The 72089-nt window shown below is 40.3% G+C and overlaps 1 protein-coding gene and 1 long non-coding RNA gene across 2 annotated transcripts; both read right to left on the reverse strand.

Annotated features, from left to right (window-relative positions):
- Window positions 1-11950: 11950 nt before the first annotated feature.
- On the reverse strand, window positions 11951-18430 carry LOC127527157 (uncharacterized). Its single transcript, XR_007934455.1, has 2 exons — window positions 12199-18430; window positions 11951-12121 (listed from the first exon to the last, which is right to left on the reverse strand). It is a non-coding gene; the product is annotated as an uncharacterized LOC127527157 (long non-coding RNA).
- Window positions 18431-18523: 93 nt separating this feature from the next.
- On the reverse strand, window positions 18524-48817 carry frs3 (fibroblast growth factor receptor substrate 3). The gene is made up of 7 exons (XM_028796623.2): window positions 48476-48817; window positions 31925-32047; window positions 24722-24810; window positions 24376-24562; window positions 21555-21716; window positions 21112-21275; window positions 18524-20938 (listed from the first exon to the last, which is right to left on the reverse strand). The coding sequence occupies exons 3-7, from the start codon at window positions 24785-24787 to the stop codon at window positions 19694-19696; spliced, it is 1824 nt and encodes a 607-aa protein (XP_028652456.1). The 5' UTR covers window positions 24788-24810; window positions 31925-32047; window positions 48476-48817; the 3' UTR covers window positions 18524-19693.
- Window positions 48818-72089: the final 23272 nt, after the last annotated feature.

Genomic DNA, 72089 nt, shown 5'->3' on the forward strand with positions numbered 1-72089 from the left:
CAAGCCAGGGCCTGAGACAGGATGGCAACTGTTGAAGAAAGGAGCAGTTCTTGCATTGCTTGAGTGGAACAACTTCTCTGTTCCGCTTTCAAGACCAGGTATTTGGGAGAGGAGAAAGCAACTGATAGAGGATGACATACCGGGTCAACAGGAGGATGATAAAATCCTCAAGGACCACGACTACGCTTTGGCTCTGGATCCAGCAGTTGACGACACAGCGCTTGATGAAAACATGTCGCTCAGAGAGAGACCCTCCAGCTGAGGAAACACACTGAGACCTTTACAATGAAGCAGCAGTTTTTGTCAGTCACCATTTTGCTGGCTCAGACTGAGACATTTGCTTTTTTACAAGGTAAGATATCCAGCAGATATTAAGCTTACACACATATTCACCTGTCCCTGAATAAAGTTTAATGACTAATTATTGAAATTCTGTTTTTTTAAAGAAGCCTAATGTAAACATATATATTTGTCCCGTGTTAGTTCATAGTAGACACAAGTTTTTTATACGTCTGGCTCTTTTTCTTTTTTAGCTCCTAACTTTTGGCACAATGTTTGAATAACGTGACTTGCGTCATTTACCATAAGTCTGGGCTCATCTTGAAGCGATCGGGTGTAAAACATCATAACTCATCCATTTTGATATCAGTGCCAGAAGGGAGGAAGCTGAGTGACGCAGAATGCAGAAGAAGAGTGTGCATATAGGCTATTGGCTGCACCAGTGATGATTTAGGGCATCATACTTAATCTATTATTTTGTGTGTTAATTTAGAAAACTTTGCAGAGATGTGTTTTTACTCTGACATAAAAGTATTTTTCTGTTGATCACTGCCAAAACTGCATTGTTGAATCCATGCTGATTCAGTACAGTGGAACAATAAAATGAGAAAACATCCAAGAGGGTCTGCGGTGGGTTGGTACCCTGCCCAGGATTGTTTCCTGCCTTGTGCCCTGTGTTGGCTGGGATTGGCTCCAGCAGACCCCCGTGACCCTGTGTTCGGTTTCAGCGGGTTGGAAAATGGATGGATCCAAGAGGGCGAATACTTTTCAAAGGCACCATAGGGGCTGTTCTTGTATGTTGCTTTGGGGGATCAAGTCTCAGCTACTCCTAAGCTTAGACATTACACACCATTTTGCCAGTGGTTCTCTCAGCACAGGTAGGTGGGGCCCCAAAAATGGTTCACGTCCAGGGACCCCCTTCTTTTTACACTGGTCAACAAGCATTTCGCTAGTGGGATTCTTTCACCTGTACTTTAACAAATTTCACTTGCTGACTCCAAATCTGAAAACCATTTTCGTTGAGAGCGTCCTGTTTTTTAGTTATGATGTTCCAGGTCTTGGACAACTAGGGTGACTGGACAGTAAAGGCAAATAATCATTTTAATAAATACCGGTTATCTCACTAGGGATGCCATTGAGATAAACAAATTTGCCACATGTTACTAACAGCTGTGAGTTGTTTACCTAGTCATTATTAATTTTACTTCAATATTATTAATTTTTAATTAGCAGAAAAATATTTGTTACTGATTACCAAGTCTTGTATGACTCTAAGCCATAATAACAACAACATTTATTTCAATAGCACATTTTCATACAAATGATGTAGCCCAAAGTGCTTTGCAAGATGAAGAAAGAAAAAAGACAAATATAAAAATAAGACCAAGCAATAGTAAGTAAAGTAAGGTCCGATGGCCGGTGAGGACAGAAAAAACAAACAAAAAAAAAACCACTCGAGGGCTGGAGAAAAAAATCCAAAATCTGCTGGGGTTCAGAGGCCACAAGACCACCCAGCGCCCACTAGGCATTCTGCCTAACATCAATGATCTCAATCAGTCCTCAGGGCTGGAAGAATTAGACGACAATGCTCAAGTGGATCTCTGGCTTTCAGTCCATCACTGTAAGGACCGCATGGTGCTTTGATCAGGTGGTGGTGGAGCTGATCAGCACCACAGAAAACTGGAAAAAGAACAGCTGAGAAAGTAAGGGTTAGTATGGACTGCGGACCCATGATAAAAAAGATAATTAAATGCATATACAGAATATCAGGGTTACACTAAAATGTGGCTATGACAAAGCCATGTTAAAATAATGGGTTTTTAGCAGTTTTTTTTAAAGTTCTCCTCTGTATTAGTCTGGCGAATTTTTCTAGATTTTAGGTGCATAACAGCAGAAGGCCGCCTCACCACTTCTTTTAAGTTTAGCTCTTGGAATTATAAGCAGACCCTCATTTGAAGAACTAAGGTTACAATTTGGAGTGTAAGGCGAGAGGCGTTCTGAAATATCGGATGGAGCGAGATTATTTAAGGCTTTGTAAACCATAAGCAGTATTTTAAAATCAATTCTAAATGACACGGGTAACCAGTGTTGTGACATCAGAACTGGGGTGATGTGCTCGGATTTTGTTTTTCTAGTTAAAATTCTGGCAGCTCCATTCTGCATTCGTTGTAATCGATTGATGTCTTTTTTGGGTGGTCCTGAGAGGAGTGTGTTACTGTAATCTAGTCGACTAAAAACAAAAGCGTGAACTCATATTTCAGAATCTTGCAAAGTTATAAGGGGTCTAATTTTTGCAATATTTCTTAAGTGAAAAAATGCTATCCTAGTAATTTGATTAATATGTGATTTAAAACATATGTCAGAGTTAATAATTACCCCTACATTCTTTACTTCTGTATTGACTTTTAAGCCTTATGGATCAAGTTTATTTCTAATATCCTCATGATATCCATTTTTGCCAATCACTAAGATTTCCGATTTCTCATTATTTAGTTTGATAAAATTACTACTCATCTAATCAGAAACACAAGTAAGACATTGGGGTCAGTGAACCAAGAGAGTCGGGGTTGTCAGGCGCTATTGATAAATACAGTTGTGTGTCATCAGCATAGCTGTGGTAGCTCATGTTATGCCCCGAGATAATCTGACTTAACGGAAGGATGTAAATCGAAAAGAGCAGCGGACCCAGGATAGAGCCTTGTGGAACAAGATATAGAATATCATGTGCCTTTGAAGTATAATTACCACAACTAACAAAGAATTTTCTACCTGCCAAGGAGGATTCAAACCAATTTAAGACACTGCCAGAGAGGCCCACCCATTGACTAAGGCGATTTCTAAGAATATTGTGATCAATGGTATCAAATACGGCACTCAGATCTAAGAAGATGAGAACAGATAAACAACCCCAGTCTGCATTCACCCGCAAGTCATTTCTACTTTAACCAGTGCAGTTTCTGACACAATTCAGACATGACGCTAGAGCAGGCAGTCAGCTTTACTGTTTCTTTAAAAGAACATTGAATTTCAGGATATTTCGTTAGATTCACCATTGCTCTGAAAATTGTCGAGGAGATGATGGCCAGATGCATTTTAGCATTTAAGAAATAAGTTTGGTCTCGAGAAACGTGAAGCCAAAATTAAGAAAGGTGTTTTTGTTGATCCTGAAATCCGGGAACTGATGCTTGACGATGAGTTCAAAAGGGAACTGAAGCCAGTCAGCATTTTCTTGGCAGTCACAGAGTAGAGATTATGCTGAGCTTGTGGAGAACACGCTGAAAGCATATCAGCTTGTGGGAGCCAGAATGTCACTGAAGATACATCTTTTTACATTCTCATCTTGACTTTTCTCCATCTTATCTAGGCGATGTCAGCGATGAGCATGGAGAAAGATTTCATCAAGGTATAAAGGTGATGGAAAACCGATATCGTGGAAAATTTACTCGGAGCATGATGGGTGACTACTGTTGGTTCTTGCAAAGAGAGACGAATGTGTAGTACAAGCATCTCAAACATTCTTGAGCACGCTGACCTTGCTTTTACATTGTTTTAATTTTGCCTCTGGTATAATCTTCTGGTTTGTTTTCAGAATAAACACTTCAATACAATTTTGGTGGGACAGAGTTCAAACTCTAGATATCATGTTGATATATTATATTGATATTCAAAAGTATCAAAACATCAGTGATGTGTATCTCAAAAACCTGATATGATAGCTTGTGATTATATATATATATATATGAAATCACTGTAAAAAAAATCTTCATAAAGAGCTGGAATTTCCCAGTAGCAAACAAAAAATATTTTTTTGTAGACCAGTATCGTGTGCCGCCTGATTAACCCATATAACCATTAAATGAACAAGTTGAAACTTTAGGGATTTTCATCATTCTTTTGGGAATCACTCCAGATTCAATAAGCGTCCTTCAACATTTTCCTGGTTTTCATCAAACTGCTTACTCAGTGATTAAGATTTTCTTCCTCCAAGAACCCCATGGGTGCCATCTGGTGCCAATACCCTGAACTGTACAAGCAGGTCAGACTGTCTTCTGTTAAAGTGACTTACTGTAGGTCGACTGAAAGCTTTGATAATCTGTAAGATCTCAGCACTCACAGCTGCATCAGCTTTCTGGAAGGGTCTTTTCCATCATTTCGTAGTGAATCTGAACTCTGTGGTGATGTTGGAGAGAGTTTTAAAGAGCGAATCAGGTAGCCCTTTGGATGGTTGGACTGAAGGTATTGTGAAGTTTTCAACATGCTGGAAGAGACAGAGAGTGAGTGAGAGTGATCAACATCTATTACGAAATGGGAGCTGAGCAGAGCAAAGTTGGTAGCCATAAACATCAGAAACAAAGTCCAGCAGCATACTTGGCATTTCTTGCTTTATAGGCATTCCTCATGGCATGAGATGGGATCAGATGTTGGATTATAAAATAAATCAAAAAGTATGCAGAGAACAAGGGCTCATCTGTAAGTTGTGTGTAAAGGGGTGTCACTATTTTTCATCTTGGTGTCCAGTAGTCTTCTACCAGTCCTACCAAACAGGAACTTTGAGCAGGAAAAAAAGAGGTTGACTACCGTTTAAGGACCTCTATTGTGCGTCTTTCTTTTGTATCGCATTCAAATGGTCTTCATAAGTATGAAGAGATTTGCATGGATCTGAAAGCTCTTTTAAAAATCATTCCTAGTTACTGTAATCAAAAATAACAATGGGTTTCCATTTGAGCTTCTGAACAGTACATTTGATAGCAGTTGAACAGTGGAAACCCAAGATAACAGAGGCAAATATTAGAAATGTGAGGCAAATCATGGCAAGCTTCTGGAAAAGGATTTTAGGAACTGGGCCTACGTGCAACTGATAGAGGTGCCCTTCACTGGCGGTGGAAATCTGCCAGTCAGCAGAAATGCTGGAGAACAGGAAAAAAAAATCCACAGTAGACAGCAGGACTTTGCACAGCAATGTCCACGTCTACAGTGATGTTTACGGAAGGATACCCCAACATGCTTATTCGTATATGTTATCTGGAGTCCGGAGTCTACAGCAACAAATTAATTTGGCTTACATGCGGCAAAGAACAATTAGATGGTTCACTATGTGCAACATTATAAACCATTTCAACGCCTCATGCGTCTGAACTCAAAGTAGGGGTGACTGAGACTGCAAATGTCACCCAGACAGCAGCAAGCCTGTGCTTATGATGGTTAGCCCACCTACGGCCGAAAAGTCTGTCAAACACATTCAGAGAATTCAGAGAGCATTCAGACCCCTTCACTTTTTCATAATATGCTACATTGCAGCCTTGTGCTAAAATCATTCATTTTCTTATCATCATTCAGCACTTAATACCGTAGAACATCACATTTCTTAAAAATACTGTAAAAAAACTGAAGGTTCTCGCTGTCACAAGTATTCAGACCCTTTATTTGGTACTTCATTGAAGCCCTTTTTTCAGCGATTCCAGTCTGGAGTCCTCTTGAGTTTGATGGTTACAAGTTTCACACTCCTGGATTTGGAGATTTTCTGCCATTCCTCTCTGCATATTTTCTCCAGCTCTGTCAGGTTGGGTGGACACCGTCAGTGAACAGCTGTTTTCAGGGTCTCTCCAGAGATGGTTGATTGGCTGTGCCATTCAAGGACTTTCCCAAATTGCCCGTAAGCCACTCCTCTGTTGTCTTTCCTTTATGCTTAGGGTCAGTGTCCTGTTAGAAGGTGAACATTCAGCCCAGTCTGAGGTCCAGAGCACAAGATTTCATTAAGAAGATCTCTGTACTTCACTCTTTTCATTTTTTCCTTGATCCTGTCTAGTCACCCAGTCCATGCCATTGAAAGGCAACCCCACAACATGATGCTGTCACCACCATGCTTGGAATGGTACTGTACAGGTGATGAGCTATGCCTGGTTTGCCACGTATGATGCCGATCTTGGTTCATCAGACCATCGAATCTTGTTTCTCACATTATAAGCATCCATCAGAGGCCTTTTTGCAAACTTCATATGTGTTTTACTGAGGAGAAGCTTCTATCTGGCCACTATGTCATAATGCCCCAATCAGTGAAGTGCTGCAGTGGTGGTTGTTCTTCTGGAATTATCTCCCATCTCCTTGTAGGTTCTCTGGAGGTCAGAAAGAGTTACCATCGGGTTGTTGGTCATCTTTTTTACTATGGCCCTTCTCCCCCGATTGCTCAGTTTAGCCTGGTGGCCAACTCTAGGAAAAGTCACGATTGTTTCAAACTTCTTTCATCTACAAATTATGAAGGCAACTATGCTCTTTAGAACCTTCAATGTGCAGGAATTTTTTTTTTTTTTTGTAGCCATACCCAGATCTGTGCATTGATGCAGTCCTGTCTCTAAGCTCTGCAGGCAATTCCTTCAACCTCCTGACTTGGTTTTCACTCTGATTCACATTATCACCTGTGGGACCTTCTATAGCCAGGTGGGTGCTTTTCCTAATCATGTCTGATCAATTGAATTGACCACAGCTGGGCTCCAAAAAAGGTGCAGAAACATCTCAGTCAAGATAAATAGAATGGGATGCACATGAGCCAAGTATCAAGAGTCATAGCAAAGGGTCTGAATACTTGAGTCGATGTGATACTTCAGTTTTTTATTTTTAAGAAATGTAAACAAATGTCTAAAATCCTGTTTTAGCTTTGCGTTTCTGGAGTATTGAGTGTTGCTTGAGGAGGGAAAAAATGAATTTAGAGTGACATAAAATGGGGATAGAAAAGAATCACTCCTTTAAAAATATTCACATTTTGTTGCTTTACAGTCTAAAATCTGTATTATTGTCCACATATTGCATATCTGTAGCGAGAGTAGGGAGCAGGTTGAGGAGACCCTGGAGAGGTGGAGATATGCTCTAGAGAGGATAGGAATGAAGGTCAGTAGGAACAAGACAGAATACATGTGTGTAAATGAGAGGGAGGTCAGAGGAATGGTGAGGATGCAGGGAGTAGAGTTGGCGAAGGTGGATGAGTTTAAATACTTGGGATCAACAGTTCAGAGTAATGGGGATTGTGGAAAAGAGGTGAATAAGAGAGTGCAGGCAGGGTGGAATGGGTGGAGAAGACTGTCAGGAGTGATTTGTGACAGACGGGTATCAGCAAGAGTGAAAGGGAAGGTCTACAGGACGGTAGTGAGACCAGCTATGTTATAAGGATTGGAGACGGTGGCACCCACCAGAAAGCAGGAGACAGAGCTGGAGGTGGCAGAGTTAAAGATGCTAAAATGTGCATTGGGTGTGACAAAGATGGATAGGATTAGAAATGAGGACATTAGAGGGTCAGCTCAAGTTGGACGGTTGGGAGACAAAGTCAGAGAGGCGAGATTGCGTTGGTTTGGACATGTGCAGAGGAGAGATGCTGGGTATATTGGGAGAAGGATGTTAAGGATAGAGCTGCCAGGGAAGAGGAGAAGAGGAAGGCCTAAGAGAAGGTTTATGGATGAGGTGAGAGAGGACATGCAGGTGATGGGTGTAACAGAGCAAGACGGAGAGGAGAGGAAGATATGGAAAAAGATGACCCACTGTGGTGACCCCTAATGGGAGCAGCTGAAAGAGGAACAGTCTAAAATGAAAAACATTCAAAAGTATTTCTTTCTATTTACTCAATGCAACCTAGAACATCCAAGTCAAAGATATAAGAGCAACAGTTCAGAAAAATAATAATAAATACAAAACCAGGATCACTGAGACTGATAAAAGTATCACCTCCTCACCAACAATACTTGTAAACTCAATCTAGGAAGTGATCACCTTCTCCATTGCACACCAAGCTAATTGGCTTCAATTGCAATCCTTGTGATCAGTTCGGCCATTCATGGAGCATTCCAGTGCTTGGAAGTGCAACTGAAAGCAAAAAATCAGCTATAGGTGGCAAGACACTGTCAAAAGATCTCAGGGATAAGGTTGTGGACAAGCACAAGTCAGGAGATGGGATACATAAAGATCTTAAAGGCTTTATCAGTCCCTAGAAGCACACAGTAAAGTCCATGATCAAAAAGTGGAAACGGTTTGGTACTACTAGGACCCTCCCTGGATCAGGCCGTCCCTCCAAGCTGCATGGAAGAGTGAGGAGGAAACTGGTCAGAAAGGCTATAAAGAGGCCAACAGCAACTGTGAAAGAGTGACATGACTTTATGGCAAATATCACAAATGCTCCACAAATGTGGATTGTATGGAAGGGCTGCAAGACAAAAGCCACACCTCAAGAAAGGCTACATCAAGTCTTGATTGAGTTTTGCCAAATTGAACTTGAAGATTCCGAGGCCAAGTGAAAAAAAGTGTTGTGGTCACATGAGAGCAAAATCAAACCATTTGGCCACAACACCATATGATACACCTGGCAGAAAGCCAACACACCACACCTTCAGTACAGCATGGAGATGGGAGCATCTTGCTGGGACCAGTGCACTTGTCAGGGTAGTAGGAAAAATGGATGAGGCAAAATACCATCAAATTCTTGAGGAAAACCTGTTGCCCTCTGCCAGAAAGTTGGAAGAAGGTTCACTGTCCATCATGACAATGATTTGAACAGTTCTGTAAAGACGAATGGTCAGATATTGCACACTCTACAGTATATGTGCAAAGTTAGTATGGAAGAATGCAAGACTGCAATTAAAGCACATGGTGAATCCACAAAGTACTGACCCTTGGTTCCTTTATCAATTCAAACTTTTACCAGTTTTTTATTATTATTTTTCCAAACTGTTGCTTATATATGTTTGACTTGGATGTCAGAGGTTGCATTGAGTAAATAAAACTGAAAACATATTCTTGTGTTTTCATTTTAGGCTGTACAGCATCAAAACGTAAATATTTTCAGAGGCTATGATTCTTTTCTATAAACACAGTAACATTACATGGCATTGCATCCTCAAACCCACTTAATCCAGTTCAGGGTCACAGTGGACCAAAGCCCATCAGTGCAGCACTAGGAGCAAAGTGGGAATCTCCATCTTATTTAAAGGAAAGTGTTTTGGTCTGAAAAGTAAGACAAATAAATGGAAGACTCTTTATGATTTTAATAGTAAATAATAGGCTTTGATGTCACAAATTCCCAGCTGCTCCAATCTTTCCCAGATTTTATAGCAATCTTCTTCAAAAATCCTGACCTGTGCCCCTCTCTTACACTCTTCCTTCTCTGTCCCCTATTTACCTGCCAAATGAGTTTCCATCCCATAATCTTTTCTGGGGTCAGGCTGGCTTGCCTTCTTACCTGGCACACCAGGCTAGATCTCCCTGTCGTGGCATCTTTTGGAACAAGCTTATTTGTAAACCCCATTTCCAAAAAAGATGGGACACTTTCTAAACATGCAATAAAAACTAAAATCCTACCTTTTTTTTCCTCCATATTCTCCATCTCCAACTACTTTGAACATCATTGTTATTATTATCTTTGTTGTGAAGCCTTAGCATTAGTATCAAAACAAAACATCTTCATGATTTAAGGAAACCATAAATCACCTTCATGACGGCCAGTTTGTGGCTTGGGGCTTAGTAAAATCGTGACGTCATTCATTCTTAAACGTGAACTTCTACTCACTGTGAGTGGGCGTAGGGTGCTTTGTAAATGCTTCTCATTTCCTACTCTGAGGTAGGACAAATTCTTATTCTAGTCAGACTTGAGTGCAATTCTCAGGAGTAATTCTGAGATTCCTGATAAATATGGGTACTGGAGGGGCTTCTGTGCTCCAGCAAGCTTTAGGGCTACATTGTCATGAGATGGGGTTCACAACAACCATCATTTTAATTCAAGGTATTATAATATTAAAATCGGAGCACCTTAATTAGGTTCAAGATTAGAAGAGCATCCCCTCTGAAATCAAGCAATGAGAAGAGGTGTGGGTTCATTAGGATGGTACGTCCAGATTCCTACACACCGTACCCTAGCAGTGGAGACTGACTTTTGGAACATGGAATATCATAAGCCAGAGCTTTTAGAACATATTGTGAAGAACTGATTAAAAGTAAGTCTTGATATAGTTTTTTCTTTTTTAAGTTTAGTTTTAAATTTGTAAATGAGGCCCTGGTAGGAGTCAGAATATGGCTGGGTGCTCCACATTGCATTTGGGTCTTATGTAGGCAGATAACTCTCTAATGCAATATTGTGAGAAGCTAATAAAAAGTAAACTGTTCAAGATGGTGAATTTTTTAACATTTCCTATGTTTGTAACAAGTTTCTATTAGCTTATGACAAATGTGTTCTGAGATTTTTCAGGTAAGGCAGTTCTACTCTCTAATCATGACACCACAGAGTGGTGACATGTTGTCTGTTAATCAAACAAGTCAGAATTTCACTGTACTCTGCACATGTGACAATATTGACCCCATAAAGCTCAGTTCAGTTCACTTGCCTCTATTCAGGCATTGTGTTGGGGTGGCATTGAACTTTAAACCACCAGATGGCTGCAAGATCCCCAATACACCCTTAGCCTGCCTTTGCTCCAGCTGTAAAATAAAAGTGTAGACAAACAGCTGCATTGTGTCTGGTTCTTGTACATCAACTTAAATAAAGGTGGGAGACAAATGTGTTGCTGCATTCAGGCATGCATTTGGCACAGGACAAGATGGCTCAGGGCCTACTGAGACAACACACCTTTTACACTCATACTGTGATTGACATGGATGGACTAGCACCCAGACATTCATTGATGGAGAGCCAGGATGGATTAGCAAACCCACCAGAATGAGTGTTGTTTCCTGCCTCAATAGCCACAACCCAGATGGTGTCCATAAGTGGAGCTGCAGATTGCATCTGCATCATTAGTGTAAACATACATGGGTTATAGTGAAGTTTTGGGACTCACAGCAAAGTCTCTCTGATAAGGAATCCATAGTATGGTAAAACACCATAAATACATCCTGCTAGGGACAGCAGTGTATAGTGGTGGTTAAGCTTTTACTGCTTTGGGACTCATAACATGAAAGAAACATTTGAATAGCACAGGGTATCTGAATATTGTTGCTAGTCAGGTGTAAACCTTTCACTGCACCAGTGTACCTGTAAGAAAATATGATTTTAGGTGGTTCAAGGAACACAATGCATTTAACTTAGTACAGTACCCTCCCAGTCAGCAAATCTCAATTCAACAGACATCTTTTAAGATTAGATGGAACAAGATAATCAAAGTGCTCTTCCAGCAGCAGATTTTCATTCCCATTTCTTCTGTGCTGCACTCTGGGCTCTTAATTAAATCCTTGTGTTGGGGAACAAAGTCTGTTCTGGTGTCAAATCAGGAACCAAATCACTGCCATTCACTTGTTCTGTTAAAATCTGTCAAATTGATAACTTTGATAGGTTCGTGGAACTTAAGGACAGATTTATGTTGTTTGGTTTAGAGCTCTTTTAATTGTGGTGATCAATCTTGTAAACCTGTCTCATCCCCCATACTGAAGTTTACTCGATTACACTGATATATCTTCAAAGTTGCTTTGTACGAAAGTGTCTACTAAATGAATAAATGTACATATAAATGAAAATAAAATGTTGAGGTGTACATACTCAATTGCCACTTGGTGCAAAAATGAGGCCTCTTTTTGTTGATCCTTTCCAGCATCACCACTTGCGCTCTGCACCAGGTCCATAGAAATAACAATGAGGTTCTAAAATCCTTATTATCTTCAGAGGCAGGTGTGCATCACACCCCTCACTGGTTCTAGGGATCTTCAAGATCTTTTGTATGTCTCTAGAATTCTTCAAAAGTCTGCCTGATGCTGCTTAATTGTTTTAGAAGATGGCTACAGGGTTATCTTCAATAAATCAGACCACAGGAGTCAAGTGGGAGTTTTGAAGTAAAATTCACATTTTGCTAATCCATATAAAGGATGCTGCCATCTTCAGCTATCAACAAAAATTTTAAGTAGTAACTGCAAGGCTGAGACTAATTTAGAAATGAGATTTACTGAAAGGTTGCTAACCTTGCTGTTCATTGCAGCATAAGGAGATTCACGATGCAGTATGACACTGGGTTTGAGCCATTCCACCGTCAAAAGTAAGTTAGCTGTTTTGGGCATTTGGTAAACACGTCTCCAGAGTGCCTCTTGCTAGTTAAGTACTGAACACAGCTCACTGGAAGAGAATCTGGGACAGAATGACAAACTGAACAGATTATATCACACAACTGGTCCTAGAATCCCTTAGGAAAAGCTGGGATCTGTTGCTGGAAAATCTTGTGTACTCTGGTCTGAATTTGTGACAATAAGCATGACAAGGAGGAATAAAACAAGAGGCTGGCTTAATTGACAGTGAAGGCAGTACATAATTATTTTTGATTCTTCTTCACCAGATGCCAGCAAGTACTGTATCAATAACAACTCAAGCATAACAGACCCATTCTTCTCATGCACACTCACTTGCCAGAGAAAGTACTCGCAAACCAACATCACGTGCTGTCTTTTGAACTTTATTAAGTATACATTGTTCAGTGCACAATTAAGTATGATACAGCATCTCCTGGCTGTGTTTCATTGGTCTCATCTTGTTCTTATACATCTCCATACAGAGAAAGTAGAAACAGCTGTGAAATGAAGCGAGCTCCAATCTACAGTTACAGCATATACATTTATATATGTATATTATAATACAATAATCCAATTTCCATAAAACAGAAACATCAAGAAAATAATTTTAAAAATATAAAAGAAAATTAAATCTCACAATCCCACACAGGGAATTTCCATCTAAACAAATCTGGACCTTTCTATTGTCTGTTTCAGTCTCATAAATATTATACAACCACACATACACACACACACACAAATGTGTATGTGTGTGTGTGTATATTATACATATTATATATATATATGTGTGTGTTTGTGTGCACCAGAACTAAGCAGCTGAATGTGATTGGGAACAAGTCCACAAATGCACTGTAAAACAAGGTGTGCCGTGCATCTACCCCTTAGAAACCTGGACCACGTGAATACATATTCTATATTGTCAGCAAGATAAGAACTGCATCTCTGAAGGTTTGGCTCTACCATTCCATTATTCTCTTCAGTATTTCCGTCTTCCTTTCAAAAGACCAAAAAGCTGGGGGTCATCAAAAATTAATGCTAAATGGACCTTGTCCTGGACTCTTTAGTTTTCTTTAATCATGCACATTAAACAACATACTGCACAGCTTGCTCATCCTATGTTCAGCTACAATACAAAAAGATCCAGAATGCTTTGTTTAGTTTTGAGAAATAGAGAAAGCTCAATGACCATAAACAGTCTTTCAATTTGCTTCCCCAAGCCACGTTTCCACCTCTTATCACTCCATTATATTCCCTTTTGGGACACTATGCAAGCTACAAATGTGTATAAGCCTTTTCCCCTACAGTCACTAAATCCTGCATCACCAACACCCAACAAGACTCAACTCTTGACTGCTTTCAACAACCCAAAAGCTTGTAGATCAGATCAACAAACTGCTAATCACCACAATAATGAAGTGAATTCTGTGAGGTCTTCAGAAAAGGCAACATATACAACAAGACCAAATTCAAGTTGGACTTGAATTTAATAAAAGTCCAAATTTAGTGACTTAGAGGTGAAGCTGCCCTTACCTTATGCTTTCAAAGCCACTTTGACATGGAATGCATTTGCAAAGAATCAGTGTGTTTTCTTCAGCCACTATACATTTGTCAGGTATGAAAAATATGAAAATAAAAAATATAATAGAAAAAATGAAGAATGAAGAACAAATGACAAAAAAAAAAAAAAACAATTATCGTGCAGGATACACTGACCTGAAATTGCTAATATAGTGTAAAAAATTCTGAAAAGACAACGCATTATATGCAATGAATCTTCATTGATTTCTATTTTCCTTTTGACACTGTTTCATAAAACATTTTAGGTTCTGTCAAACAAGATGCAAAAGTTTAGAAACTGTCATAAGACATGGCTAACACTCTAATTATCAATTACCTGATCCATAGTAAAGGTGTGGACTGAATGAAGTCCTTACAAAAGAACAAGTCAGCAGGAGGCTATTAACCTCCACATTTAATGAATACATTATAAGCAGCTCATCTTCAAGAATAAAAGGCATCAAACAAAACTTCACAAGGTGGTGAACCCTTTTACAACATGATCTTTTGCTCAAAATATTCAAAAACATCATATGCAGTCCCATGTCCCTCTTCAGGAAAGAGACATTGCCTTTTGTATGACAGTAATGAGGTACTCAACAAAACTGGTTCTTATCTAACAAAAAGCTCTATTGTTAGTGTACTCTTACGTTTCTGCATAGAAAACTCCATTCTCCAATCATATTATAGTATACGCAGAATCCAGAAAATAACATATAATATAGAAATTAACTTCTATGGTTAACTACTAAAACAGTTAAAAGGTCTATCGTGAGCAGAAAGGTTCAGAAAGTTGTGTTGGTGATGAACCTATAATAGCAAGGAGTTTCAGCACTTTCAGAAAGGCAATTAAAACATTTGACAAAGGCCTACTGAAGGTGAAAAATATAGCATGTGAACACCAAGATACCATACTTTGCAGATAGACTGTCAGTCAACAAACCCTAATTGTACTAATCAGGCAGTAAGATCTTTTGTACTTTTCTAAAACTATGATCCATGACAATGACATTTCAGACCTTCATCCTAACCTTAACCCGTCCAAGGTGTTTCTGTCCAACAGCCGATAACACAGCACTAAGGTTCCAGCAGACTCCTGTAAAACTGCAATTGGAAAGAAAGCAAAACTAAAGCCAAATAAATCCATCTCAACTCAGAAGCATTACTGAGTCTGAGTGCTCACAAACAGCATACGGGAAAGGACATATCTGATATCAAGTTAGAGCTTCAATAACCTTAGAAAGGCCTATAGAGTGTTAATATAACTTTCTTCAGAGCTCTACTACAAAGCTCAAGTAACCTTCCACTATTAAAATTAAACGTTTTACCTTTAAAACCTGACCACTCATGACCTATACTCCACCATGGCATTGTGTAGATACACAGACTGGTCTAGAAGGCAGAAACATACAGCGGAAGCTTGTCATCAAACAACACATGCCATTTACCCACTTAGAGAGAAAATACAGACATAAAAACATGCAATTGAGTAATCTATGCAAGGCAGACTCTAAATATAAGCTACTGTTAGAAATATTTTTGGCTAATAAAATAATTCAATAAATTAATAAATAAGTTAATAAATATGATAAATAAATAACAGACAGACAAATAAATTAATATATATCTATAAGTACAAATGTAAATAAATTAAGGCATATAATCCTCGCTCTAGATTAGCAAAGCACAGCACAGATGCTACTCACTAGTGACAATGGCACATTGCTGTGGTTTTGGGCAAATATCCACTGGAAAAAATTTAGCCCCAACCCCCCCCCCCTTTTGTAGGAATATTAAAAGTAATAATAATAATACAGAGTATACAAATAATCCATTGTGGATTACAATGCCAGCATCCCTCCCTACATTAAAGCAGGGAAAAATATAACCCTCTCCCTCAAAATGATTAGCTCCAGACTGCTGCTAACATCTATTTCCAGCATTTCAAAACAAGGTGGCTTTCATTCAAATGGATTTTTAAATGATCCACTATTCTGAAGCCTGGGGTTAAGCAGTCCTTTTTAAATAAAGAACTATATGAGGGCAGCAACAGGGCACTGAGGAGAGAGGGAGACACCAAAAAAGACAAAAATCACGTAAACCAGGCTCAAAATAACAGCCTCCCACGCAAAGTGATTCACTCATGGTGTGGGGCCTCTGCCTCTTGATACCACCTATACATAAAAACTAAGTCAACAAAGGGATGCTTGTCACCCTCACAAAACAAGCACCAGCCAACAGTATCATCCTATCCATACCTTCATAACAAGTTAACCATTTCTTTTCAATACATCACAACAGGTCTACCAAGTACCCACGACCACTTCCTTTTCAAACATGTTGCAAGTTCTTTAGAATGTGGGGAACACATATCTAATTCTCTCCAGACCACACTAACATATCTTTAAAGCCAATCCGTAACCAGTCCATCCCTACCTATTTCAATAAGATCAGACATGGTAGAACTGACCTGCCATTCTCACAAACAAGGGCCACCAAGTCTCTACATTTTAAGATCGTGTTAATGCTTAAGAACCCTTTCATTACAATCAGAAAATAAAAATGCCACCAGAATCACACTTGATTTAAAACAAAAAAAAAAAGTGAAATATCCAGGCCACAGCAAAGCGAGAGATGAGCTTCACACCTCAACAGTGTTCCCACCGTTTCACCTCTGCATCATTAATAAAAAGGTTGCCTGAAGCAAACAGTGGGGCAAGATCTCTTCCTCCCAGTAATTTCCCTGGAGTTGCCTGAATAAGGCTGCCAAAGAAGGAAAAACCATTTGTTCCCATAAGTTGAGACAAAAATCTCAGGAGAAATGTTATGGGTTGTTTCTGATTTCCAAGTGCACACAGGTCCTACTTCTAATTTGAAGGTGAACCTAGTCCAATTGAGAAGCCTATTGTGTTTCATAATGCATATTCACAGGTTCAGTTTAAGGTTATACCAAATGCCGCTTGCAAGCAGACTTTTCCCTCGTGAATTTTTGACTAGATGTCCAATGAATTGATTCATAGCTGAGTGCACCAGCACCCACTCGCAAGGCATAAACCCAAATGGGTAGCTGAAAACAAAGGATACACCCTGCATTTTGTTGGCTGCTGCATGTAATAAAAACATACAGATAGAATTTGGTATGACAGTGAAGCCAAATACAGCACAGACCAGAACAATGTACAAAGAAGGTGAAGCAGGGAGACGATCTACTGTATTCCAAACTCAGGATTAGCTAAGCGAAGATGAGAACAAATTTAAAAACAAATCGCCACATGTCCCCGTCTTTGTAAACACAGCCAGATGCTTCATCTTACATGTTGGCACCTTTATAAGCATGGCACAGTGTAGCGATACAAAAAGCATCCTGGCAACAGACCGGGTGAGCCCTTCTATTGTGGCAATGGCACTCCTTTTACAACATCAGCATCTCCCTCCTAGAAAGTGTGATATTCAAATTCAACACCTCTCTTGGCACATGAACCAAAGTCAGAGAGGAAATATAGCTCTTCTCCCAAGCATGGCTACTGGACACTTGCAGAAGTGACTATGGTTACTTGAAGCAGTAATGAAGCACTGACAGACAAGACCAAACAGTAAAAACCACTCCCTCAACCCCCAACCCTGCCCCAGCCACCCACTGGGAGAGACCCATAATGAAGAAAAGGACCTCTGCACAGCATTAGCCAAAAGGTTTGGGGAAACTCTCTTCATGTTGAAACCCAAATGAAGATGAACACATGCAAAATACAGTACATTACATATGACATACTAAGCAGCATATTCAGTCTCCATGTCCTTTAATGGACCGCTTCAGTCCCTGACCCCTCCTAAGCAACCATGTCAGCTGGTTACTGCAGCACGCCAGAATTTACATGTAACACTTCTCTCAGGACCAGATTTTTGGATTCAAAATGTAGCCCTCGCATTTGCACACTTTCTATAATGGCACATGGAATTTTTTTTTTTTTTTTTTTTTTACAATCACTTCACTTCTACTGCACAGTAAAGACATTTGGCACCTTTGTAGAACAGACATTGTAAAGCTAAACACTTGTTTTTGTTTTCATTTGAAGCTCATTTTTTCTGAATGTAATTTTAATGTTGCACTACTGGCTGGGTCACAGGCATTTCAGATACAGCATCCCCTTTGACTTAATAGAGAAAACACCTTTTTTGGGACAAATAAACTTGCTGCTAGGTCATGGCAGAAGACTGGTTCTGCCTCTCATTTGGCACAAAGAGAAAATGTAAAACTGAACCCTGAAATCTGTACATTCATCAAATGTAAACATAAAAACATCTCTCAGATAAAGAGATGATTCAGCTACACAGCACCCCTTACAGGCAGGGAGGACTATAGCAACATAAAGGAAAACTCTAGCTATACAGAGAGAAAGTGACCCCAATTAATATTGGGAACTTCAAAATTCACAGAAGCAAGAGCTAGATGGCAGCACCTACAGTCGAAGAGAGCTATATCTCTGCAAGAGATAACAAGGAAAGAGTACAAGAGTACAACCAACACAGGCAAAGAGATCTACAGATATAAAGACAAGCTACAGCCATCAAGATTACAAATTTTATATATATATATATATATATATATATATATATATATATATATATATATATATATATATATATATATATATATATAAAAATGAGAAAGGGTGAAGTTTCTGAGGAAAGCTATAGAATTACTCCAGCAAACAGGGACGCAAAGGCTCTGCTTAGAATAAAGAAAGGAATCTCTACAGTCACAGATGAGAATTGCTAAATGGAAAAGAGAAAGAATGTAACCTATACATGCAGAGAGAACTGTGACATTACAGAAAGGAGTATGGTCTCTAGAAAGTTTTCCATGCTGAGCACAGTACAGCTGTTCAGGAAAAAAAATCCCTACAAGCAAAAAGCATTACAGTGGCACACAAGAATCTAGACTCTTCAGGCAGGCAATCTATACAAATATATTGAGATATACAGGGTACACTACAAGCAGGAATATCATAAATTAAACAGGAAAGTAGCAAGACGAGGGGAGATGCCAAGATGGACTGTGCCTTATATACAGAGGAAAGCAGCTTAACAGGTCCACCACAAAGTCAATAAAACAGTGATAAACATATTGAACCAAAACATGATAATGAAAAAGCAAAAGAACAATTTTAAACAGAAGATGGCCACAAAAAAGAAAAAAAAAAACACTACAATAAGCCCTGCCAGTTCAGTGGGCACCCAGTAAGGGCATGTTAAGAAAAAGCATCATTTGGTTTACTTCACCTTAAAGGTTAAAGCAACATGCAAAAAAAAAAATGTCAGCAAATAGGGAAAGGCAGACCGACTTCAAGAATGGCACTTGTAGCTCACCACTAAAACAATGCTGTCCTGGAAGGACACAAAACCCTGATTCCACTGTGGGCAAACAGGCAAAAGTGGCAAACCTTGGGCAAAACAAAAGGGATGCTGCATCTGCAAGACGCTCAAGGCTTGATGAAAGGTGCGTAACATACAGTACGGAATGTCTACCATCCCCATCCCATCTTCCCTCACCACCCACCCCATCCCATCCCAACCCCAATTCTCCCCAGGGGAGATAAAGTGCCCCCTTGACAACAAGATGTCCAGAGGGACAGTCATGTGTGCCAAAACTTCCAAGAGCTGACCTGAACACTGGAAAAATCCTTGGCACATGAGTCACAACAGAGTCCATCCTCCCCTTCCACTGTTACACTGGTAGACGAGCAACAAGGAAGGAAAAGTTTTTGTTGTTGCTGTGGGTTGTTTTTTTTTTTTTGTTTTGTTCTTCTTGCCACCCTCATTAGTTGTACCAGCTCACTCACAGTGGCAAGTCAGTGCTGTTGTGTCGGGTCTTCCGGGAGGTACCATCATCACGAGGCAGCGCCCTCTGCAGGCTAGACATGGCAGCAGTCTTCTTAAGATCAATAACCGCATAGAACTCACTGCGCCGGGAAGGCTGACTAGACTGGGGACCACCACAGGCTAGTGGCAGCTGTTTATTGGGGACTGACATCCCGCGCTCAGAATTTGCATCAAGATCTACTTGGATATAATTGAGTTGCCGCTGCTGAGGAGAGTCACTGCTCATCCCCCTTCGGAAATCAAAGTTGAACACTCCAGCATTCCCTGGGCAATCCATAGTTCTGTGGTGCCTGCGAGGAGGGCACACAGGTCTCCGTCCGCCATGCTGTATACGGTCTGTATTAACATAGTTGCGCAAATCACTCTGCCCTCTGCCTTCTTCATGGTAGCCATTTGGGGTGGCAGGGCCCTCTGAATATTCATCATATTCCTCTTCCTCATACTCTTCTTCATCCTCATCTTCTTCATCTTCCTCATCATCTTCCTCCCTCTGTAGGGCTCGGTACTCCCAGACAGGTGGCAGTGATGGCAGATTCTCATAGTTGAGGAGTGCAGTTTTCCTGTGGCCTGGTCCTAGTCCACCACAAACACTGCCAAAGCCCTGTGCGGAGGCAGAGGGTAATGACAAGGGACCATCTCCACCACTGCTGCTGCTGCTGGAGCCACCAGAAAGTGAGGCACTACCAGGACACAACTTCAGACGGTTATCACCACCCCGCCGCAGACCACCACCAAGGCCATTAATATTTTCATAGGTAAGCTGTACCCCTTGGCAGCTTTCCTGATGGTCATTGCTACTGTTGTGATGGTGTAGGTGGCATGAGGAGTGTATGTGGTGGGGGTGGGGAGTATGAGAATGAGGCCCATCTCTTTCTGTACCCTTGTCTGCTGGCAGATGAGAGTGATGGTGGCTATGCAGCTGCTTGGCCAGGGTTTCCCTTTCCATCAGCCGTCTCTGAGCAGGTGTTGGACCCAGAACAAACTTTGCTTCACCAGAAGGAGCCTGCAAGAATACCTGGGGGTTTCGTTCATCCAGAGAGTAGCAGTGAAGCCCGGAGTGACCACCCTGACCTCCTCCACTACCTCCAGTCCCCCTAGATATGTCAGGATAAGGATTTGGTCGAACCTCTGGTAAAGAGTGGACACAGTGTCGCCCACGGCCTTCCCCATCCACATCAGAGGTATTCACGTAGGTATGTGTCTGAGAATGGAAATTAAGAATAATAAAAGAGAGAGAAATGTTTACAGATCAGCATTACTACTGAGGAGACATAAACACAGACTTACCACCAGCTTAAATCAGCACATGACTACTAAGAAAGCCCATGTTGAAAAGTCATCCACTAAATGGTATTAATTATGCCCCCTGCTCACCTGGTCCTCCATGCTGACATGCCGGTGTACTTGGTCCTCACCCATAGAGGGATGGCAGGTGTTAGCCACAGCAGAATGAAGTGCTGCAGGGTGTGTTGTTCCATCTCCCGAAACTTGGAAACCAGGATATCCATTTGGGAAGCCAGGAACAGTATAGGCTGGAGCTGGAAGTCAAAATGCCAAATGGAGTTAATGGGTGTTTTAGCCTGTTAAGAAATATGAAAGCCCACACTAGAACTTCTAGCTTCCAGGTAGTAACTGAGATATGCATGAGCCTACTGTTAGATAATTCTGCTTCACTTAGCAAGTTTAAGAAACTTTCTGAGTATTATTCAACCCTACTCCTTTAAGACTGCACTGCCCCAATAACTCTCTTTCCCACATCAGTCCCTCAAAGGATTTGCCTATGCAGTCTACTAGGGACAAGACTGGATGTGACTGACTGTTGGGGGTCTGCGGAGTACGTGGTAGTTCCAAGTCTTGGGAGTGGCTGTTACGTGTGATGACCACAGGCTCCTCCACAACGTTGATGCTGTTGCACTGCATGAGCTCCTGGAGAAGATTGAAGATCTCTTCAGCTCGAGAGCACTTGAAGGCAAAGATTCCTGAAAAAAGAAAGCAGTGCTTAAAAAAAGATGCACTTTAATTATTTATTTTATGTAAAACAATATCTAGCCAAACTAAGGTAGAGTGGGTGAAAAAGAAATTAAAGTGAAAGGAAATCCATTCACAATGCAAGCGGTACAAAGTTTAAGAGATAAGCATTTAAGAAAAGTCTCATTCCCAGCTTGCACTGCCATCTAGTGGCTTATTGCTGAACACACACTGTAAAAAATAAATCTTGCATGTGTGAAAATAATAAAAAATAGCTAACTATACGCAAAATAATCATTACTTTAATTAATAAAAATGGGTTTTACCCTTTTTATTGATTATTTAATTCTAATTCAATAAAAAAATTATGAATAATGTTAACTTATTATTTTTCTTAAAATGTAAACATTTTTTATAACTTATTCTAAGTAAAAAAACTATACTGTGAATTGAACACATTTAAGTTAAGTTAAATTTAATGATACTGCACTTCCTCTCACATCGAAATGTAATGACACGGCACTTCCTCTCACATCGGTTTCTTGGTCTTTACAACAACACATTCAGCTGTAACGCTTATCCATAATAAGAGTTATTTTACTACGAATGTGTAAGTATAAAGCATATTAATTCCGTAATGAATAACTAGTATTTCATTTCGTATAGTTACAGATGTAAGCATTTGTTATTTTCACGAAACCTTTCCCTTCATGTGGGAAACATGGCGGGCAAGGTAGCATCTTTCTAGCAACCTACCTCGTTGGTTTGCTTTAAAAAGCAGGCACATTTCTCGGATAGTTACATATGTTCATATTTTTTTTTAATCGTTTAAAATTTTATTTTACACAGAAAAAGAAAATGACACTTTGAGATACGTTTTAGAACGCTATGGCGTTTGTCCTAAACTATGACCTGTAAACAAAATAAAAAGACGTTTGCCTAACCGTCACGGTATTATTTGACTTCTTATTTAATTAGTGTTCTACATAGGTAATGTATTTACTGGTTAATTTTTAATACTGTGATTTATTTAGCGATGTTTGATTTCCTACATCCTATTTTATTTCAGGAATTTCGCTATCGCATACTGAGAAGTAGTGGAAAAGGCGGCCATTGATTTAAGCGGATATGTTGGCGTAAATGCAGGACATGTTTGAAGAGCGCCATCTGTGTCAGGATTTCACTCTCTACGTTTCCTTCCCGTTTAGCACTCATTCCTGGGACATTATTTGATTGAGATATACTTTTTGAAGAAAGTTTAAATAAAGAAAAGAAAATTTTCATTGACATTTGAATGTCAGTAATTCAGTAAAAATTATCCTCAGACATTTGATTTAATTTTCCTTTGAAAATACAACTCCGTTGTTGTGACTGTCTGTGTATGTTCAAATAAATAAAGATATATGGAATTTTAGCATGTATTTGTTATACAGTCGTTACTGTCCAGCGTTGCATTATTACTCTTTTTTTTTTAGTACTGTAATTCAAATGAAAATCGGAGTAAAATAAACCATTTTTGCCACTACTTATATTTAATCAAACTCATTTCTTTTAGGTAAATTTGAGTAAATTAATAAATTAAGTTTACTCAATAGTGCAGTATATTAAATCTACTCAAAAATATTGCTTGTAATTTGTTGCCTTATTTTTTTTTTTAAGTACTTTTAATGCGTTATTTTTTACAGTGCAGTAAGAAACATTTGAGAGTGAGAGAAACTATACATGTGTAGGATTAAGAATCCCTTACTATTACTAACAGTAACCTGTGAAGCTTTTAGACAGAAATTTTGTTATGTCAAACCATGAAAATAGCCACAATGCCAAACATAATGTAAACCCAAAGTCTGCAATGTGCACTTTAATGACATCTGAATTGCTTGACTTGTAATTTAAACTGTGGAGCAGAGAGGTAAATCAAGGAAAAATGTGCCTTTGTCCCAAGCATTATAGAGAGCACGGTATTTGCCAAACGTGAAAATTATTCATAGAATTCTTATTCATTTACAAAGTACTTATCTCATCTGTATCAATTTCAATATCATGCTAGCAAGCTACCCAAAGTAAACTCGACATCTGTTATATCTAAGAATTTCACAAACTTACATATTTGGTATCAATTTATTACAGAATCCAGCAATATTGGATTCTTATGAGTCTAACTGTACCCTGTTCCAGGGGTCTGTTCTTATGACTCTAATGAAGCTTTGGTTACATTAACGACATTGCACCCAAGAAACTTTGTGAAATGTTTCTAAATTTTTTTTAATTATCTTAGGTTGCTATAGGACAGCACGGTGGCGCAATGGGTAGCGCTGCTGCCTCGCAGTTAGGAGACCTGGGTTCGCTTCCCGGGTCCTCCCTGCGTGGAGTTTGCATGTTCTCCCCATGTCTGCGTGGGTTTCCTCTGTGTGCTCTGGTTTCCTCCCCCAGTCCAAAGACATGCAGGTTAGGTGCATTGGCGATTCTAAATTGTCCTGTGTGTGTGTGCACGCCCTGTGGTGGGCTGGCGGCCTGCCCGGGGTTTATTTCCTGCCTTGCGCCTCGTGTTGGCTTGGATTGGCTCCAGCAGACCCCCGTGACCCTGTAGTTAGGATATAGCGGGTTGGATGATGGATGGATAGGTTGCTATAATAGAAATGTTTGCCCAAATAAAAAAGTAACATTTCTCACCTTGGCCTGTTTGGCAACGACGTCCACTCTCAAAGGAGAAGAGGTTAGAGTCATATCCATAGCGTCGCAAGCAGAGGTAAGGCCACCTGATGGCATCCCGTTTGCGAGTGTGCAGAAGGAGCTCAGTCTGTGTGAGCTCCATTGTGCCTGACCCCAGTTCATTTCCTTCATCATCCACATTTGCCACCTGGCACATTTATTAAAAAAAAAAAAAAAAGTTTTCAAAGCCTCCCCTTTGTTCAACAGATATCTTCTACCATTACTCTTTTACTGCTTTATAATTATGATTTTAATAAATTCAATCAGATTTTCTAAGTCCCAGACATGTGCTTAAGATAGGCCTCACCTTGAACTTTGTTGGGTGGTTGTCTGGTATTGCATCTCTGTAAAGACAACTCCAGCAGCTCCCCATTGCTTTAGCACGCCAGCTGACACCTTTAAAGAACAAAAGCATAGGTAAGGATTCAGAGGCAACTGAAATAGAATAAATAATGAGATTGAAAAATAATTACCAGACTGATGAAACTCTTAATTTTTTCTCCTCAAAAATATTTGGATTTTTTTTTCTTTTCAATTTGGACATTTTTTCCAAGTGTTTATTTCCACATAACCTTGTTTTCTTCTCCAAGCTTAAAGGCTTAAAGATTACACTAGTGGGCAACCCTGAATTTGCTCCATTTAAGTTAGTGTGCACAAGAGTATGAATGTTAACCAGAATACAAGAATGCAGGGAAAATATTAAATACTTCACACGGATAGAAACAGAAAGTTAATTCAAACGTTGTCTTTGAAAGCTGTGCAGCATCAGAGCTGCTATGTCACCTTACTTTTCTTACCTCTCTGTAAAAATTCAAATTTACCTACACTCCACTTAATTTGTTCCTAATTAACCTCCATATAATCCCATGAAGAACACAGTACTTAAAACTGCATTTTTAAAAGCCTTACTGACTCAACATAGTGCAAGTGGCTATAAACTAAATGGCTGAAGAGTTTGCATGGTCCTGTAATGTACATGTTTTCAAATTTCACCCCTGTCTATTAAAAAAAAAGTATTCAAACTTTAAAATAAAACCAAGTACTAGGTCATTTCTTTAAAATGTAACTGAAGAAAAACTACAGTCTCAATATTACCTATTACTGTCCAGAAGTGAGGCTTTAAACAATAAATGCATCAGTTTACACCTAAATATACAAAATAAGTAATCATTTTGGGGGTGAATCAGAACTGGGTTCGCTTCCCGGGTCCTCCCTGCGTGGAGTATGCATGTTCTCCCCGTGTCTGCGTGGGTACCCTCTGGGTACTCTGGTTTCCTCCCACAGTCCAAAGACAGGTAGGTTAGGTGCATTGCCGATTCTAAATTGGCCCTAGTGTGTGCTTGGTATGTGTGTGTGTGTATGTATGTGTGTGTGTGTGTGTGTGTGTGTGTGTGTGTGTGTGTGTGTGTGCGCCCTGCGGTGGGCTGGCGCCCTGCTCGGGTTTTGTTTCCTGCCTTGTGCCCTGTGTTGGCTGGGATTGGCTCCAGCAGACCCCCGTGACTCTGTAGTAAGGATATAGCGGGTTGGAGGATGGATGAATATAAGCATTTGCTTATTTGCTTAAACAAATGCAATTGAGCAGTGGAGCGGAGTATGAATATCTTTACAACCTTAGATGGCTTGTCTTATACCTCCATGGTATGACTGGACTATTCACAGACTGACCACATTCATGAGTATTTCCATATTTTTCTCATGTGGCATTTTTTGTATCTGATTCCTCCTGTGTTGTACTGATCAATCTCAAATATTTATTTTATATGGATTTTAACATATTGTATAATTAAACATAATCCTTCTATTATTCCAAACATGCATCATTCAGTGTGTTTACATGCACATACATAATTGTTTTAAGTTGAATAATCAGTGTGGTGGAGGGCTAGGGTCTTTACTTGGCTAGGATGCCTATATATTGGAAGGGCCAGGTGAGAGAACATATTCCGAGTACTACTTCCCTTGAAGCGATAGATGGCAGCCACCCTGGGGCAGGGCTCCATGGGAATTGCAGTTTGGTGCAGCCCCTTTGGGTTCCATGGGCCCCACCAGGGGGTGCTGCAGGTACTTTTGAATGCTGTGTGGCAGCACAAAGCTGGGACCTGCACTTTTATTCTTGTAGTGACCCGACACAGCAGAGCGAGACACGCACATGTGGCAGCACAGCAGCATGCACTGAAGCCATACTAAAAGTAGAAAAAGCAAAAAAGAGGGAAAGGCTCACTGAAACACCGCCCCCGCGCCAATGGGAAAAAAGAAGGCCAGGCGAGGCCCAAAGGCAGCGGACGGCCACACGCACACCATCGCCAATGATGATCGGCTTGGCATGCCAGGAAGAGGCCAGCCACCTGGAAAAAAACAGGCTCTAGTGGACAGGATCCACAATGAGGTAGGTGCTGGCCACAGGGATGACTTGCCCCGGGAGTGTTTCATGTCTGTTCCTACCTCGAATGTCCAGATCCACATCTGTGGTGAAGCATGTCGATCCATGGGACGACAGATGGGCAAGCTAGAGTGAGGAGAGCGATTATGATCTGGGCCCACTGCTCGCCAAAAGACAAAGGCTAGAGCAGTCTCAACCCGATAGAGCAGATCAGAGGAGGGATGGTGGAGGGCTAGGCCGCACTCCCTGATGCAAGTAAATGGGTAGAGGGCGTGTGCCAGAATCCTGCCGGTAAATTAGCAAACGTGGAGCTGGCAAGCACTCACCCTGAGCCGAAAATGACACCTGACAAGGCCTGTACAGAAGGCATGCAGGCGCAATGGCCTTTGGCTGATGGACAAGGATGAGTGAAGCCCGAGTCCACGTCCAGCCAAAATATATAATCTGGTGTCGGCTGTATGTGAGCTGAAGAGGGTACTCCAGTCCGCGCAGTCTTGTTTGCAGGTAGTCCGTCTTCCCAGGCAGACGATGGAGGGCTTGGAGAGGATGGCAGAGGAATCCCTGAAGATGGCATCAGAGTATTTAAGGAAGCGCGGCTCAGGATTCTCCACCTATGTAAATGTGGCGGTACAGGTGAGTGACGCCCATACCATACAGCAAAGAGAGGTGCAGAACAAAGGGGCCCTGAAAGTAAATAATACCAGGTGCCAAGTAGCCACAACCCTTAAGAGTGGACGTGGAAAAACAGCATAGGTGCACGAAAGGGGGCAGCTTGTATGTGCCAGTGGCCAGAGTGCACCACCCCAGTTTCACATAAGTCAAAGGGAACGCAGACAGCACAGGGTCTCTCTTCTTGCCATAGGGAGATCTAGACTGTCGCTGCATCCCAAAACACAAGGAAGACCCGGAAAAGGAAGATCAGGTCTCCAAACAGTGCAACATGTGAGCAGGGGTATTTAGAAGCGCCAACCTTGGCTAGGTGCAAAGCGGAGCTGGAATTCCCATCCAGCTTTCATTCCTGCCAGTCATGGGCACCAGGGGGGTACGGCGATGCTATGAGTGTCCTTCTCCGGGTAACAGTTGGAGGTGCTGTCTATTCAGGACACTGTCAGATGGCAGGAGACGGCGTCAGTGCAGCGCCTTCCCGCTCCTATCTTGTTTTTTCATTTCAGGCCGGAGGCGTGGACTGGATTATGTAAACTCTCCATCCTGGACAAAGATAGCCCTCACGGGATGGGGCGCTTCGCCCCACAAGGTTCAGCTGAGGGAGGGGCAGTGTGACCCTGGCCGGAACTCCTCTATTCTATACTGAAAGGACTGGGGGGAAAAGAACATATTCAGAGCATTACCTCCCCGGGAGCTATAGATGGTAGCCACCCTGGGTTGCAAGGCGGTGCCTCTGACTCCCACAGGGCTCACTGGGAGTTGGAGTTTGGTACAGCCCTGTTGGGATCTGTGGGCACCTCCAGGGATTGCTGAAAGTACTGTGGCTTGCTGAAAGCCTTGTGTGGCAGCAATTCCACCGCTGCCGGAAGAAGGTCATCAAGCAACTGGAGCACTTCCGGGTGCAGTATAAAAGGAGCCAGCCTCCACTATTCCAGGAGCCAGAGTCATGAAGAGGTGGACAAAGCTTGCTGGAGGAGGAGTAGTGGAGGCGTAGAGAGTGAGAGAAGAGAAAGGAAAAGAAGAAAGAGAAGTGTGTCTTGTGTATTGTTTTAGTGCTTTGAACTGTGCTGTCTATGTGAGAAATGAGGGAAAGCATTTCCCACAATGAAAACATAAAACCATGTGTGTTGAACTTGTGTCCTGCTTCTGTCTGTGTCAGGTTTGGGTGGCAGGAGCACCCTCTCCAGGCCACATCTTTAAGGCAGAAACCCGGTTTCTTAAAAATGCATGTTTAAATGTGCAAGTAATCTTCTGGAGTTCTCCTCTGTAAAAATATTTTGACGTCATTAAACTGTTCACAAAATGAGTCAGCATCATCAATCATCTGTATGATTCTGAAAATTAGCATAACGCCCAAGATTATTTATAAAACACAAGAAAATTAAGTGTTAATTTGACTAAACATACTCTTTTCTGCTTGGCTGTGTGATTGAGCTCTGCAAAGGATCCTGTATGTGTGCTTCTTGCCTTACACCCAGGGCAGCTAAAATAACAAGTAACCTAACTATATAACACATGTTACTTTTAATGTGTTACCCTACTGCTCTCAAGATTTTGTTGCACTGTACGGTCAGCTCATCAACCTAAATGTAACAATTTCTGGATTATTGAGACAGACTATTTCAGCCAGGAGAAGGAATGGTGCGATCTCCCGAACATTTGCCTCTAGAAATTTATTTTTAGAATGCTTCTAACCATGGCTTCTGAAAGCATGTGCGATATAAATACATGTGCAAGATGACAGGGTGCAACGGACATGCACAGACTACAAAATCCTTATAGGTAACCTGGTTAAGGGTTTATACATATGGCCCCAAAATCAAGGTTACTTGCAGAGAAATCTACTTCTGTTAACCAGGTTTCTCAGAAGCCAAACCCTAAATTATCTAGCCAGAACAAAGGTTTATATGGGTTTTAGAAATCAGGTTTCTGTGAATAATTATACACTGATTGCAAACATGTTAGAAAAAAACTTCTGTAGGTACTGCTCATTTTGTATTAGAATTGAGATTTGAAATAGTAATTTTCACTGAATATGTTAACAGCTGTGGTAAATTTTTTAATGTAAGTAATGATACAGTGGGTACGGAAAGTTTTCAGACCCCCTTCAATTTTTCACTCTTTGTCATATTGCAGCCATTTGCTAAAATCATTTAAATTACTTTTTTCCCTCATTAATGTACACACAGCACCCCAATATTGACAGACAAAAAAAAGAATTTTTGAAATTGTTGCAGATTTATTAAAAAAGAAAAACTGAAATATCACATGGTCCTAAGTATTCAGACCCTTTGCTCAGTATTTAGTAGAAGCACCCTTTTGAGCTAATACAGCCATGAGTCTTCTTGGGAAAGATGCAACAAGTTTTTCACACCTGGATTTGGGGATCCTCTGCCATTCCTCCTTGCAGATCCTCTCCAGTTCTGTCAGGTTGGATGGTAAACGTTGGTGGACAGCCATTTTTAGGTCTCTCCAGAGATGCTCAATTGGGTTTAAGTCAGGGCTCTGGCTGGGCCATTCAAGAACAGTCACAGAGTTGTTGTGATGTCACTCCTTCGGTATTTTAGCTGTGTGCTTAGGGTCATTGTCTTGTTGGAAGGTAAACCTTCAGCCCAGTCTGAGGTCCTTAGCACTCTGGAGAAGGTTTTTGTCCAGGATATCCCTGTACTTGGCCGCATTCATCTTTCCCTTGATTGCAACCAGTCGTCCTGTCCCTGCACCTGAAAAACATCCCCACAGCATGATGCTGCCACCGCCATGCTTCACTGTGGTGACTGTATTGGACAAGTGATGAGCAGTGCCTGGTTGTCTCCACACATACTGCTTAGAATTAAGGCCAAAAAGTTCTATCTTGGTCTCATCAGACCAGAGAATCTTATTTCTCACCATCTCAGAGTCCTTCAGGTGTCTTTTAGCAAACTCCATTCGGGCTGTCATGTGTCTTGCACTGAGGTATGTGTGGAGACAACCAGGCACTGCTCATCACTTGTCTAATACAGTCCCCACAGTGAAGCATGGCGGTGGCAGCATCATGCTGTGGGGGTGATTTTCAGCTGCAGGGACAGGACGACTGGTTGCAATCGAGGGAAAGATGAATGCGGCTGAGTACAGGGATATCCTGGACAAAAACCTTCTCTAGAGTGCTAAGGACCTCAGACTGGGCCGAAGGTTTACCTTCCAACAAGACAATGACCCTAAGCACACAGCTAAAATACCGAAGGAGTGGCTTCACAACAACTCTGTGACTGTTCTTGAATGGCCCAGCCAGAGCCCTGACTTAAACCCAATTGAGCATCTCTGGAGAGACCTAAAAATGGCTGTCCACCAACGTTTACCATCCAACCTGACAGAACTGGAGAGGATCTGCAAGGAGGAATGGCAGAGGATCCCCAAATCCAGGTGTGAAAAACTTGTTGCATCTTTCCCAAGAACACTCATGGCTGTATTAGCTCAAAAGGGTGCTTCTACTAAATACTGAGCAAAGGGTCTGAATACTTAGGACCATGTGATATTTCAGTTTTTCTTTTTTAATAAATCTGCAACTATTTCAAAAATTCTTTTTTTTGTCTGTCAATATGGGGTGCTGTGTGTACATTAATGAGGGAAAAAAGTAATTTAAATGATTTTAGCAAATGGCTGCAATATGACAAAGAGTGAAAAATTGAAGGGGGTCTGAATACTTTCCGTACCCACTGTACATTACAGATAGTCGGACTAGTTGGACAAAAACTAATTCATTGAAGACAGACTACCCAGTCTACTGAAACACTGTACAGAATTAGACATGATTCTTTTTGTCTGAAGTTTATACGCTATTGTACAGTACTCTGTATCAAGAAAACACTTTCACTGTTGGCAGATACTTTTGAGGTAAGAAAAACAGTAATTCTGAAAAAGAATCTATTTAAATACTGGGTAGGCAGTGCTCTAACATAGCAGTGTTAAAAATTTCCCCAGCAGAAAACATGGAGACTGGACACTGTTGGATCTAAACTTATCACAACATGACAAAAAGGAGGGGAAAAGCCATTTTTATAAAATAAAAGAACATGACCAGAAAGTTGTTTGTTTATAAGAATGTTTGATTAATATAAAGTTTTATTTTTATGCATCAGTTGCCTCTCACTTATTAAGCAATCTGTAACTTACATAAAACATTCCATAATGAAAACCATCTCAAACTGCCGGTCATCTTTAGTATGGTATAATTCTCTAGAGACATACACATTTCTAAATTAAATGACATGTTTTGGGGCCATACAGCAAGTAACCAGTCAATATTAACCTTTAAAATCTGTACTTTTGAGTCCAACTCATTTGCCTGTAAGTCACAGTTTGTTAATAAATTAACTCTGGCTCAAGAGATGCCAATGGGCCATAAATCTCCAAAAAAGGTTATCTACATGTGGCTCATTCTTCAATTATATTCTGGTACAGGTCACAGCATGTCAAGGCATCTCTTACCCAGTCGTGGCCATCAGTGGGACGAGATCCCCGCTTCAGTTCCTGAATCCTCTACTGGGTGTCATGGTGTAAAGCAACGTATCAGTTCAAACTGCGTATCCATGGCAACTATGCAGCTTTCATCTGTGAGCAGAAACAAAGACAAGTGCATTAATGTTCTAAATCCTTGGTCTGACTATCACACCAAGTACAGAAATGAAGAAGCAGCTGAATAGTGTAGCACACTTTCATACATGGGTTACCGAGATCATCACACCAAAAGGAATGTAATTGGTATATTCTGTAGTTGGACACAGACAGACCTTCAAGGAGGACAATTAAATAAAGCAGAATTCCAGTGTGTATCATAAAATCAATAATGATTTTGCATGCATATGATATGGTGCCTCCTGTAGCCTCCCACTGGACTGGAAAAAATTGTACTGCAGGAAAGACATGAGTGCCAAAACAGGAGAATCTTTCTAAAAACATTTAATCGAACGAAGATGTCATTCCAAGCAGGGAAACTAACTGGACTTGACCACCATGCTGTAAACTGAAACAAATATGAAAAGAATACATGCCACAGACAAGCAACATCAGGTGCTGGCAAAATGGGACAGTACAGTCATGTTCCAATGTATTTGGAAGGAACTGTCAGAGACTGTATGTTGAAGAGAAATGTTTAACTGTCATAGGCAAAAGTTTAATTTTACTGGTAATAAATTGTGATTTACTCATAATGGCAAATCTTTGCTATTAATACTCTCTGCATTGGGGGGTCTGACTATAATGCGTAGTACAGCTACACTTAACTGGCTGGGCTGTTTAGCACTCCTTCAAACATTGATAACTTTAAGATACTAATTCTTCTCAATTTGTTTTTCTCCTTGATTATTATCTTTACTGACACTAGAACAGGGTCTTCAATATTTAACTGCATCGTGATGTAATTTGGGGCAGAGGGGGGATGGGGTTGGTGGCCTAAAAAGTAAAGTATGCACACAGCAGTTGGATTTTTAATTGGACGTAATTTTATTTTTCGCTGCTCCACTACCAGCTAGTCTTAGCTCAAAATATAGGGACATACTCATAAATTTCTATGTGCCCATTATATGGTATTTTTGTGTTTCTCACTATATAGAATTTTTTATGTTACACACTACTTTGTGTTTTTTTAGTATGTTCTGGAGAATCACAGGCCACCTTGACGAAGTAGTACACATGCATGGACCAAACTTTCAAGTACATAAAGTAGAATTTTTAGCTTGCCAAAAATTGTGAATAAGGGCAAATTTTTAAGTTAACTGTAAACATATGAAATAATATTTTGTCATTCCCATATATTGAACTTATCATAAATAAAAATTAAGAGTGGGGATGACTCTGGAGGAATAAACTGGCTACAGCTTTTGGTTACATAACATGTGACGACCAACTTTCTTAGATTACTGATACAGTATAACCAATGGACTAATTCTACTTCTCATTTATCTATTTTAGCCAATAAAAGTATCTGACAAAGGGAATGTTCATGTTCCCACCAAATATTGCTACATATATATATATGGAAGCAAAGGTCTGTGATACGGTTTGCATATTAGCAGCTGGAGATCCACAAAGGGAGAAAAATTAATCACATATCAAAGTAGTTTTTATTCCTGAGCTTTCAGCCCCTACCAGGAGCCTTCATCAGAGGATAATGCTTAGACTTACAAGAATCAAAGGCAATATACAGCACAATTAGTTGGGGGCGGGGATTGGGGGGTACAGGTCGTAACGTTTTATTTATTATGAACATGTTCTAATTAAGTTTGCATATGCTGGGTTTATGTCCAAATGTCTGTTAATGGCGTTTTTGTCTGATAGCCAAGATTTAGCCAGTTCTCTGGCACTTTTAGTACTGGCCTTAAATCTTACTTGTACATTGTCCCACTTAAACAAACGTATGTCCTGTTGATTTTGTATGTGCATAGATCCGCGATTGTGAGTCCTTCCTTGTCTGCATAGCATTCCTTACGGTATACACTAGTGGTCAGGGTGACGTCGTTATTTCTTTCAATGGAGATATCCAGGAAGCTGATGTGTCGGTTCATTTCTTTTTCCATGGTGAACTGGATTGCAGGGAATGTTGTGTTGATATGGTTGTAGAACTCATTCAGCTGGTCATTTTTTAATATGACGAATGTGTCATCTACATAGCATATCCACATTTTGGGTGTGAAATGGGTGTGAAATGGGATAGAGTCACATTTTTGAATCTCTGCATTACCAGTTCCGCTAGGAGTCCTGATAGCGGCAATCCCACTGGCATGCCTTCTTTTTGAATGTAATATTTGCCATTGAAATGAAAGTGAGTTTTTTGGCAAAGTGATATTAGGTGCATTAAGTCTTCAGTGGATAGCTTAGTTCTTGTCTCTATAGTGGGGTCACTATTCAGTCTCATTAATAGTGTTTCTGTGGCTAGATGAATCGGAATCATGGTATATAGCGACACAACATCGAACGAGACTATGACCTCATCTTTGGCGATGGATACATCTTTCAAGCGTTGCAATGCCAACTCAACGCTGTTCACCGAATATTCCAAGTCATAAGTTAAATGTTTGAGTATCTGGAAAAAATTCTTTTTGACAAGTTGTAAGTTGGTCCACCTATTAGGCTGACCACTGGTCTGAATTTCAGTGGTGTTTTATGTATTTTTGGGAGTCCGTAAAATTCAGAGCAGTTAGCATCGCTGCATTTCATTTTGTAATAATTCTGTGCATCTAGGCGGTTGTTATTTCGGAACTTGGTCAGAGTGGTGTTTATTCTGTTAAGCGTGGTTTTATTTGGGTCATTATTCAGCTGTTGATAAGTGTCAGTGTTTGAAAGCATTTCTTCCATTGCTGTGGTGTATAGTCCCTTGTCTAATAAGACAGTTGCGCCTCCTTTGTCGGCTGGTGTGATAATGATATTATTATCATTCCATAGCGATTGTAGAGCTTTTTGTTCTTCTGTCGAAATGTGTGTGTTCGGTCGTCTTGTGTTTAACTGGCTGGCAATGCTACACCTTTATTCTTGTGTGTTTTCCGTCGGTATTTTCTCAGTTAATAAGATGTGTTCCAGGGAACCTAGGAAGTTCATGTCGGATGCATCTTTGTGGTTGAATTTCATTCCTCTGGCGAGGATATTGTGTTCTGTGGTGGAGAGCTGTCTTTTGGATAAGTTGTAAACTCCGGATTGAGGTTTGTTAAAACGAGTTTTATACGAACTTATTACAGAAACAAACATTCTAACATCAGGCCAGAGAATCTTTTTCCTCATGCTCCGAGTCCTTTAAATTGTCATGGGCTTTTTATTCAAAAGTGGCTTCGGTCTAGCCACTCTACCATAAAGAGCCGATTTAAGAGTGCTGCTGAGATGGTTATCTTTCCTAAAGAGTTACCCAATCTCAGAAGAGAATTCTGAATCTCTGTTACAATGACCATTGGGTTTTTGGTCACCTCTCTGACCAAGGCCCTTCTTTCCAGGTCACTCAGATCTATGGACTGCCAATTCTAGGAAGAGATGCAGTGGTTTGAATCTTCTTCATTTTACAATTAAATCCACTGTGCTCCTGGGAACTCTCTTTTATAGCCTTGCCCTGATCTATACCTCACTACAGTTTGATCTGAGTTTTGCAGTGAGTTCCCTGGAATTCATGGCTTGATCATTGTCTGGACATGTATTGTGAATTATGGGACCTTCAGTACACAGGTGTGTGCCTTTCTAAATGCGGTCCAATCAATTTAGTTTACTACAGGTGGACTACAAACAAGATCTAGACACATCTCAAGGATAAGTAAAGCAAACAGTATGCACCTGACCACAATTTGGACTTCCCCCAAAAAAAAAAAAAAAAAAAAAAAAAAAAGGGTCTGAATACTTACATAAATGACAAATTTCAGTTTGATTTTTAATAAATTTCCATCCATCCATCCATTTCCCAACCCGCTGAATCCAAACACAGGGTCACGGGGGTCTGCTGGAGCCAATCCCAGCCAACACAGGGCACAAGGCAGGGAACCAATCCCGGGCAGGGTGCCAACCCACCGCAGGACACACACAAACACACTCACACACCAAGCACACACTAGGGCCAATTTAGAATCACCAATCCACCTAACCTGCATGTCTTTGGACTGTGGGAGGAAACCGGAGCGCCCGGAGGAAACCCACGCAGACACGGGGAGAACATGCAAACTCCACGCAGGGAGGACCCGGGAAGCGAACCCGGGTCTCCTAACTGCGAGGCAGCAGCGCTACCACTGCGCCACCGTGCCGCCTTTTTAATAAATTTGCAAATGCTTATGGAAACTTTCATCATGGGTTACTAAGTGTATATTGTTGGGTAAAAGTGGAATTGTATTTCATTTAAAATAAATCTACAACACGAAGTGTAATGAAAGTTAAGGGGTCTGAATACTTTCTGAATCCATGATTTTGTAAAAGTATATATTATATTTAGGGTTATTGGTGCAGCAGGGTGGCGAAGTGCTAGGTCAAATCCCACATTTCATCATTTAGGCACTGAGCTCCTGGCCCAACTCTGACAAACCTTAACTAGGGTAGTGAATATTTCATCTTACATAACAGGTTTATATAAAGTCTCTCACAGACACAAAGATTTTAATTTAACTGTAAATATCTTCCAATAGCAGATTTCATATTATGAATATAAAACATAGATGACTACCACACTTGATGTAAGTGATTCATGCCTTGATACTGTCTTCAGGAAGCTAATTTAAAACTGGACATCAATTTATCTGTAAAGTAAGAATACTTTAATTTTATGCGTTGCTGTGAAAAGTGGTAAACACTAACAGCTTTGTGATGAGTCCAGACGACTTATTTAAAAAAATCATGTGTAAACGATTTATTTTTTGGATTTCAGAATTTGAATCAGATGCAACTGATTGATTTATCAATAACTTAAATGTGTCCCTAGTATGTGAATATACTATTTACAATGCCCTCCATAATTACTGGCACCCTTAACAACTTAACAATGTCCAATTTAAATGGGAAACATGCTTCAGTTACATTGTTTCACATTAATTTCCAAGGGTGCCAACAATTGGGGCAAATGTGTTTTTGTTAAAAATATTAATTTCTTGATGAGGGCTTTGTTATCTTTGAATGAACTTGCATCAATTAAAAGTCAGATGTTTCTCATTTTTTCAGTGCAAGATAACGGTTCTTCAGCAAACTGTTTTTTTTTTCTAACCCTTCTTACTAATTTTTTTACAAGTGTTGCAAATAATAGTTGGTGGCACTGTATATTGCTATTTGCTGTAAATTTATCATCTTCATTTCAAGACAACTACTATATAAGATCTAATTTTCAGCAACAGCAGTATGTAATAAGCTACATTATAAATACATGCATGCTGTAATACAACATCCATCTTTTAAAAATATGCCTCATAGAAATACTATTTTTTATTTGTAAACTTGTCTACAGTAGAATAAAACACTTCCTTTTTTTATTACTGGGACAAAAAAGCTAAAACTGTGTTTATTGATATGTGCACAAGAAATTTAAATTTGAGATAAGAAGCAGTGTTCAAGAAATTAATATTTTACTTCTTTGCATATATGATTAACAAGTAAGCCCGCGATTCTCTAGAAAATCGTAAATCCAAGAATGGCAATCAGTTTCTGTTCCATCCGATATTTGGATGGATGACATATCATGGAGGGTGGGTGCGTCTGGGGAAATGTCATTTAATTAAATAAGCATATCTGTACTAAGGCGGTTTCGTTTTGTGGAGACGTGATTCCGTTGCCTTTGCTGACACCGACTGCTGGCAGAGTGGAGGACAGCAAGTTTAGGAGTGGGCGGTCACGTCCGGGCGGCTGTAGAACCTGGCGTGCACGCTTTACCTCATGTTTAGTTCACAGGTCGTGAAGTGGGCGCCACCTACTGAATCTGGGAAGCCGTTGCATTTGACTCTGGGGCGCCGCGGCGCATTTGTACTACAGCGGATCCTTTGTGTGGACGCCTCCATTCATTGTTGTTGCGTTCGTTCATTGTGTCTATCCATACGGGCTCCTTTTGTATTTCCGTTAGATGAGCTCTTTCATTGTGGAGCCGTGACGTGTTTGCTTCTCGTGTGTCTGAAGTGGGCGCCACCTAATGACTGTGGGAAGCCGCTGCGTTTGAGCGCAGTGCGCCTGCGTTTCAGTGCCTCCGTGCATAAATTAAACTGTGGTTTAGTAATATAGATAAGTCCATTTTGTGCTCCACTCATCCAGTTCAGGTGAGTGTAAGTCATTGTACAATCAAATTTAAAAGTACATTAAAGTTATATCAAACATATTATAGGCAGCATGAAGGTGCTTTATTCTCTGTTTAAATTATTTAAAATTTTATGAGTAAAACACTTATGATTTCAAAGCAACAGACTGACTTGGACAGACTCATAAATTTCCACTTTAACTCCAAACACTGGCTGCATTGTCAGTATATTTTTGGTTGTTGTCTTGTCATATGATGAAACTCCAACTGAAAAGTCTGGAAGTGTTTTGTTCTTCACAGACCGACACCACATTAATGACCATTTCTGGGGTCATTCAACTACTACAATCATTAATCATGTTATCTATAAAAATGAGTGAGCCAATTCTAAAGGACACCATGTCATTCATTCACTTACATTAAACAATACTATACTTTGGATTATCTGCAGTTTCTTCTTTTCATAAGTTCTTCGGTTAATAGGGTCAACTTTGCTAAAGGTTAATCTTTGTCTTATCTGTCCAACCACTATACTTAGTAGCAAATCCTAATTTGCTCCTTCTCCTTTTGGTACTGATGTGAGGTTTGCATCTTAGTTTGGTCTTCATACATTCTGTCCCTTTCATCCTTCACAAATTTTAATTATCTTCTCATCACCACCGAACTCTGTACGGTGTGTTCAATTTCAGTAGCAGTTTGACTTCAACTTTTCTTCTCAGTTCTGATCATTGTTATGTCATCAACTATAGTTTTTTTTGCTCAGCAAATTTGGGGCCACATGTATAACAACGTCCGTAGACTTCACTCTAAAATATGGTGTACACATAAAAAATTCAAATGCATAAAACTACAGTATGTGTAAGCAAAGTTCCACGCTCTTCCTCTTGATAAATCTCAATCAACATTAATTTTAACACAAATACACGTCCCTACAACCCCACCGCAACTACTCCCCGAATTTTGCATATTTGAATATGCAAATCAATATAAATAGCCCCTTCCATTCAGTGTTTTGTTAAAACACAATGGCAAAAGCACATGTAAAAAAAAAAAATATATAGAATGGAAGCAAGGAAAAACATACTATTTGCTGGCTTAGGCAGTGGTATAAACATCAAAGTAAACTGATGGAGAGTCACAACATGGCAAAGACACTCAAAGTTCAAGGCCAGAATGCCGCATATTGCCTGAAATAAAAAAAAAAAGTTGTGAGATATCAAAGTCGATGTGAAAAGGCGAGTGTCCAGAGTGTCATATAGAAGCATATTACGGCCACAGATAAGAAAAAAAACAAAAAAACAGGGACACAGTGGGGGAAAAAAGGGTCTATGTCAAGATTAAAGTTAAAATGTTGACTTTAACCTCGAAATTTCCACTTTAATGTTGTATTTTACTTTCTCATTAAAGTAGAATGTGGTAAACTTCATCTTAAAATCGATGTTTAATTTACTAGAGTTTCTCAAATCTCATCGTAACTAAAGACGCACATTAAATGCTTATTATTCTAAGTGTTCCATACCCAGTCGTTAAACACTACATGCTTCTTAAACGGGCTTTCTCTTATGCCAACAGAAGTGCAGAGGCAGTGATCGCCATACAGAATACATTACATTCATGATATTACAGCTCTCTGAACATTTTAGAATAATAAGATGTGTACTTGATATTTTCAAAATGAAATGCATTAAAGCATGTATTAAATATGTTGGGGCACGGTGGCACAGTGGTAACGATAAACTGGCATCCTCTCCAGGGATTGTTCCTGCCTCACACAAGATGCTTATTGTGGCATGTGCAACCCTGGATGGAATAATTTATTGCAGAAGTACTGCCTCTGTCAAATATACCAACCCCCAATTCCTGTCCTTCCGTTTCTTTCTCCACGCAACCAATCACCACACAATAGGTATCTGTAATAAATGTAAAACCAGCTGTAAGCTTAGAACACCGATTCTACGAAATTTTTAAGGAATACTGAAAAATCTTTGGTATACATTTTAAATTGTTCAATCTATCCATCCAGGGTTGTGCCAGTCCCAGCAAGCATAAAGCGCAAGGCAGGAATAATCCCTGGGCAGGGCGCCAGCTCATCTGTACCGCTGTGCCACTTAAATCCTAGTATTTAATGCATTTCATCATAAAAATGATATCAAGTATAAATCCTAGTATTCTAACTGCACACAGCTCCAACAGGATAGCTCGTGGAGATCTAAATTGACTTAGAAGTCAGCCATCATCATCTGTAAATAAGCACTCTCTTCAAATTCTCCCATTTGCGATGTCTTCTAAGAATGCTGAAGCAGCTGTGGTAGTTGGAATGGTCTTGCCATTCCATGCACCATTATACTGTTACAGAATGATTACAATCAAGTGAATTAAATTTGTAAGCGATAGGCAATTAATTTCGGTGCATTTAATAAAACCCACATAATTGATGCAAATCTAAAAAAGAAAGAGAAACGACACAGAAATAGTAGCACTGCTTTGACGCTGGGTGCTGCCAGTTTGCAAAAACAAGCAGAAAAGTGTGTACACATGGTGTGAGTATGCCATGAAAATGAGCATGGCACTACGCCAACTTTATTTTTATACATCTCAAAGTGAGCATGGAAACGGGCTTATGCAACATTTTTGTGCCCTTATTCTTTATAGAATGATAACTACAACAGCAGTTTCAATTATTTTCAAGATACTCCTAATATCCGATTTTGCTCTGCCCAATTTCTGTGCTGTGGTGCTGACTGAATCTGGATTTTTTTTTTTTCTTTCAGCACCTAAACTGTTTTCTTTTCTTTCACAGACAGTCCTCCATACTTCATCTTGACTGTCTCAAAACACTATGTAGAAGAGCAATGGCAAAATCTAGTATTATTTACTCATGTCTAAGTGCATGATCAGTGTAGCAGTGTCACAAATTACTACAAAATCACTGTTTTTAAAACATTCTTTACTTGGTTGCATCAAGTGTTGCCATTTTGAATCAGGGTGCTTTTGCATCATCCATCATCAGGGACACGACTGACCTGCACTATGTTATTCAAGTAAAGCTAAGACTCTACTATGAAAAAACAGTATATCAAGAAATTTCTTTCAAGGTTTTTTTTTTTTAACTTGTGGTTTGACTAACTCTTGATTCTAGACTTTAAGCACCATGTAGTCATTTTAATTTGGTAGAAGATTAGTCTTTTTGGTAATACTCTCTGATTAGCTCTGACTATTATTTTTCTTTGCATTTAAAAGTTGTTTCCCCACTTTACTCTGCCTAAAGCCACAACATACTTGATTATGTTAGCTGTAAACATTGAATTAGTTCAAACAAGCAGAAAGGACTTGACCTAACAGAGACATCTAGAAATTCATTTGCCCCATTAATTATGTTACTGATCCATATAAGCTGACACTCATCCACTGATATTTAACATTTACTTATACTCTAAAATTGGCCCATTACCATCCTGCACTTTAGAAAGGTACTACGTAAAAAGTTTGATGGACTTGGATATTCAACAGGTGCAGAAAGAACTCCTAATTTGTAATCTAACTTGTATTTTAAATAGTGTTGTTTCAGCTCTCTTGGGCTTATCCAAATGTAAAACACAACTGGTATAAAGGGCAGGGTCCACTCTCATAGGCTTAAAAAAGGAATATTTTTCTATTGAACATACAAAAATATTTGAAGTGTAATCTGCAGATATGCTTGCTTTGGAAGGGCATACAATTGCTGCCATATCAGTTTCCCAAAGTTCCAACTCCACATGCAAACCAGATGTTCTAAACCAGGGTTGTTCACCTTCTGCAATCCTGAAAGGCTGAAGTGGTTACAGGTTTTTCTTTGTGACATGTTCTTAATTAAATTACTTTAATGCTAATTGACATCTTTTGCCTTAATTTTAAATTATAGACTCATGTCCCTTAATGGTTCCTTTTAAGTTCTATGTAAAGGGAAGCCTAGTGATGGGGTCAAAAATTTGCTATTGAGTTACATTCAGATTCTGAATCTTTGAAAAACGTTAAAAATTTTGACTTTAGCATGGTGTCTAGATGTGTGTCCACGTAAACCTACGTACAAAGATCACTTCCAACAAATACTGATCTCTCTTTACCAAAGAATGTGTATCATGTTTGTCTTATTACAGGCTCCAGGCATTTTGTTTTTGATCCATTTCCTTTAAAAGAAGCTTGGCCTATGTATAATGATAACTTCCATAGGAACTATTCTATTTCACCTGGATTTTTGCAGTCTTCTCCATTTAATCATAGGACCAGGCATATTGGTTTGAAAAATTTTTGCATAAACAGTTTTTTAAGATCTTTTGCCTTATTTTTGCCATAAATATAGGTGTATAATTTATTTAAATATACACATACATAAACGGAGGCACACACAAGTGCAGACACGTCTACATGAACTAACACACTCAAAGAAATTTATAAGGGGAGATCAACGACAGCTTGTTTACCCTAACAGAACACATGCTGGATGATGAATAGTAAAAGAAAAACGCACACAAACTGCAGTCTGTAAATTAGAGTTTGTAGCTTGAGAAACAAATGCCGCACAGGTTCTCAGTTCCTTAAATACACACTAAATACCAGTATCAACTGAAGCAGAGAAAAGATTATTCCAGAATGCAAACCACAGTACACTTTTCCAGTCATCTTCCTTCCAATGTCTGTGTTCTTCTGCCCATTTCATTTCCATATAGTGCTTTTTCTATGATACTCTGCTTCTTTGGGTATACTCACACTGGCAATCCGTTCTGTGCCAGAGCACATTTGTCCGCATGCAACCCCCACAAAGTCTAGTTCGTTTGACTAGTGTGATCACACTGTTGCTGGGCCAACCACATCATACCCTGTTCTGCTTGGACGAGGTGAACCAGGGCATAGTTCACTAATATTTGGGAACAGTGTGATCGCTAAACGTGCTTGAGCATGGAAAACAGACACAACATCATTGATAAAACAAGTCAGATAGTGCAATTCTCCTTTCATTCAATACCATTTCAGTTAAAAACAGCTTTTTTTTTCCCTCACCTTACACATGAATATGAGTTTTAGTTGTCAAGAAAAGCTGCAAATTCCTCCCTTAATACCATTTGTCTCTGTAAAAACCTTCTTGTATGTGCAGCATGATTAACAGCAAAACACTGTGCTGCACATCTGTAAGAGGGTAGAGCATTCAGCTAAAGCCCAAATTGGTCTTGGACTTCTTGGCTCTTTCTCTGTCTTTTTCAAACTTCAAGTCCGCAATCTTGGTGTTACCTTTGATAGTAACCTCTCTTTTGAGAAAGAAGTAAATTATGTAGTCAAGAGCTGCTTTTTCCAACTTCGACTATTAGATAAGATAAAGCCTTTTTTTATCTTCTAGGGATCTTGAGATAGCTACTCATGTGTTTATTTTTTCTCGCCTCGATTACTGCAACTCGCTGTATTCTGGGATTAACAAATCCCTGATACACAGGTTACAGTTGGTCCAAAATGCTGCCGCTCGCTTTCTGGTTGGGGCAAGAAAGTATGACTCTGTTTCTCCTACTTTAGCTTCTTTACACTGGCTGCCTGTCAGTTTTTGAATTGATTTTAAAAATCTTGCTGCTAGTTTTTAAATCTTTACATGGGCTTGCTCCTGCCTACTTATCTGAACTGTGTGTTTTACATCAGCCATCTAAAGTGCTTAGATCTTCTCGTCAGCTGTCTCTGGTTGTCCCTCGTACCAAGTGTAAAACCAAGGGGGACAGGGCTTTTGCAGATGCTGCGCCTCGCCTGTGGAACTCTTTACCTCATCATATAAAGGAGTCGTCTACAATTGAACTGTTCAAAACAAGACTAAAAACTCATTTCTATTCACTTGCATTCCGTGACCTTCAGTAATACTGATGGTTTCCTCTTTGTGATTATATAACATTACTTCTATTTTTTATGTATTTTATTTTACATTCATATATTTTATTTCTATTTATGTTTTATGTTGTTTTGTTTTTCTTTTATTCAATTATTGTAAAGCACTTTGGCCACAGCATTACTATGTTGTTTTAAATGTGCTATATAAATAAATTGACATTGACATTATCCTGTCCTACATGACTCCAAAACATAAGTATAATCATTTTGGCATGCATGTTGTCCCTCATTTGTGCAGATCTTGCTTTGGTTTTACACAAAGTCGCGTTGTTATGACGAAAGTGTGCCTGGACCCAGAACTTTCAGTGCAGTGTGACTGCAGGCCAGTGGGGAAGTAGGGAGGGATTACAATCACGCTTAGGAATGGTATGGAACATTTGGCCAATTTTGAACCCAGAACTAAACTCTAGGAATTCCAGTACCTTGCAATCCAGGTGAACAGAATAAAAAGTTTCAGAGGTGCTAATGCAATTACAAAGGTTTCTCTAATAAAGAATTAGTATTTAAACATGACAAATTAAGGATAAGCTAAGGGAGCTGAATGAATAGGTGCTGAAAGTTGGTCTTTGTAGTTATATCAGTTACTTCAGGCAGTAATAGCAATTGGAAACACTAGAATGCCTTGGACGTATTTTTTAAATCAGTTTAATGGATAAAGGTAGTATTAGTTGCTATTAAAAACATGAAAATTTCTGGGTTTGTCCAAGGTTTTGACTGGTACTGTACTTCTGGTTAACTCGGCATAAAAGAAAGAGCAAAAGAATGTTCCTATAATACTGTGCAACAGAACTGAAGACAGGATTCCTGACCAATAATAATAATAATTATTATTATTTTCATTTATATAGTGCTTTTCTCATTACTTAAAGCGCTTTACATTGTGAGTGGGGAGCCACTTCAACCATCACTTAACAAACAACAGGGAGAACCGGATCTTTCATTCAAACACACAGTATTATGGGAATGTGCCTTTCTTATTCATCTTTTATGCAGAGTTATTCAGAAGTATTAATAACAATTCATTAGAAAAATGCATGTATTTTGAATGACCTAAGCATCAGAATGGATAACGAACATGCAGATTATGTGACACAAGTTGTGATTTTTTTTTCTTTTTCAATGGATGTTTTTTTCTTCATTTGCTGTTGTCTAGAGTTAACCACCATTGGGTCCTGTTCTCTTTGAAACTCGTTATGTCCTTTCTCTAGGAGAAGCAGGAGATTAAAAATTGTTCTTAATCACCATACAAAATACATGGGGTAAGTAACATACAAAAAATATATTATTTTTGGGTAGAGTGTCCCTTTAAAGAAAAAATAAACAAGGCAATTAGCATCAGAAACTGGTCACTGATTTAAAAAGTGGCAGGAAAAAAAACCTACAGCCACTGGGGCCCTGCTCCAGGATCAGAGTTGGACATTCTTGTTCTAAATCAGCAGAAAGTAGACAAAGGAAAAGCAAATCCGAAAAGCTCAAAGATAAAGTTCAGTGGACCATAAAAGGCCAATATCATCCGAAGCAGTGTTTCTTAAACTATGGCTTTGGTCCCTAACATGTTTGTGGTGAGTCATACTAAGATTGTATTGTAAATTTGGCCCAGTTAATTCTAGCACAATTCTGTGCAGAGATAAACCACTCGCTATTTATTGCGGCAATATGTGACAACGCCACAGACAGCTTTTGTTTCTGTAGCATGAACATAAAAGACATGTTTCCCCACTTCGCATCTCACAACCTACTAAACATTTAAACTGAGAAGACTACCAGCTAACACATGCATAAGAACAGAGGCAAAAGGAGGGACTGACTAGTATGTGAGGTGAAGGGACCACTGCACTAGATTCAAATGTCAAAATGAAAATGACAGAACAAGGATGAAATGATTTTCAAGGAGTTATGAAGGCAAGGGAATCAGGTGGGTGCATATACAATACATAGTGCCATGGCAGTATTAAATGCTAAATGCAGTTTTAATGACCATGAATAACTGCCCAGAGGCTCACGGTAGATTTGTTTTTACAGCACACAATGAATCTGTAACAGAGGTGCAAAGAATAAATTGTATTAAGTTTACTGTGCTTCAGTGAGGAAGATTTCCTTCTTGTGACAGTATTTTAAAGTGGTTCAATAAATGATTGTCTACTGGTAGTGTAAAGGATGTGTTTGTTAGACCACTGACAACTGTAACAACACCTGAAAATTCCAAAATAATAAAACAAGCAGTAGACATTCAGCACAATGTCAGTTGGTACAGTTAAACATTTCAAACCATTCGCCAAATTATCCTATCTTGCATATAAAATACAAACAGTACACTTTACCGATAATTCAGCTTTAAAATAAAAAAAAAATTAAAAAAACAGTTAATTGAATTGTTAAATGGAAACTAGAGTCTGTTTAATTATTTGCGAACTAATGTAGAAAAAAGTACTGTTAATGCTAGAGCTCACTTGAAAAAAGTTATTTTTATTAAAAAAACTTATTAATGCCACCTAAGTGAGCTGCATCAATTAATTAATTTTTGATCTAATACATTCTTTAAATGGTGACACGAGTCAATCGAAAACACTTTGGTGCCCTTTAATAATTTCTCTCTCAGCTTTACTAAAGCTTACAAGACGCATTTCCACTGGTGGTGACATATGGCAGGTATTTATTTCTGTTTTGAATGATGAGAATTGTTTTTAATAAATCTTTGCATTTATATAGCACTTTTCTCACTACTCAAAGCGCTCAGCAATTGCAGGTTAAGGGCCTTGCTGAAGGGCCCAATAGAGCAGAGTCCCTATTGGCATTTACGGGATTCGAACCGGCAACCTTCCGATTGCCAGTGCAGATCCCTAGCCTCAGAGCCACCACTCCGCCCAAGCCTGATGTTCCCTGTCTGGAGCTTGCATGTTCTCCTCATGTTCACATGGAGTTTAATCTGGGTGCTCTGGTTTCTTCCCACATTCCAAAGACATATAGGTTAGGTTGATGGCCGAAGCTAATTTGTACCTATTGTGTGTTCACCCTGAGATGGACAGGCATCTTGACTTGGGGATTGTGCCTTCCTTGCACCCAATGCCTGCTGAGATCGGCTCTAGCCTCCTCACAACCATGCTTAGAAAAGCGGGTTACAAAGCTGCAGTATTGTTATAAAAACAGGTGTGTTTCCAACATTTATCTTTTATTAATAATCACGTGAGAAATTATTGAAAATTACTCGTGCCAAAATTAAATGCAACCCAATGTACGTGCTGCGTTTATTCTGGCACGTTTTACCGTATCACAATTAAAAACCTATCAACCAAATGTCTGATTGCTTTTCACTACAGCGCACAATTTCATGTCAGTTTTAAAAGCAGTACAAAACCACACTGCATTTTACTTCATGTTCATAAATCGCAGATCATAACTAAAAGCAAACGTAATGTATTTCGCTTGGTGGCTTACATTTCGCTTAGTGCCTTCTCCGAGTGTACTGCACTTCGATTCAAGACCACACATTAACAGGGTTGCCAAATACTTTAGTCGAAATCTCCCTACCAGCAAGCCTACCCACCCCCATAATTTTAATCTTCCATAAGAAATATTTCCGAAAGAAAACAAAAATAGGTACTTTTTAATTATTTGGCCATTACTGTTTGTCTCTTTATGACTAGTCGTCGTTTGTCCGTGCGGCACTAGAAATCTTTAAGATGCTAAGCCTCTTCTTGGGTCCTAGTGCACTAACGATTTTCTAATTCGGGTCATTATAGTAAAAAGTTTATGAACCCTTGCGCTAGAAGCATGTACGTCAATATAAAAGTCCAGTCCTTACTCGCCATCCAGCTCATCTACATGTGTGCAATCGCAAGGGCAGCTGACACTGGACAGACGGGTGTGATATGCATCCAATCAGGGAGCTAGGGTTTATTTAGGAGTTATGTTGATCTACAAACAGGAAGATATGGTGGTGCCTTTGAAGAAAAATTCTGAAATAAAAAAATAAATAAACGGTCTGTCTTGTTTACTTTGCACACAACCGCACATTACAAAGGCACCGCAGCCTGGCGCCCGCCTGCTTTGTGCCCAGCTGCATTCGGCCGGCTGCCAGGCGGTCTCGAAGCTCATCGTGCAGGGGGCTTCACTGCACGAGATCTATGTCTGTTAGTGTAGTACACGCGGTGCTAAAAAAAAAAAAAGGCAATGATCTCAAACCCAGCAAGGCGGTCAACATCACGATGTGCAAAAGAAAAAAAAGCTGAAAGCCTACTAGCAACCCCGCCCCCTCTCCCTAGTGACACCACAACATCAAAAAACCCCACATCAGTGCTTTTTCGCTGCCTGCCCCAGTGAAGCGCCTCTGACACCCCCTCCTGCTCCCATACTGTTTACTAGTGTTGCCGTAGCATCCTTGGGTGCAAATTAAAAGCCGAACTCACATGTGCAACATCGTCTCGGTCCTCGGAGCTCAGCTCCCGGTGTGCGGCTGTCTTGTGTCTCGGGCCAGCTCGAGCCCTCGATCCGCTCGCTGACTCTCGCCGAGTTGTGGGTGCGCCCGTGGAACGACTGTGCGGCTTTTCCTCTTCTAGGATTTTTCGAGCGCACACATCCACCAGCACCAGTCTTCCCCTTCTTGTTGCACTCCCCACCTCCCAGAGAAAGCAAGACTAAAGGCCTCAGGTTGACATTTGCCGTCAATGGGGTCAGAGTTTACACGCAGCCAACGAGCGAAGATGAGCGGCAAGAAGGAACGAGGAGGCTGGAGGACCGCTCCGGAGGAGGACGAGGAGGCGGTGGGAGCGCGGCTGGGGATGCGCGAGGAATGCTACGCCACATTGCTGCCATTAGGTGGCGATTGCACATACACTTGTTGAGTGAATCGTAGCGCCGGGAAGCGCGAGTTAAGAAAAGATACGTGAGAAGACTTTGTAATTACAACAAAGTACAGTATTCTGTACTCTAAATGAAGCAATTGTGGGAATCTGGGGCAAACTACAGAGACACGTAGTTGAAACAGAAACTTTGATAACCTTAAAGATGTATCTGGATTAGATATTGGGACATCTTAGCTATTACCTAAACATGATGGACTAAATGGTCTTGTTCGTCTGATTTCTTATGTAATTAAAATGCTGATTTCTTAAAAACATACAGTTGTATTACAATGTATAAAAAGTCCAACTAACTGTAAAGCGCAGAAAACTGTTAAATTATGGTATTAAAATTAATTACATTAAAAAATGAGCCAAAACAACGTGTCCATCAGTGGCATGTCTGAACTTTTGAGTGTCATAGACAACTTTAACGAATCGGTGGTACCTGTTACTACTATTACTGATGAACTATAGCAGGGATGTCAAACTCCATTCCTGGTGGGCAGCAGTGGCTGCTGGTTTTCATTCTAACCATCGTCTTAATTAGTGACCAGTTTTTGCTGCTAATTAACTTCTTTTCCTTAATTAGCTTGACTCAGGCCCCTTAGTTCTTTTTTTTCCTTAATTAACAACCAAACAATAATGAGACAGAAAACAAGCCACCGCAGGACCAGTTCACCTGTGCCCATCACACAATATCTGAAAACAAAGAAAGATGAAAGTCTCAGGAATGCTGATGTGCTCAGTTCCCCAAAACATTTTACGAGTGCTCTTAGAAAAGAGAAAATTAGCAATTTCAGAAATGTCTGCTATGGCACAATGAGAGTAGCAACAGGCTACAGAATTAAAGAACGGGTTTAATTAACAACAAGAATAAGAGCCTAATGAAGCAATTGGTTGGAGTTTGAGGCCCTGACTTAGTTGGTCTTCTGTTGGCTCACTCACTTCAGATTTCATTTCTGTTTGGGTGCCACTTAAGGAAAGAAATGAAGCAAATCAGAGGAACCATGAAGAAATTCAGGGGAACAAATCTTAAAAATAAGTCAATTGAAATGAATTTACAAGAAGTTAATTAGCAGCACATACAGGGCACTCATTAAAAAAAGGGTTAGAATGAAAACCTGCAGCCATGGTGGTCCTCCAGGACTGAAGTTGGGGACCCTTGTTCTAGGAGATCCTAGAACAGCATGTGACACCAAAGACCACAGAATTCTTATACATCACCGTCGTCCAGTGTTTCACAAACCTTTTTTCTGTGATGGCACACTTTTTGTTTCTGCTAACCACAAACACATTATATCTCATACATGTGCTCAACTGTCCGAAAGAGCAGGACAACCAGAGAAGTCGGTTAAAAACAGCAGCATCAAAATCAGTGTTGACAGACATGGCACTTAGTGACTACTTTGGCTACATCTCCCAGCTGCTTCATCAATTTTCACACCCCTCTCAGAGGCAACTTGGAATGCCCAATATTGACCAGCCCTGTGAGATTCGCTGGCGACCACACTCCCAGCCAGATGGACTCTACCAGCCAGGAGATCCATCCAAAATGTGTGCTGTATCTGCAACATATCGGTTTCGAAGCATCTTTTATACCCGCTTCTCCAGGTGGCTCTGTCCTCCTCTGGCAGGTCTCAACCACCTGAGGATCTTGTCCCTCTCAGGTTCAGCCCCAGGTGTGCTACACTATTATTTTTATGGTACACCTGGGTAGCTGTCATGGCACCCCACTGTGCCGTGGCACACTGGTTGAAAAACATTGCCTTAGTCAATGGAAGGCTCTCTAGGGCAGTGTCTTAAACTGGTTTAAGTTTTATTTTGTTAGTTGTGGTGATTGTAGTTGTGATTGATATTGCATATGGTGTACTGCAAGGCTCTATTCTGGGCCCCCTGCCTTTTTCAATTTACATGCTTCCGTCAGGTCACATTATCTCAAAGCGTAAAATGGACTACCACATCTCCTAACAGAATATGCAGGCATAGACTTACTATATTCTTCAGGGATTTACAATTATTACTAATCTCTGCATTTCTCAGCTTACGTTTCTGGTATTTCTGTGACCACCACCACTCGACCAAAGCACTTTGTAGCCAGCCACCTGTGATGCTCGAATGAAAGCAGATACTCCAACTGTCAATGAGATCCACTGCGTTGAATCCTCTGCGACGAAGCCTCGAAACACTGAGGAACAACTTGAGTACAGGTAAGATGCCCAGGGAGGACTGGGTGGTCTTTTTGGCCTTGAGCTTGTTTTTTCTCCAGCTTATCTCGAGTTTTTTTTTCTGTTCTTTCAGCCATCTGACTCATTTTTAGAGACTTGAAATATCGTACTATATAGGGACTCTACCTTTCTACTAATGATATATCTGTTTTATTTAAGTCTGTATTGATATATTTTTTGTTATTTATTCATTATTATTCTTAACTAATATAATTTGTTATTCTTTTCTTGCTGCTATTTTTTAGTCATTTTGTAAAACATGTTGAGCTTCTTCCCGTGTGTGAAAATGTGCTGTATAAATCAATGTTGTTGTTGTTATGACTTCTATATATTGTATTATTTACATTTTCCAGAATTGTTGCTTAGTTTTTTTTTTTAATATTTTTTTGTATATTAATCACATGTGCAATCTAAGTAAACAAGGATAAATCTGTAAGGTTTAAAATTTGTGATTTATTTAGTGCATTTCATGGTGAGAGGGTACCAGTTAGATTTCCAATTTAGTAATGACTACCGATGTGCTCTTGCTGAGTTCTTAACTGAGAAATTTAGTAGTTGTTGCTTAAAATATAGCTTTTCATAATTAATAAAAATGGCCATATTTCGGGTTTCAAAAAAGAGAATGGGGTAAAGGGTTTGGATCAAAATTTGACATGTGCATCTAAAGTAATGAATCTGTATTACGTTTTCTAAACAAAACCAAAACCTTTATCAAGTTCAACCTCTTTCTAAGCATTTAAAATACTTGCATGATTGACGGGTGTTTCTCATAATGGCAAACAATTAAAAAAACAAAAATAAAGCCTTATCTTATTTATTTGTTTTTTTTTTAAAAGACAGCAAAAAGATTAAAATCTGAGGATAAAATGAAGGCAGTTACATTCATCATAACTTAGGAGAAGCTTTCATTGATCACAAATAATTGTCATGTACAATGAAACACTATGGAGCCTAATGAAACAAATACTCATTATCCCCCATACCCAATAGACAACCCCTTATCATCCACTAAGATTTTCAGTAATGTGTAACTATTATGATATATAAAAACAGCATCAGCTGCAATAATAACATCCTCTCTTTAACCCCATCTGACAAATCAGCTGACTTGCTTTCTCCCCTGACAGCAGTTTTGTGCTTGGTAGAGTGAGTATGCACTTTTAAGCACCTTTATTTGCTGAGGCACATATGTGCCAGCATTACACCTAAGTCAGAAACACAAATATTTGTTGTTCACCTGTTTTTGTACTAAAACTTTAATTTGGGAATCTTTTGTACTTATGACTTGGTGTTTAATCGTAATGCAGCTCTGCCTGTCCTTATAGCAGTCTACTGAACCATACTGGCATTCATGCAAATTCCTCTGCTTTTCCTATCAACATCTACTATGCAGTAAGCACAATACTAAGTTATGCTGCGTGAAACATCTGCCTAACATCTACTAGTTGCCCTACTAGTAGCTGTCAGATGTGATGAAGTGGTATCAGTAAATGGACTGATGCATAGCACTCCTGTATAGCCAGTTTGACCAGTTGTTGCATGTACAATGTAACTGGGCAGTTGAGCCTGGTGAGTAGGCTGGACGTACAGAGAATGGTCAAATCAGTCCAAAAACATGCAGAATGCACATTGAGCGAAGAAAGAAAATATCAACATGAAAGCATAATCAAATCCTGGACATTTTAGGCTATTTGTTAAACAATTTTTTAGGTCCCAAAATGAAGTCATGTCTTGCAAAAAGAGGATTTGTGGTCATCCTGTAATTAAATGCCTAAAATACGTTAAAATACAGGTTGCTGTTTTAAAAGGTTTTGTGGTGAAATAAGTCTGAATTGTTCTATTAATTGTAATCCAACTAATTTGATTAAAAACAAAGGCTAATTATCAAAAATAGTGCAGTTAAATGCCGGCATGGGGCTAGGAAGTGTAAACCCCACAAATGAACTATTTTTATAAAGCACTTATTGCTTAACAAATGCTAGATAGACCAACAGAACAATGCTGTTATATTAAAATATGACATAATATCCTGTCAACATAATATTAAACATACATACACTTATTATAAGGCCCACTGTCAGCATTGTTGAAAGTGAGAATGTATTCCTGGTGCACTGGGCACAATTCAAGAAACAATCCTGGATGGAACCCCAGGCCAATTCATTATAATAAATGATCCATTCATCCATCTAATCTCTACACTCACTTATCCAGGGCAGGGTTACAGGGAAGCTGGAGCCTATCCCAGCAGGCATCATTCACAAGGCAGAAACAGTCATTGGCAAGGCGTCTCTCTCACACACACACACACACACACACACACATCTGGGCCAGTTTGGCATCGCCAACCCATCTAAGGTGCAAATGTTTGAACTGTGGGAAGAAACCCATGTGGGCACAAGGAGGGCATACAAACTCTACACAGGGAGCTTGTTTGACCCTTGTTGCAAGGCAGTAGTGCTATCACTGTGCCACCATGTATTATTAAAACCAGAACATTAAAACAGCATTTAACTCAATCACGCATTTAGTAATATAACAGATACAACCATTTATTTAAAAATAAATCCAGAAAAAAAATAAAGGAAAAATAAAAATACAAAAAAAAAAGAAAAATACAAGATTCAAACCATCTAAATGAAATAGATAAAGATGAAAGACATAAGCAGAAAATCTCTATCTAACACTTTAAATATTATAGAACAACTAGTCATTTAGCCCGTTACAATAACGGGCGCTAGAACAGTACTGCATAAACATTAGTAGGAACAGTCTATATTAAATGATAAGGGACTTTGACCCCATTCTTTTTGTTGGTTGTATTTTTCTTTCTTTCAGCCTTTCTTTTGTTGATGTTTACTTGCTGAGCTGACCGTTCTTCATGGGCTGCCGCCGTGTATTGTGTGTCTTTAATTTTCTGTGACAGTAATACTGTCTTGTACGGCTCTATTCAATAAGGGCGCGTACATAATTTAGTTCAAATGGCTCTGGAATATCTGAAGAGCAACAGGTGCAGATCTTTATTTACACGCGCCTTTATTCACTGCGCCCAATTGAGGTCGTCCTTTTGAGGCTCGCCTTTTTGTGCGCGCCCTTATTGAAGGATACCGTCTTGTACGTCCGCTGGCTTGTTCGTCCGTAATATACGTCTGGAATATACCTTTAATTTTCTCTGGCGGTAATACAGGCGTGCGCGTCGGTAATATGCCTTTAATCTCCTCTGACAGTAATACTGGCTTGTATGTGGCTGTAATATGCGTCACTGTATTGTGTACCTTTAATTTCCTCTCGCAGTAATACTGGTTTGTATTTCCGTAAAACGCCTCTCACTTTCTCTGACAGTAATATCGCGCATAGTACCGTGCCCCGCGCATGCGCACTTCACCAGAAGACACCCGCACACGGACACCTGGATACACATAGGGATTTTATATAGATAGATTATTAGCATAACAGAGTTGATTATATACCCAGCATGCTTATTTTAAAATAATATTAATGAATCCTTGCCATGTTTTAAAAATGTTTTGGACATAACCACTAAGAGAAAATGTAATTTTTTTGTAATTTAAGATTACCCACTGAGTTACAGACATTAAAGATCTTCATTATCACATACACTGCGAGAGCATAGGAAAATTTTTGTGCCACAGTTGTGGTGATGTATAAATAAACACAGTAAATAAATAAAAGTAGCAGATGATAAAGAAAGGAAGAAAGAAATATAAAAACAGTAAATAAGACTGAAACAAAAAAATGTAACATACAGTACAATTTCACATAAACCAGCAGGTGGGTACAGTACACAAAAACTGAGCAAATAGGATCAGGTTACTAGGAGTACAGTGGCATTATGGCTTGGGGATGAAGCTGTCCCTGAAATGGGTGGAATGAGAGGTGAGGCTCCAATAGCGTTTTCCAGAAAGCAGAAGTAAAAACAGGGATGAGCTGGATAGCTCTCATCAGACATGATGTATTCAGCTAACATTACACATCAATTTGAGTAGATGGTATGAAACTGCAGAACGTTTGTCCCAATGATTTTAGAGCTGTATGCACAAACCTTTGGAGGAGGTTGTGATTCTTCCAAGTGAGGTTACCAAACCATACCATAATGCATCTGGTCAAGATACTTTGAATAGTCCAACCAGAAATCAAGCAAAATGACACCTTTTATTGGCTGACTAAAAAGATTACAATATGCTGGGCTTTTGAGGCAAATCAGGCTGAGACTCATATCTGAGTTACTGAAGATAAAAAAACAACACTGCTGACCAGTGCCCTGCCAGGCTATTGGGGCCCGTGTTAATAATTCCAGGAGTTCAGGGTGATGTTTTTAGATGGGTGCAGAATTGGCTCAGACATAGGAAGCAGAGGGTGATGGTGCAAGGAACCTTATCAGAATTGGCTGACGTTAAGTGTGGTGTCCAGCAGGGGTCAGTGCTGGGGCTGCTGCTGTTTTTAATAGACAGTATATAAATTATTTAGATAGGAATATAAGTAAAAAGCTGGTTAAATTTGCAGATCATACAAAGATAGGTGGATTGGCAGATAATCTTGAATCCATTAAATCATTACAGAAGGACTTGGACAGCATACAGGCTTGGGCAGATTTGTGTCAGATGAAATTTAATGTCAGTAAATGTAAAGTATTACACATAGGAAGTTAAAATGTTAGGTTTAAATACACAATGGGCGGTTGGAAAATCGAGAGTACACCTTATGAGAAGGATTTAGGAGTCGTAGTGGACTCTACGTTATGAACTTCCCATCAGTGTTCAGAAACCACTAAGAAGGCAAACAGAGTGTCAGATTATATAGCGCCTTGATGTGTGGAGTACAAGTCACAGGAGGTTCTGCTCAAGCTTTATAGATAGATAGATAGATAGATAGATAGATAGATAGATAGATAGATAGATAGATAGATAGATAGATAGATAGATAGATAGATAGATAGATAGATAGATAACACACTGGTGAGGCCTCATCTGGAGTTCTGTGTACAGTTTTAGTCTCCAAGCTACAAAAAGGACATAGCAGCGCTAGACAAAGTCCAGAGATGAGCAACTAGGCTCATTCCAAGGTTAATAATAATAATTCATTACATTTATATAGCGCTTTTCTCAGTACTCAAAGCACTATCCACACAGGGAGGAACCAGAAAGCAAACCCACAATCTTCCACAGTCTCCTTACTGCAAAGCAGCAGCACTACCACTGCACCAAGGTTACAGGGGATGAATTATGAAGAGCCTTTTCAGTTTAAGCAAAAGAAGGTTAAGAGGAGACATGACTGAAGTGTTTAAAATCATGAAGGGAATTAGTCCTGTGGATTGAGACTGTTATTTTAAATTGAGTTCATCAAGAACACGGGGACACAGTTGGAAACTTGTTAAGGGTGAATTTCGCACAAATATTAGGAAGTTTTATTTTGCACAGAGAACTACAGGTACTTGGAATAAGATACCAAGTAGTGTGGTCGACAATAAGACTTTAGGGACTTTCAAAACTGGACTTGATGTTTTTTTAGAAGAATTAGGTGGATACAGCTGGCGTGCTTTGTTGGGCTGAATGCCCTGTTCCAGATTGTTCTAATGTTCTAAAAAATACAATTTGGATATCTTCAAATACACTCTGTGTCAAAAAAAATGTTATACCCTGAAATAGTGGTCACATTTGTATGAAAACAGTCAGATTGACCCATGCAAATGATTAGGTTTGCATGTCCAAGAAGGCAGAAAGTGCCATCAGAAGAATATGAAATGGAGCTTGTCATAAAATGTGATGATGAAATGGGGCAGATCAGTGTAACACATTAAAATTGCCTCATAAGGAAATTTGTCCTGGAGTCTGTTAGAGGCCTTAATGCTCAGGGCAAACATTTTGGCACATGCTGGTCTTTGGCATGATCCCTGACTGGTGTTCAAAGTCTTGTTTTATGTCTTTTTTTGTTTGTTTTTGTCCCATATTTATAATAATAATAATAATTCTTAGCACTTTTCTTTCTGCTTAAAGCACTTTTTCATAGTGAGTGGAGAGCTACTTCAACCACCACAAATGTGTAGTATATACCTGGATGATGCAATGGCAGCCATTTTTGGCCAGTACACTCACCACACATTAGGTGTTAGATGGTAAAGAAGAGAAAGAGAGAGATAGCCAATTACAGAATGACCAGGCTATCAAGGGCAATTTAGCCAGGACATAGGGATACACCTTACTCTTTACAAAGGATCTTCAGACCAAAGAGTCTGGACTTCGGTTTTAAGTCTCATTCAAAGGATGCTTCCATTTTTACTGCACAGTGTCCCTGTCACTGCTCTTAGGATCCACACACAAACCACAGGGTAAGTACACCTTGCTGGCCTCACCAACACCTCTTCCAGCAGCAACCCAAGCTTTTTCCTGGTTGTTCTCCCATCCAAGTATTGGCTGAGCCCAAACATGCTTACAGTAGGTTCAGGTGGATGACCTGCTCTGAAATGGAAGTGCATGTCAACAACAACAACAACAGCATTTATTTATATACCACATTTTCATACAAATAATGTAGCTCAAAGTGCTTTACATGATGAAGAAAGAGAAAAAAGACAAAATAAATAAGAAAATAGAATTAGGCAGTACTAATTAACATAGAATAAAAGTAAGGTCCGATGGCCAGGGAGGACAGAAAAAACAAAAAAAAAAAACAGACGGCTGGAGAAAAAAAATAAAATCTGCAGGGGTTCTGAGGCCATGAGAATGCCCAGCCTCTCTAGGCATTCTACCAAACATAAATGACCTCAATCAGTCCTCATGGTATTCAGGGTTCTCATGGAAGGAGACTGTACTTCTTGTAGGAAGTGTCCAGCTGTCCAGGCACTGGTGAAACTGGGAGATAGCTAGCAGACTGTTTCAGGAAGAACAATTGAGCCATTAAACTCAAAGCCTATTGTGGAACATTTCTCATCCCTGGATCACAGTCACGCAGATCTCTCTGCTTGTGTTCTTTCACAGAGCTTCAAAGACACTTTTCAAAGAAAGCCTTAAGAAGCTAAGCTCATTCTCAGCCTGGGATCACACTTTTTAATTTCTCTTGTCATCTTCTCTAATGGCAGTGTTTTCTCACATATCGTCACATTTTCTACTTTTGTAAGCTTTGTCCCCTCCTGTTTATGTTACCTGCTCTTTTCTTTTCAGTTGCACACCTAATGAAGGCCATACCACCAAAACTTTGTGTCGTTAACCTTCTTTCCTTTCCAGCGTGCAAATAACCTTTAACCTTTTATTCATTCCAGTAACATTTACCAATTTGTGAGTGAATATGGACTTAGGTTGACCTGGAGCAACCAAAATGAACATGGATTAGAATCAGTTATTTTCATTAACAAGCCTTGTTTCACTCTTGTCAAGGAGTTAATGCTGATAAGCATCCATTCTGATCAGTGTCCTCAAATGGCATACCACTTGAACACAAGGCATTATGGTCTGATATCCTTCCGGGCAGAGTGGTGACTCTGAAGCTAAGGATCTGCGCTGGTATCTGGAAGGTTGAGAGTTCAAATCCCAGAAGGGATCCTACTCTGGTGGACCCTTGAGCAAGGATCTTAACCTGAAAATTCCTCTAGAGGTGCTGTACAATGGCTGATCCTGTGCACTGACCTCCAAAGGTCATGTAAAAAGACAATAATACAGTATATCCAAAAAAACCAAAAATCAGCAACCTCTGTTTTACCACATAGTGCTAAAAGTTTAGTTATGGATAGATAGAAAGAATATTCTGGGGTTATGTGCTAAAAGCAAGAAAAATTAGTCATGTAATCTTAACCCATCCATCTATTTTTCAAAGCTGCGTATTCCAGTTTCAGGTGGCGGGCATCAGCTGGAGACTACACAAGCAGTTTGGGGGGCAAGGCATGAACCAAAGCCAGATTACAAAAAAAAATTAAGCTATTACTATATCACTCACAGCAGACTTATACATAATAATAGTTGCCATTCGACTTAATATGGACATCTTTAGGATGTGGGAGGAAAATAGAGTATCTGGGGAACACCCACATAGACAAGCGTAGAATACGCTCCCTCCATTCAGATAGGGACCAGCTAGGATAAGCACACAGGATCCTGAAGCTGTGAAAAAACACACTGCCAGCCACAGTGCCACCATGCTGTTCATACGAAAAAGCTAACTCTTTTAAAATGTTTAATAGTGTTGAAAAATTAGCACACAAACAGCTTGCGGAGGTAGCACAGATTGTCAGAATGTAAAGTATGTGACAATTTGGGATTTGTGCTTGCCGATGCTGAGCGTTAATGCAGTTTTTTTAGAATTTTGGCACAATTGAGAGTCAGAAAGTGAGTATAATGAAGAAAAAGATTGTTTGATTTGTGCAGTATCGGCTGCCAAAGACTAACTTGTACTGTGTAGGAAAGATGGTAATATAAGCGGTGGCATTGCAGGTATTATCTCAGTGGATAAAATAATCAGCCACAACACTGCTGGCACTTCACTGTCATTTTGTACACAGAAAGGCTTTGATTTCATGGCACTATTTTATAAAATGATCACAAACAAGAAACATTGTACATACATTTAAAAAAATCATTTGAACCAGAAAAATACTCAGAGCCATCTGGTGACAGTGACACTCGGCGGGAGCTGCCCAGTCTCGTTATGCTGAGTGCCAAGTTCTTCTATTATTTGAACAGTAGGAAATGTGATAAATGAGAGGCTCAGCATTTGTACCTGTAAGCGTTTATCACATTAAACTGTCATGCAAGAATTATTCAGGCAGAAATATGAGTGTGCTTGGCGATGTCTTCAAAAAGGTTAGGGAGTAATGTTAATTGATTTCCACAGCTTTATATGAGGGCACACTAAAATAAGTGACATTTCAAACAAAGATTGGCTTGAGAGACAAATGAGTACATTTCTCGTCTCCTCTTAGTGGGCCGCGTCTAGTTCATGTCCTACAGAAGGCGTACTCATCAGATGTCTAAAGCAACAACCTGAGCATCGGCAGTGGCACTATTCTAAGATTCTCCCATATTGTCAAAAGAGAGACCCTGCAAACCTTAAGAAGGAATCTCTTTTCAGACTTGGGTATTAGTGCTCTCGTTTTATTTCTAGTCACTTCACACAGCTTATGATCATATACAGTTTTAATATTATTGAACTGAATTCAGTCGATAATCCTGGGAATGTGGAGTTTGCCTCAACTATCCCGTGTCTGCATTGGTTTTCTTTGGGTGCTCCAGTTTTTCTTCCAAAGACATGCATGTTAGATTGTAGATTGTATACTGGCCCTGTACAAATCTGACTGTGGGTGGGTGGATGTGTGAGTGGCCCACTGATGGACTGGAATCCCATTTTCTGCTGTGTTCTGTATTGTGTTCAATGTATCCAGTTAGCTTTACAATCCATCCATCCATCCATCCATCCATTTTCCAACCCACTGAATCCGAACACAGGGTCACGGGGGTCTGCTGGAGCCAATCCCAGCCAACACAGGGCACAAGGCAGGAACCAATCCTGGGCAGGGTGCCAACCCACCACAGGACACAGCTTTTGTCTGGCCATACTGTCATAAACCTGAGATCAGTGATAGTTGTTCTTCTGGTGGTTTCTCCCATCTTCACTTTGAAGCTGAACCAGTGTGACTATCAGGTTCTTGGTCACCTCTTTTACCAAGGCTCACCTCCCATGATTGCTCAGTTTGGTCAGATGACCAGGTCTAGGAAGTGTTGTGTTTGATCCAAACCTTTTCCATTTCCAGTATTAGTAAGCATAGATTCAGACACGTTTTATGAATATGCTGCAATTCCTTGACGGTTAATAAAGCAATCAAAAAATATTCAAATGTTGTGTTAAAGACCCTCATGTGTTCCTTTTTCCTTTCACACACATTAAAATCACAGAGTTATCTGTTCCACTATTTCCATAATATGTAAGGAGTGACAGGTTAAATGTGTTGCTCAGGGTCATACAGTGAGGGGGACTAAAAAAGCAATCCTATGGATTAAAGTCCCCCCCAGCCTTAGCCAATAGGAGTACCCACTACATGCATACATGGATAAAAATGTCAATGGACAACTAATTATTAGAAGACAAAGGTGCGAATGATAGCAGGTGCTGTTTATGACAAACATTATTATTATCATTATTTTTATGCACTGTCATATGCTCGCCATGAAGAAGCTACTTTAATAGCAGACATACAATAGGAAATAAGAAAAAATTGTTAGAGTAAGTAAATTAATCCATTATAAAAAAAACAAACACACACTTCTTATTAAATTCCTTAGCTTTCAAACCAAATGAAAAGAGTGTGTTTGCATTAAAGCATTTCATATGGAAACATGAATACAACAAACTGACTAGTCCAGTTACATATACTACCGTCTCCCAGATTTAAACTGGTTAGCACCAAAACCAGCAGCCTCAGCTTTCCTCAGAGGTCAAATCTGGAAACCCCCTGTAGTCCCCATACAGAGGTAAATGGCCGCTACTCCACACTTATTGAGGAAAGTCAGGAAATTCCCACTGCCGTGCATCAGGCTTGCGGAATTCTAATCCAGTCAAGCAGCGCTAGTGACATAATCCTGTCACATGATGCTCACACTGGCTAAGGGGGCTGCAGCACAAACACAGAGCCCTGACACTGTGTCTAATACTCAATTTAACTTACATTTTTGGCAGGGGAGCATTATTGTTTTGTTGTAAGGGTGACTGTCATATGGTAGTGCCAGACTGACATCCACTTGGTTACTGAAATGTAACATATACTGTATAATGATGACAGAAAGTGCAGACTTAGTAAGAAATGATCAGTAGGAGTAGAAGGCAAAGAACCTCATAGTAATATCAAGAAAAGTGAGACACTTTAGACAAAAGTAGTACATCATGATCCATTTAACGTACAGTCACTGAGGATCATTCCATTACACTGAAAGGTTCAGCTCCTGCAGTCTCCCCTCATAGCTCACACCTGTCAGTCCCGGAGTCAGCCTAGTCGCTCTCTTCTGGACCTTCTCTAGTGCTCCTTTTCTGTAATTTGGAGACCAAAGCTGCACACACAAGCAGATAAAACAGCAGCTTTTATAAAATGGAAAAAAGAAGGGACAACTTTGGGACCCTCGTGTTGTATGCCTTGTGACTGTAGATGGCGCTATACCAGCGCTTAACCCAGCACAGACAGACACAAGAGGCACCCTTACACAAATTCACGCTTTTTATTTTCAGTTCTCTTCTTTACAGTTCTTTGCACTTCACACACCATGCACAAATCGTCACAAATAACTCACAGTCCTTTCTCTTCTTCTCTCTATTGCCCATTCCACTCCACTCCACTCCTCGCAAGCTCCGTCCTCTTCCACCTGACTCTGGCTCTCCGAATGGAGTGAGGCGGTCCCTTTTATAATGCACCCGGATGTGCTCCAGGGGCTCCCTGATGACCTTCCTGCAGCACTTCCTGGTGTGGCGGAATTTGCTACATACCATGACTTCTGAGCAATCCAGGCGCCCCCTGGCGGTGGACATGGGTCCCCACAACAACAACAACATTTATATAGCACATTTTCATACAAATAATGCAGCTCAAAGTGCTTTACATGATGAAGAAAGAGAAAAAAGAAAGCAAATAAGAATTAAAATAAGGGAACACTAATTAACATAGAATAAAAGTAAGATCCAATGGCCAGGGAGGACAGAAAAAACAAAAAAACTCCAGACGGCTAGAGAAAAAAATAAAATCTGCAGGGGTTCTGAGGCCACGAGACCACCCAGCCCTCTCTAGGCATTCTACCTAACATAAATGATCAATCCTCATTGTATTAAATCATGAATATGAATACCATGAATAATAATGATAATTAATTGAATATACTTAAACTAAAATGAAGCTATGAGAAAGCCATGTTAAAGTAATGTGTTTTCAGCAGTTTTTTTAAAGTGCTCCACTGTATTAGCCTGGCAAAGTCCTACTGGCAAACTATTCCAGATTTTAGGTGCATAACAGCAGAAGGCCGCCTCACCACTTCTTTTAAGTTTAGCTCTTGGAATTCCAAGCAGACACTCATTTGAAGATCTAAGGTTACGATTTGGAGTGTAAGGTGTAAGACATTCCAAAATATTAGATGGAGCAGATTATTTAAGGCTTTGTAAACTATAAGCAGTATTTTAAAGTCAATTCTAAATGACACAGGTAACCAGTGTAGTGACATTAAAACTAGAGTGATGTGCTCGGATTTTCTTTTCCTAGTTAAGATTCTAGCAGCTGCATTCTGCACTAGTTGCAATCGATTTATGTCTTTTTTGGGTAGCCCAGAGAGGAGAGCGTTACAGTAATCTAGTCGACTGAAAACAAAAGCGTGGATTAATTTCTCAGAATCTTGCAATGTTATAAGGCGTCTAACTTTTGCTATATTTCTTAAGTGGAAAAATGCTGTCCTAGTAATCTGATTAATATATGATTTCAAATTCATGTCAGAGTCAATAGTTACCCCTAAATTCTTTACCTCCGTCTTGACTTTTAATCCTAATGCATCTAGTTTATTTCTAATAACCTCATTATATCCATTATTGCTAATCACTAAAATTTCTGTTTTCTCTTTATTTAGTTTGAGAAAATTACTACTCATCCATTCAGAAACACAAGTAAGACATTGTATCAGTGAATCAAGAGAGTTGGGGTCGTCAGGCGCTATTGATAAATACAGTTGTGTGTCATCAGCATAGCTGTGGTAGGTCACGTTATCCCCTGAGATAATCTAACCTAACGGAAGCATGTAAATCGAAAAGAGCAGCAAACCCAGGATAGAGCCTTGTGGAACACCATATAGAATATCATGGGTCTTTGAAGTATAATTACACAACTAACAAACAATTTTCTACCTGCCAGGTAGGATTCAAACCAATTTAAGGCACTGCCGGAGAGGCCCACCCATTGACTAAGGCAATTTCTAAGAGCTTCCAAGCTCTGTTCCTGTGAGCCCAACACCCACCAGGGTGGCTGCCTTCTCATGTTCCAGCTGAGGTACGGCTCCTCTCCCGGACCTTGTATCTTCCAGGCATCCCAACTGGGCATCAGCCCCAGCCATCCGCCACAGCCTTCATTCAGTTCTAAGTCGTTTATGGTTTATTTTTGGTAGGCAGTATGGCCATGGATTTCCAGTTCGATCCTTGTGTCTCCCTTATTGTGCAACTCCATGTACGTCGCTTAACCTGCATGTTCCCAAAGCACAGAAAAGCCAAGTAAACAATTGCACTATATACTGTATATACTTGTAAATTTAATGGTGCTGTGTAAAATAAATTTAGGTTGTCTGCCTCCCTAATATAACATTCCTGTAGGTGATTTGTTGCTCTGCTTGCGTTACATAAAAAAGTGGGAATTAGTTAAAAAGAATTTGAGATATGTCATAAAAAAGTTGCGTGTAAACAAAGACATGAATGAAATGCCCGAAGTCAACAGTGTGTTGCTTATACACACAATGCTCATTTTGACGTGTGCATACTGTATTTAGGCTGTAGGGGTTTGCTTTGACTCAATATTCTCACCCTTGAGGCGCTTTGTGGGTCCAGCTAAAAAGGCGAATAACTGATACGTTAATCTGTACATCACCATCTTTTTCAAAGAGTACAAACTCCTTGAAAACTACACCAATACACCAATTGTGAATTTCCCCTTGGCATTAATAAAGTATCTATCTATCTATTTATCAGCCATAACATTTAAACCACCGGCAGGTGAAGTGACTAAAGTTATCTTGTGACAATGGCACCTGTCAAGGGGTGGGATATACAGTATCAGGCAGCAAGGGAACAGGTGGTAGGCTGGAAGCAGGAAAAATAGGCAAGCGTAAGGATCTGAGCGACTTTGACATTGACTAAATTGTGATGCTTGAGGATTAATTGTGTTCTGGTCTGTGTATTATGTTGTATTTTCCCCCCATTATTGTTGACACCCACTGCACGCCCAACCTACTTGGAAAACGGTCTCTCTTTGAACTACCTTTCCCAAGGTTTCTTCCATTCTTTTTCCCCCAAGAAGGGTTTTTTGGGAGTTTTTCCTTGTCTTCTTAGAGCGTCAAGACTGGGGGGCTGTCAAAATGCAGGGCCTGTTAAAGCCCATTGCGGAACTTCTTGTGTGATTTTGGGCTATACAAAAATAAATTGTATTGTATTGTATTGATGCATAGATGACTGGGTCAGACCATCTCCAAAATGACAGGTCCTGTGGGGTGTTCCCGAGAATGCTGTGGCTCAAGGAAGGACATCCGGTGAACTGGTAACAGGGTCATGGGTGGCCATTGCTCTTTGATGCATGTGAGGAACCAAGGCTAGCCCGTCTCGTCCGAACATGCAGAAAGGCTACTGTAGCACAAATTGTTGAAGAACTTAATGCTGGCCATGAGAGGAAGATGACAGGACACACAGTGTGTAATCACAGCTTGCTGGATATGGGGCTGAATAACTGCAGGCCAGTCAGAGTGCTTATGCTGACCTCTGTCCACATCTGAAAGTGGACTGTGAGTGTCAGAACTGGACCATGGAGCAATGGAAGGAGGTGTCCTGATATGAAGAATCATAGATTTTTTGGATTATGTGAATTACTTGGTGTGTGTGCAACGTTTCCCTGTGGAAGACTTGGCACCAGGATGCAATATGGGAAGAAGGCAAGCCAGCAGAGGCAAGCAAAATACTGTGGTGAAACCCTGGTTGTTACTTTACCATGTACTACCTTTCTATAGATTGTTGCAGACCACATAAACCCCTTCATGGCAAAAGTGTTTACTGATGTCATTGGCTTCTTTCATCAGGATAATGTACCCTGCTACACTGCAAAAATTGTTCAGAAAGGGTTTGAGGAGCATGAAAAGGAGTTCAAGGTGTTGACTTGGCCTGTTAGAGCATCTGTTGGATATGCTGGTAAAACAAGTCCGATGCAACCTACAGGAATCAAATGATCTGTTGCTAATGTCTTGATGGCAGATAACCACCAGACACCTTCAGAGGTCGGTGGACTCCATGACTTGATGGGTCAGGGATGTTTTGATGATTCAAGGGGGACCTACATAATATTAGGCAGGTGATTTTAATGTTATGGCTGATATTTGTATGTTTTTAATATCTCAAGCCGAACGTAAGCCCAAGAGACCAACTCCAAACCGGTGTTGTACAGCAAAACACACGAAAACAAGAGAACTTACCGTAGCTTTTAATGCTGGTTTAATGGAACATGTACAATGGATTTAGACAGTAATCTGTCCTCTTCACTTTTCTACATTTTGTCTTATGCTAAAATTATTTAAATTAATTTTTTCCCACATAAAGCAACACTCAATTCCCCAGAATGACAAAGTGAAAACAGGACTTTAGAATTTTTTTTGCAAATTTATTACAAATGAAAAAGTGAACATATTGACACAAGTACCTTAGATGCTTTAGTCAGCACTTACTGTAGTCGGAAGCCTCTTTAGCAGCGATTCCAGCCTGGAGTCCTCTAGGGTTTGACATGACAAGCTTTGCATATCTGAATTTGGGGATCTTCTGCCTTTCTTCTCTGCAGAAATCCTCCCAAGCTCTATCAGGTTTGATGGCAACTGTTGGTGGACAGCTATTTTCAGGGCTCTCGAGATGTTCAGTTGGATTCGAGTGAGATCTCTGGATGGGCAACTCAAGGATATTCTTAGAGTTGTCCCTTGGTCACTCCTGTGTTGTCTTTGCTTTGTTCTTAGAGTCATTGTCCTGTTAGAAGGTGAACCTTCTGCCCAGTCTGAGGCCTGGAGTACCTGGGAGCAGGTTTTCATTAAGGATATCTCTGTACTTTGATCTGTTCAGCTTTTCCTCAACCCCATCCAGTCTCTCATTCCACCAACTACACATCATGATGCTGTCACCAGCATATTTCATCGCTGGAGTGATATTGCACAGATAAGATGGGTGCCTGGTTAACCTCTAGACATGACTCTAACCTTGGTTTCCTCAGACCAAAGAATCTTGTTTCTCACAGTTTGAGGGTTGTGGGGAACAGCCCGGACACAGACAGGTGGACACCGTAGGTTCGAACACCAACACATGTTTATTCATAATTTACAGTGAAAACACAGCACACAACCCAATACTCCCCCAAAGTCCAGGCCTTCTTCCTCAATGCCTTTCCTCAGATCCGCCTCCACTCCTCTCCTCTGAGCTCTGTCCTTCTACTCTCCTGACTCCGGCCATTGAATGGAGGGAGGCGGCCCCTTTTATATCCACCCAGATGTGCTCCAAGTGATTCCCAATGAGTGCCTGCCGGCACTCCCCTGTGTGGCGGAAGTGCCGGCTGTGCACCCGGAAGCACTCCAGGTGTCCCTGGTCTTCTTCCCCCCCAGCACTTCAGGGTGTGGCAAAAGTGCTGAGGGCCAGGGGTCCTCAGGCATCGGGATGCCCCCTGGCGGTGACTACGGGCCCCTATAGGGTTGAGCTTCCAAGCTCCTTTCCCGTGGTCCCCATAGTCACCAGGGCGGTCGCCCCCTCGTGGTCTGGAGGAGGTATAATCCTTCCTCCCGTCCTTCCGGGCATCCCGGCTGGGTACCACCCCCAACGGCTTGCCACAGGGTCTTTATTCCCCAGGTGGGCTTCTATGTGTCTTTTACTGAGGATGAACTTCTGTCTGGCCACCCTGTCATAACGCCCAGATCGGTGGAGTGCTGCATCAATGGCTGTCCTTCTGGAAGTTTCTCCCATTTCTACATGGGTTCTGCAGGGCTCAGCCAGAGTGACCATTTAGTTCTTGGTCACCTCTTTTACCATCAACCTTCTACCACTATTGCCATTTGGTTAGGTGGTTGTTCCGAACCTCTTCCATTTCAAAGTTATGAAGGCAATGTTACTCTTCGAAATATTCAATGCTACAAAATGTTTTTGTAGCCTTCCCCAGATCAACACATTCCTGTCTCTAAGCCCAGCAGGCACTTATTTTGACTTCATGGCTTGAAGTTTGCTGTGATTGTCAGCTATAGGACCTTCTATAGATAAACGTGTGTGTGGCTGGGTTAAAATTAATGTAAAATAGTTTCAATACTTTACAAAAAGTTAAATAATTTATGCTTAAGTGTCAGAGTCATCTCATGATTATGGAAAAAATCTTTATCTAAAAAATTGCCAAGAGCCCGTGTACAAGGTATTGTTTAATTGGCTTGTACGGCTCTACATTCAATCATTCAACCAATGAGACGAGAGCGTGTAGGGGGGCGCTTTGGAAAGTTGACGGTGCGCCTCTTTCAGCATAAAGTTACTGATGAAGAAACAACCACTGAGTAAATGATTTATTCATTATGTCCCTTTCAGGAGTCCTACAAAGCCACAGAGGCATTGCTGGGATATGGTACACAGGTGGGCTCTCTCTCGGTTAGACTGAGTCTTTACCAGCAGCACCAGTGACAGAGTGAGACAGTTAGTTGAGGTGAAGGCGAGAGCTGATGGAGCCGGGGTTGACGCCACCATTAGGGCAAATTAGGCACTTGCCTAGGGCATAGATCATAAGGGGATGGGGGTTTGGGGGGGACAGCCACACAGGTTAGCAAACGAACAGTCGTTTGGCACAGTAAAATGCTTGGTCTAGGGTGCAAAATAACCTATCACCAGCACCGGATGGAGTAATGCATGCACTTGAGGTACAGTGATGCGCCATTAAGGGTGCAAAGTCCAGTCAGTAACAGGTAACCTTCTACCCACCACAGTACACTGCACCACTGCTACTGATGTGAAAACAAAATGGAAGAAATTAGTGAGAGAGTGTGTGCATTACACAAAGGCAACCTTATGAAAATCCATGAAGCTCCTAGGTAAGGACAAATCTAAGAAAACACATCTGTTACTCACATCTCTAATTAGTGAAAAAGAAAAACTGGGAGATGCAGAGGACAGTGGCATGTCTGAACTTTTGAGTGTCATAGACAAGTTTAACGAATCGGTGGTAACTGCTACTACTATAGGGTGTCCCACTTGGGAGTACAACTTTAAAAATGCGAATTACTCTGCAACGTGTGCATGTATCATCATGCAACAAGGTTCAAAATATTCCTTATTTAATGAAGAATTGATTCTGTGTAATAAAGAGGCGGGCACTATAGCGGGCGCCGCTATGGGGCAACAGCACGGGGCAACGTGCCATACCTCTCATGCCAGTATGGAAGAGATCCGATCGTTTTTTGGAGACAGGGTGATCTCGAAAGGTTTGTGGCCACCTCGATCGCCCGATTTAACTCCCCCAGATTTTTTTCTATGGGGATATTTAAAGAGCAAGGTTTATACAAGCAAACCCAGGACCATCGAACAACTGAAAGCAAACATCGAGCGTGAAATTGTTTCCATCGACAGTGACATGTTGCAGAGGACATTCTCAAATATGGAGCGTCGCGTTTCCTTGTGCGCGGACGTTGGGGGAGGACATTTTCAGCACCTTTTGTAATGTGGACTTGTTTTCCACTAAATACAGGTATGTTCAGTTCTTACAGCTCACCTTTACGTTCATGCGTTTGCGAGTAATTCGCATTTTTAAAGTTGTACTCCCGAGTGGGACACCCTTGTATTATTGATGAACTATAGCAGGGATGTCAAACTCCGGTCCTGCTGGGCAGCAATGGAGGCAGGTTTTCATTCTAACCATCTTCTTAATTAGTGACCAATTTTTGCTGCTAATTAACTTCTTTTCCTTTAATTAACTTGACTCAGACCTCTTTGTTGTTTCTTTTTCCTTAAATAACAACCAAACAATAATGAGACACAAAACAAGCCACCGCAGGACCAGCTCACCTGTGCCCATCACACAATATCTGGAAATAAAGAAATGTGAAGGTCTCAGTAAGGTTGATCTTCTCAGGTCACCAAAACATGTTGATGGTGTTCTTAGAAAAAAAACAAAAATCAACAGTTTTGAAAATATCTGCTGTGGCGGAATGAGAGCAGCAACAGGCCATGGAATTAAATAATGGGCTTAATTAACAGCAAGAATCAGCTTCTCATTAAGAAACTGGTTGAAGTGAAATTGGTTGGAGTTTGAAGACCCAATTTAGTTTGTCATATGTTGGCTCGTTTCACGTCTTGTTTCTGTTTGGCTGTCATTTAATGAAGAAAAAAATTCAGAGGACTGAATCCTTAAAAACAGGGCTACTAAAATGAAGGGAAAAGAAATTAAGTAGAAGTGAAAACTGGTCACTGATTAGGAAAAGGGTTAGAATGAAAACCTGCAGCCCCTGCGGGCCTCCAGGCCTGGAGTTTGACACCCCTGAACCATGGGAAGAAAATAGTAACCTGCAGTGTAATGTGAAGACCAGTCTCAAACTGAAGAGACTCTAGTGATCCAGTTACAGTTACCAAGGCGACTTAAAACATTTATGATACAATTTGTTACATTTCTTTTGGTTTTCCAAATCGAGCACAGGCAGGTCAAGTCACACAGTGTCTGTAGTGGGATTTGAACCCACGGCCGCAGGGTTTGCCTTAACCACTACACCACACTGCCTGATCCCCAGCGTTTAGCTCAGAGAAATGGTTGTAAAGACTTTATATTATCTGGTCAGAAAGAGAAGCTGTTGTTTTCCAGCCTTGCTCACCAAACAGACAGCACGTTAAATAAAGGCTACTCAGAGGAGGCAATCATTGATAGAGCAATCAGAGCTTTTATTCCAAGGTTTCAGCTGTGCAGTTACCTTTAGTATAAATCAAATTCGAACTTACCAACTTTTAGATGTATCCTTCATTCACAACAAGTGTTTGACCCCCACAGGAACTTTATTTTCAAGAACCAGTGAGTTCCTGTATGATATAAGACCCTGGGCTACTGGTGGTCTCACCACACAACAGGAAGTGTAACCTTTATACAAAATACGTGACGTGCAAAAAAGATGCAGTGCAAAATAAGGCATGTTTGGGGGTTCACAGGAGACCGTGAATCTTATTGCTTTGAAGCAATCACGACTTCATGGGGGAGATTATTGCTTCAGTACAGTGCAAGGCACGGCACACCAGGGAGGTGGCTATAAAGAGTAATGCGGTGCGAAGTGCAGCGCTCCGTCTGCACTGATAACTCTCCAAAGTCCAAACTGCCAACTGATTTGTAAGATGGTGCCAGTGTTTGAGGTCAACCAATCAATTCACTGCCCAAGCCCCACCCACAGTTGAAAAAAAAAATAAACCTACCCTGGAGTAGGAGCTAAAAAAAAAACAAAACTACCAGGAAAAACAAATAGTCCGAGTTCCTGCATTGGGAATGCTTCAAAACTTCCAGAGTTTCTAAAACATTCCCGGTTCCTGAAAAAAATTCCTGCAATGGGAAAGCACCTTATATCAGGAAAAAGGTGCAATGGAACAGTATAAGCAGACGACAGCGAGGTTCAACACAGAACAGAGACTCCACAGAGTTTTTTAATACGTGTACTTGATCTGAAGCAGAAAATACTGTTAACTAACAGGAAGCAGAGTCTAGTATGAAAGGCCAGATTAAGACCCCCACAGGACCCTTAACAGAGAGTTGATCATACCTTTATAAATGCAGAGCGTGGATACAGGGTCGCGGGTCTGGATGAATTTAGAGGCCCTAAGCATTTAAAAGATTTTGGTGCCCCCATATATATCTCATTCAAAATATGAACAATAATAAACTGTAAAATAAAATGTAGTTTTTTTGAAAAGTTTCATACATCTGGCAACCCTGTACTGCACTCACTCTCAGTGGACGACTGAACAGGACAGCCAACATGACCAAGACAAGAACAGCGCTTCATTGTCCCCTGGTTGGGTCCCATTGGTGATTTCCACTCACAGATACTCAATTTTTTCAAGCAGGTTAGGGGGATTCCTTGATCATTCAGGATACTCCATCGTTTCATCAAGCAGGTGTGGATTGGTAAAAAGACCCCTTGCTGTCACAGGCTTCTGGACGAGCACCCAGAACACCCTGATGGTAGATCTGCCCCTGCCCAGCGTTA

The sequence above is a fragment of the Erpetoichthys calabaricus genome, chromosome 3 (assembly GCF_900747795.2).
Source record: "Erpetoichthys calabaricus chromosome 3, fErpCal1.3, whole genome shotgun sequence".
Lineage (NCBI taxonomy): Eukaryota > Metazoa > Chordata > Cladistia > Polypteriformes > Polypteridae > Erpetoichthys > Erpetoichthys calabaricus.

What these genes read in the sequence shown, in the direction of transcription:
- frs3 (XM_028796623.2), bottom strand. Translation starts at nt 24,787, where the DNA reads ATGGGGAGCTGCTGGAGTTGTCTTTACAGAGATGCAATACCAGACAAC. An exon ending in TCGTTGCCAAACAGGCCAAG is followed by an intron (nt 21,717 to 24,375) that starts GTGAGAAATGTT and finishes TTCTTTTTTCAG; the next exon opens with GAATCTTTGCCTTCAAGTGC. An exon ending in ATGTCAGCATGGAGGACCAG is followed by an intron (nt 20,939 to 21,111) that starts GTGAGCAGGGGG and finishes TTCCATTCTCAG; the next exon opens with ACACATACCTACGTGAATAC.